At 39.4% G+C, this 72,089-nt stretch overlaps 2 pseudogenes; one reads left to right on the forward strand and one right to left on the reverse strand.

The window, feature by feature from the left end:
* Positions 1-13,355: 13,355 nt before the first annotated feature.
* On the reverse strand, positions 13,356-26,378 carry LOC129517916 (centromere protein V-like protein 3; annotated as a pseudogene).
* Positions 26,379-70,349: 43,971 nt separating this feature from the next.
* The window catches only part of LOC129517917 (60S ribosomal protein L35a-like), a 4,692-nt pseudogene continuing 2,952 nt past the window's right edge, over positions 70,350-72,089 (forward strand).

Consider the following 72,089-nt stretch of genomic DNA (forward strand, 5'->3'; position numbering starts at 1 on the left):
TTGAATCACTAATCAAATATCTCCCACCAAACAGAAGTCCAGGACCAATTGACTTCACAGGTGGATTCTATCAAAAATTTAAAGAGTTAAGACCTACTTTTCTCAAACTGTTCCAAAAACATAGAAATGGAAGGAAAATTCCAATCTCATTCCATAAGGCAGCATTACTCTAATCCAAAACCAGACAGAAACTCCAATAAAAAAGAAAACTACAGGCCAATATCCCTGATATTGCAAAATTCAGATGCAAAAATTCTCAAAAAAATACTAGCATATAGAGTCCAACAGCACATTAAAAGTATCATCCATCTAAAGAAGATGTGGTTTATGTATACAATGGAATATTACTCAGCCATTAGAAATGACAAATACCCACCATTTGCTTCGACGTAGATGGAACTGGAGGGTATTATGCTGAGTGAAATAAGTCATTCGGAGAAGGACAAACATTATATGGTCTCATTCATTTGGGGAATATAAAAAATAGTGGAAGGGAATAAAGGGGAAAGGAGAAAAAATGAGTGGGAAATATCAGAAAGGGAGACAGACCATGAAAGACTCCTAACTCTGGGAAACGAACTAGGTGGGGGTGGAAGGAGAGGTGGGCAGGGGGTGGGGGTGACTGGGTGACAGGCACTTGTGGAGGCCAAGAAAATTAAGGCCATTCCACTTTAAGTTCAGCGTTAGCGTTAGCACAAGTACAGCCATCCCAGGCCCCTGTGAATAAGAGCTGAAATTTACATTACTTCCGTTATAGGAAGAAAACACCTTACAGTGTAATGTCCTAGAAAGCCCCATATTAGAATAAGAACAGAGCCCAAGCCAAGGGCGGGAAGCCCCATATTAAAATGAGAACAGAGCTCAATGCCCTTGAAAGCCCCATATCAGGATGTAAACAGAACTTGAGAAATTCCTCCACCCCCTCTGGAGGTCCCCTAGACCAGCCCTTAAAACTAAGCTGGAACCCACCTCGGGGTCCAAGTCCCTGCTCTGCTGTGTCAGGTATACTTGGACCCAAGCTCGATCTTGTAAACAAACCCTCCTGTCTTTGCATCGGTGTTGGCTCCTTGGTGGTTTCTCGGATTCGCAATCTTGGGCACAACACACTGAGGGGGGCACTTGATGGGATGAGCACTGGGTGTTATTTTATATGTTGGCAAATTGAACACCAATAAAAAAAATAAATAAATATATAAAAGTATTATCCATCACAGTCAAGTGGGATTTATTCCTGGTTGCAAGGTGGTTCAATATTTGCAAATGAATCAACGTGATACACAACATTAATAAATGAAAGAATAAGAACCATATGATCATTTCAATAGAATCAGAAAAAGTATTTGACAAAGTACAGCACCCATTCCTGATAAAAACCCTTAACAAAGTAGGGATAGAGAAAACATACCTCAACATCATAAGGGCCATATATAAAAAACCCACAGCTAATATCATCTTCAATGGACAAAAACAGAGCTTTTCCTCTACAGTCAGGAGCAAGGCAAGAATGTCCACTCTCACAACCTTCCTAGCCTCAGCAATCAGATAATAAAAAGAAACAAAAGGCATCCAAATCAGCAAGGAAGAAGTCAAACTTTCACTGTTTGCAGATGGTATGACACTCTATGTAAAAAACCTGAAAGACTACACCAAAAAATTGCTAAAACTTATACACAAATTCGGTAAAGTCACAGGATACAAAAATTGATGTACAGAAATCAGTTGCATTTCTATACACCAATAATGAAGTAGCAGAAAGAGAAATCGAGGAATTAATCCCATTTACAATTGCACCAAAAACCATAAGATACCTAGGAATAAACCCAACCAAAGACGCAAAATATCTGTACTCTGAAAACTATAAAAAAAAAACTCATTTAAAAAAATTTTTTTACTTGAGAGAAAGAGACAGCGAGAGCGAGAGAGCACGAGAATGGGGGAGTGTCAGATGGAGAAGCAGACTCCTTGCTGAGTAGGGAGCCCTATGCAGGATCAATTCCAGGACTCCAGGGTCATGACCTGAGCCAAAGGCAGACGCTTAACTGACTGAGCCACCCAGGCACCCCTATAAAACACTTATGAGAGAAAATGAAAATGACACAGAAATGGAAAACCATTTCATGCTCATGGATTGGAGTAACTATAAATACTGTAAAAATGACTATACTGCCCAAAGCAATCTATACATTTAATGCAATCCTTATCAAAATACCACCAGCACTTGTCACAGAGCTAGAACAAACAATCCTAAAACTTGCATGGAACCGCAAAAGACTTCCAACAGCCAAAGCAATCTTGTAAAAGAAAATCAAAGGCATCACATTTCCAGACTTCAAGTTATACTACAAAGCTGTAGTGATCAAGATAGTATTGTACTGGCACAAAAATAAACACATAGACCAATGCAACAGAATAGAAAACCCAGAAATGGACTCACAACTAAATAGTCAACTAATCTTTGACAAAGCAGGAAAGCATATTTAATGGAGAAAAGACAGTCTCTTGAAAAATGCGTTGGGAAAACTGGACAGCAACATGCAAAAGAATGAAACTGGACCACTTTCTTACACCATGCACAAAAATGAATTGATGAAAGACCTAACTGTAAGACCTGAAACCATCAAAATCCTAGAGAACATAGGCAGTAACCTCTTTGACATTGGCCGTAGCAGCTTCTTACTACATGTCTCCTGAGGCAAGGAAAACAAAAGCAAACATGAACTATTGGGACTACATTAAAATAAACAGCTTCTGCATGGCAAAAGAAACAATCAGCAAAACCACAAGGCAACTTCTGAAATGGAGGAAGATAGTTGCAAATGACATATCTGATAAAGGGTTAGTATCCAAAATATACAAAGAACAACTGAACACCCAATAAACAAATAATCCAGTTTTAAAATGGGCAGCATACAGGGGTGCCTGGCTGCCTCAGTTGGAAGAGGGTGTGACTCTCAATCTTGGGATTTTGAGCTCAAGCCCTATGTTGGATGTAAAAATTGATTAATTAAAAAATAAAATATTTTAAAATATGGGCAGAAGACATGAACAGACCATTCTTCAAAGAAGATAAACAGATTGCTAAGAGATGCTCAACATCACTCATCATCAGGGAAGTGCAAATCAAAACTACAATGAGATATGACCTCATGCTTGTCAGAATGGCTAAAGTAAAAAACACAAGAAAGAACAAGTGTTGGCAAGGATGTGAAGGAAAAGGAACCCCTGGGCACTGTTGGTAGGTATATGTGCTGCAAAAGGGAGCACAAGCACTTTTGGTAGGAATGGAAAGTCACGCAGGCACTGTGGAAGACAGTGTGGAGGTTCCTCAAGAAATTAAAAATAGAACTACCATATCATCTAGTAATCACACTACAGGGTATTTACCCAAAGGATACAAAAACACTAATTTGAAAGGATATACGTACCACTATGTTTATTGCAGCATTATTTACAATAGTCAAAGTATAAAAGCAGCCCATGTGCTCATCGATAAAGGAGTAAAGAAGTGGCATGTATATACAATTAAATGTTATTCAGCCCTAAAAGAATGAAATCTTGCCGCATGCATGGAGATGGATTGATCTAGAGAGTATAATGCTAAGTGAAATAAGTCAGTCGGAGAAAGACAAATGCTCTGTGATTTCATTCATATGTGGAATTTAAGAAACAAAGCAAATGAGCAAAAGAAAAAAATGTGAGAGACAAACCAAGAAACACTCTTACTTGTGGAGAACAGATGGTTACCAGTGGGGAAGTGGGTGGGAGAATGGGTGAAATAGGTGATGGGAATTAAGGAGTGCACTTGTCATGATGAGCACAACTTTGTTGTATGGAAATGTTGAATCACTGTATTGTACACCTGAAACTAATATAAAACTTCAGGGACACCTGGGTGGCTCAGCGGTTGAACGTCTGCCTTTGGCTCTGGATCCTGGGACTCCAAGATCAAGTCCCACATAGGGCTTCCTGCATGAAGCCTGCTTCTCCCTCTGCCTGTGTCTCTGCCTCTCTCTTTCTGTGTCTCTCATGAATAAATAAATAAAATTTCAAGGAAAGAAAAAACTTCATTGTTAACTACACTGGAGCTAAAATAAAATTTAAGGAAAAGATTATTACTAAGAGCTCTTTAATACTCTTTTGCTACAAGTGAAGGATTGCCCCAGGAAAGACCAGTGTTATGATCATAAAGAAAAGAGCATTGGGGAACCTGGGTGGCTCAGTGGTTGAGCATATGCCTTTGGCTCAGGCCATGATCCTGGGGTCCTGGCATAGAGTCCCACATCAGGCTTCCAGGAGGGAGCCTGCGCCCCACCCCCACCTATGTCTCTGCTTTTCTCTGTGAGTCTCTCATGAATAAAAAAATATAAAATCTTAAAAAAAAAGAATAGAGCATTGAGCATAATGAATTTTCTGCATTGGTCTAACACAAAAGCAAACATGAACTATTGGGACTACATTAAAATAAACAGCTTCTGCATGGCAAAAGAAACAATCAGCAAAACCACAAGGCAACTTCTGAAATGGAGGAAGATAGTTGCAAATGACATATCTGATAAAGGGTTAGTATCCAAAATATACAAAGAACAACTGAACACCCAATAAACAAATAATCCAGTTTTAAAATGGCAGCATACAGGGGTGCCTGGCTGCCTCAGTTGGAAGAGGGTGTGACTCTAGAGCCTAGAGCCAGTGATTTCTGGAGACTAAGGACTTTAGGTTAAGAGCCTTGAGGTTTAAAAGAAAGGTACTTTTAGGGAAATAGAGTCCTAGTTTTAGTCCTAGGGGTCAGCTGGAGGAGGAGTGTAGAAAGTGGAGTTTTTTGTGATGTACTGGTTAGGGTCTGCCTCAAAGTTACATGTATCTGTAGAGAGAAGGGGCTCAAGACTAGGGGTTCATGCCAACATGCTAGATAGAGGTGATGACTATAAATTAAACTATATGAACTTACAATAAATTTAATTATTTTTAAAATAAAAAATACTCAAAGCTTATTGCTTCTTAATTATTTTATTGCATTTTACTATTGTCTATGTTCTTGAAATTACCTTTGTGTTTTGTATCTGTCTTGTGAAAATGTTATATAATGGTATACAACTGCACATCTCTTTTCTTTTTTTAATCGAAGTATAGTTAACATACAGTGTTATATTAGTTTCAGGTATACAATATAGCGATTCAGCAGTTCTATACATTTCTCAGTGCTCAGCAAGATAAGTACTCTTGGTCCCCTTTATCTATTTCACCCTTCCCCCCACATGCTTCCCCTTTAACAACCACCAGTTTGTTGTCTCTTTTTAAGAATCTATTTTTTTGTTTGTCTCTTTTTTCTTTGTTTCTTCATTTGTTTGTTTCTTAATTTCCACATGTGAGTGAAATTATGTTGTATGTCTCTTCTTATGTATGTATTCAATGACTTCACACTGGTAACTTCAGATAGGCCATGGTGTGGGTATTTACACCGCACTGTGAAGATCAGGAAATCAAGGTTCCATTTTTCATTATCTTGATTGTCTAGAATTAAGAAAGTGAAGTAAAACATATTAATAGTGCAAACTATACTGAAATGTATTTTGTGTCTGTGGCCATTACAGTGTGAATAGAATAGGACACAAAATTGAAGAACTAGTCTTTTAGTATTTGATAGCTATTGTCCAACTCAGCAAAGAGGATCCTGAAGTCATTGATGAATTACTTAAATTCTGGTATAGGTTTTCACCTATATCTGAGTTTTGTCTTGCTTATTAACTTAAACAAGTTAAAAGCCAAAATTCATGCCAGAATTGTACTTAGAAAAATATGTTAAATATTTGTTAGTATATATAAGGTTAATACCTCAACTCTCCACCCCCCCCACACACACACCAAATGACGTGGCCTCTCAGTGCTGACTAGTGGTTCCAGAGCAGTGCAGGTGACATCTAAAGAGATGGCTAGATAAAATGGGTCATAAAACCTTGGAAGCAAGGTACAAGAATAGAGGACAAATAGAGGAGAGAGGTGGAGGTGATGAAGGGGGATGGTTAGGCCATTTCTTTGAGTACATTGTGTGAAAATATATGTTGATGTTTACTTTGTATTTGTTTACAAACTTCAATGCATATTTTATGCAAGTCCAAGAATATACGTGTACACACAGATATTAAAGCATATAAATATGATAGACAATGGGTTTTATTTATTCATGTTTAAACAGGTTAATGCATGAACATAATAGCATGTACAGTAAATGTTCAAGAATTCTCAAGAACACTAGTTAGTTCATCAGAGAAATGCAAATGAAAACCACAGTGAGATTAACTTTTATGTGTCAGAATGGCTAAAAGCAAAAAAGCAAGAAATAACATGTGTTTGTGAGAATGTGGAGAAAAAGGGTACTCTCAGACACTGTTGGTGAAAATGTAAAGTGGTAAAGCCACTGTGGAAAACAATATAGAGGTTCTTCAAAAAATTAAAAATAGAAATACCATATAATCCAATAATTCCACTAGTGACTATTAGAAAACAAAATAAAACAAACACTAATTCAAAGAGAGATATGCACCACCATGTTTATTTCAACACTATTTACAATAGCCTAGATATGTAAGCAACCTAAGTGTCTATCAAGAGATAAATGGGTAAGGGAGATGTACTATACATATACAATGGAATATTACGCTGCCATAAAAAGAATGAGGTTGTGTCATTTGTAACAACATGGATGGACCTAGAAGGTATTATGCTAAGTGAAATAAGTCAGACTAGAAAAACAAATACCATATGATTTCACTTACATAATGAATCTAAAAAAAAGAATAAATGAATAAACAAAAAACAGAATCAGACCTATAAATCCAGGGAACAAACTGATGATTGCTAGAGGAGAGGGAGTGGGGAATATGCAAAATGAGTGAAGTGGAATGGGAGATACAGGTTTCCAGTTATGGAATGAATAAATCACAGAAATAAAAGGCACAACATAAGGAATATAGTCACTGATACTGTAATAGTGTTGTGGTGAGCATAGCATAATATATAAATTTGTCAAATCACTATGTTACACGTATACCTGAAACTAATATGATATTATGTGTCAACTATACTCAAATTAAAATTTTTTTAAAAAGAAAGTGTGTAACAAAGAAACTTTTGGAGGTAATCAATACATCTATTACCTTGATTGTGGTCAAGGTTTTATGGATGTATGCATATATCCAAACTCATCAAATTGTATACATTAAATACGTGCAGGTTTTGTCTATCAATTATATCTTAATAAAGCTTTTTTTAAAGAAGAATTTTTATTTTAAAATTTATTTTAGAGAGAGAGAGAGACAGAGAGTGAGCAGAGGGAGAAAGAGAATCCTCAAGCAGACTCTCTGCTGAGCACGTAGCCCTGATGCAGGGCTCCATCCCAGAACCCTGAGATCATGATCTAAACTGAAGTTAAGAGTTGGCTTCTTAACTAACTGAGCCACCCAGGTGCCCCAAAACTATTTTTTAAGTATATAGAGATGTTTATACTTGGCTGTTCTGTGGCAGTTTTTTTCTTTGCAACTTTATACTTTTCTGTTTTTCCTTACATTGTATTTTAGTTGTTTTTGAAATAAGAAATAGCCTTTATCCATGTAAGAACAAAAAGAAAAGCAAAACATTGATTAGTTGTTTCCCCACTCCTTTTTATTCAAATGATGCATATATTTTTTCTGAATTTTTTTACTATTAGCAAGAAATAGCTACGTTTTAATTTATATACTTTCTAAATAAGCCTGAATTTTATCAAAATACAATGATAGCTCTTTTTCAGTGCCTGGCACATCATGGGTGCTCTTAGCTTATACATGCATAGATATTTTTTGAATATTGATGTGTCAGATACTGTACTAAGCACTTGGGATTCATAAAGAATTGGATAGGGTCCTTACCGTCAAAATGCTTACAGAAAACAAGCAAATACAATTTGTGAACTGATAATGAGGCCAGAATAGAAATCTGTTCCTCATGTGCATCACATTCTCTCTGATTTCCAAGACCTTATATATATTATTCCTTTTCTCTGGGAAATTCTAATTCCCTTTCCACCTGACGAACTCTTATTTATGTGTTATGTCTCATATGCAAATTCTCTTCTTTTGAAAGGCTATGGTTTGCCTCTTTGAATATGTATTATCAGGATATCTTTAATTCTCCCCTCACTGTGAGAACCTACTACGATTAGTGGAAGTTCCTTATTTTGTTGTCTGTCTCCTGAACATAACTGTGAGCTCCGCCAAGACTGAGACCAGGTATGTATCCAAGAATCTACTTCAGGATTTGGCATACTAATGTAGGGAATGAAAGCAGAATGATAGCTGGAAGTCTCAGTTCATAGAATAAGGATAAAAATCAGAAATAGAAAATGCTCTGCATCACTTGCCATCAGGGAAATACAAATCAAAACCACAATGAGATACCACCTCACACCAGTGAGAATGGGGAAAATTAACAAGACAGGAAACCACAAATGTTGGAGAGGATGTGGAGAAAGGGGAACCCTCTTGCACTGTTGGTGGGAATGTGAACTGGTGCAGCCACTCTGGAAAACTGGAGGTACCTCAAAGAGTTAAAAATAGAACTGCCCTACGACCCAGCAATTGCACTGCTGGGGATTTACCCCAAAGATACAGATGCAGTGAAACGCCGGGACACCTGCACCCCAATGTTTATAGCAGCCATGTCCACAATAGCCAAACTGTGGAAGGAGCCTTGGTGTCCATCAAAAGATGAATGGATAAAGAAGCTGTGGTATATGTATACAATGGAATACTACTCAGCCGTTAGAAATGACAAATACCCACCATTTGCTTCGATGTGGATGGAACTGGAGGGTATTATAGTGAGTGAAATAAGTCAATCAGAGAAGGACAAACATTATATGGTCTCATTCATTTGGGGAATATAAAAAATAGCAAAAGGGAATAAAGGGGAAAGGAGAGAAAATGAGTGGGAAATTTCATAGAGGATGACAGAACAGGAGAGACTCCTAACTCTGGGAAACGAACAAAGAGTAGTGGAAAGGGAGGTGGGCAGGGGGTCGGGGTGACTGGGTGATGGGCACTGAGGGGGACACTTGACGGAATGAGCACTGGGTGTTATGCTATATGTTGGCAAATTGAAATCCAATTTAAAAAAAAGCAGAAATAATGCATCCACATCAATTTCCTATTCATATGTCATTGGAAGAACAGACATGGCTAAAGACTTGAAATGTACTGATAGAGGTTCTTTTCTTAATATATTAACTAGTGCAAGATTTTATTCAGTAAGGAAAAGGAAACTGGAAATAGTATCTGGAGGCAATGATTTTAGGAAAGATTTCTACTTCATGAAAAGAGCCCCACAGTAACAGACAGGTCTTCTTTTTCTGCTTGACACTGTTCTTCCTGGTTGTAATTCCTAGGACACTTATTATAGAGAAAAGCATCCTAACTACTGGAATTCTTTCCCAGAGACTCTGGGAAAGAAAGCATCACCCACCTCCTTTGAATTTCTCAAGGGTTAAACAGTAAAATTATCCAATAATGTGACATTATTTACAACGTCAACTGGAGGGTGATATGCCACTGCTGGTACCACCTTTTAAAGCATGACCTGAGAGGACTACATTTAGTTATTTATAATCTATAATTTTAAGAATACATTACAAATAAAAGAAGCCCTTTCAGTAGATGTGAAGATATAAAGGAAAGGATGGAAATGGCACCAATCCTGCCTCCATTTTCCAGAAAAGACTAGATTCCTGGGGATATTGGAATGCTTTGCCTCCAACCTGATATGTGACTAACAGGGCATAGAGTTCATGGTTTCTCCTGGAATATAGATAGTCTCTTTAGGTTCCTTTATATCTCACGCTGGAGAGAGAACAAGATTAGGAAAGTAGTATTATTATTGTTAATGTTTTAGAGATGAGGACCCTGAAACTGGAGCCCAGAGAAATTTATTAACTGGTCCAAGAGTAGGGACTTTTTTTTTAATTTTTTTTGTTTTATTTATTTATGATAGGCACACAGTGAGAGAGAGAGAGGCAGAGACACAGGCAGAGGGAGAAGCAGGCTCCATGCACCGGGAGCCCGACGTGGGACTCGATCCCGGGTCTCCAGGATCGCGCCCTGGGCCAAAGGCAGGCACTAAACCGCTGCGCCACCCAGGGATCCCAGGGACTTTTTTTTTTCTGTGTTTCCCTGGCACCCTGTTCTTGTCCTAGCCACACTCTGTTGTAAGATCATGGTTGTCTGTCTTATCCACCAAACAGAAATGATAGTGGCCTAGGCACTATATTTTGTTCTTTGTTCTATCCTAGCATGGAGAGCAGTGCTGGACACCCAGTAGGGATAAAATGGGGGTAAAGCTGGAGAGAGAATAGGGTATGAGGTGAGGTAGGATGAGGTTCCATCTAGGATGATTATCCTGTTAACAGTTTGGATGAATGAGAACAGGAACATGTCTGCAAGGACATATGCTATTAAGGACAGAGAGGAAACTGGATATTTGACGAATCCATCAAAAGGGGATAGAGCATTTAGCATCCTGCATACTTGTGGCTCACAACTCCTTTTTTTTTACCCTATTACTGAACTGCTCTGACTCTCATTTTAAGAGGCTCCAGAAATGGCACATGAAAAAAAAATGGCACATGAGAGAATGCACATGGACATGTCTTAATCTTAGAGCTGAGTACAGTTATGACCATTGGTTCTGTTTATCAATGTCCTGGTCTTTTTTTTTTATCAATGTCCTGGTCTAATAAAAGCAATAACCACAGCAAATTCTTGCTGTGAGTCAGTCATTGTGCCAGGACATTATATGTATGACTTCATTTAGTCCTCACAATGAAATAAAGTGTAGGATTTTACAGATTTTATAAACTACACAGCGGTAGGTAGAAGAGTTGACATTTCAGTCCCAACCCACATGCCAAGCCCTTGCACTTTCTTTGAAATAAGAGATGCCTAAAGCATGGCACACAGACTATGATCAGTATCCATGATGATTTTAATGGTGCATGGAAAAACATTTACTATATAGTTTTAAAGTGTATTTTTTGTGTGTGTGCAACAGAAAAAAAGCTAATGCATAAAGCAACATTAAGGCCTTCTTTGGAGGTAGGAGAAAAAAAAACATGGACATACAACCTGTGTCAAAAACCCCCCAAAGACTCCCTTAAACACCTCTGTCCTTTCCCCAGCATTCCTCATTGGTTCTGGGCTGCTTGCTGCTTCTCTTTCTCCTCAAATCTCTGTCCTTGGGTATCTGGGAGATCATCCCCTTTCCCAACAGCTTGTCCATCCTCAGATTTTAGCACTCCCATCCCTTTTCATGGAAAGCAGCCTAGGACCTATTAATGGTATGCATGTTAACAACGCTCTATGTGGGGGCACTTGGGTTGGTTAAGCTCTGACTTGGGCTCAGGTCATAATCCTAGGGTCCTGGGATCAGGGTCTCCAAGTGGAGCTCCCTGCTCAGTGGGGAACTTGCTTCTCCCTCTTCCTCTGCAGCTCTCCCTGCTTGTGCTCTCATGCTCTCTCTCAAAAAAATAAAACCTGTAAAAACAAACAAACAAAAGCAAACAAAAAGCAATGCTCTCTGAAACTCTTGAATGTGAGTCTTTAACAAAATAAACTCATGAATGATTTGCATGTGGCACAGAGAAACAGAAAAGTCAATATTCACTTTGAAAGAAAAGCCACTCTTAGAAAAAGGAAATTATACACCCACACATTTATTTGTATAGAGACACTGACATGGTAGAAGCACGAAGGCTTGAGCCATTTTTTTCCTTCTCTCTGGATCCCATCCATGCAATGGAATGTCATATGGGTATAACTCAAGTTGCAATTTGGTTATTTTCTGACCACCTAAGATAACTGAATCTCCTAGGGGCATTAAGTGCACGTTCATGTTATCTCTCCCACTCTCCCTTTTATACCTCAACTCAACCTGTGGATGGTAAAGGGCTGGGCCAAACTATTCCAAATAGCAAAGGAGGAAGCTTGACGAGTAGAGGGTCATGTTAGGGAAACCAAGGCATAAATTCCCTTCCTCTAGTCTGGGATGGTGGGGAGGAGGAATGATGGAAAATGAGAGGTAAGGACTGAAGGACGATAACTTCTCTGTGTGATGGCTGTCGTGTTATTTGCAGTACACATGGAATCACATACCTATTCAGTTCATTTTTAATTTGTTGATATGTCAAGTTAAAAAATTTGATGTATATTATATGCACATCTAATGAAATATATGTACAGGAGAGAAACAAACAGCAAGAAAAAGAGATGGAAAGAACTCCAGGCCCTTTCGTCCAAGTGAGAGAACACTGAGAATATTTATTTGTACTTTACTCCTTCAAAATATTATAATTACAGTGAAAAGCTGGGGGAAAAGGTAATTATCCTTTAGAAGAGGTTGGTTAAATAAGTTATGGAAGATCCACATTTTAGAATTCTATGAAGCTATTAAATGATACATATAATTTGATAGGTAAAGACACCTATTGTTAAATAAAATTTCATATATAAAGAAATCACATATAAATTAATGCTGATTCGAAATGTACAACATAGAAATACATACTTTTCTATTTACTAAGTATTTATTTTGAACACTTTATCTGAATACTTAACACATGTTCAAGATAGGAATTTCAAAACATCAAAAAGGGTGTACATACAGTGCACATTCTTTCTCATTCTTGTCTCCGCATCCCCCCACCCACAGGCAGTTTCTAAAACAAAACGAAGCAAAATGGCAACATTTGAAAACATAAGCGCAATGAGGTACGTCACAATAATAAGCCTTAAACATATTATATAAAAATACATTAAATAAGCAATGTGGCTAAAAATAACACCTATGTCTCTAAGTAGTGAAAACGTGAGTGCTTACCTAAAATACACGCACACACAGATATTCAATAGAAAACATCCGTAAGTGTTCGCAAGTGTCTGGATATAGTGAGAGGTCCAGCGTACCAGATGCGACCATTTAAAACAATCTCATTCACAGTAGCACCGTAACGGTACAGTACATAGGAATAATCTGAAGATGATCTGTGAGAACTATATGACGAATACATCATACAAGTGAGTGTTACACTAGGCGACTTGAAAAAGTAGAGACGCTACTTGCTTATTGGATTGGAAATATTATGCCTGTTCACAGCCATATGTGCGCTCAGTTTTTTTTTTTTATTATAAGCAAGTCCGTTGAAAAACACTGAAAGGGAAGGGGTGGGAGCCTGGAGCGACGTCACGGGTTCACAAGTCCAGAAACCGGTCTCTTTCCTACAGGATCCTCCACAAGCACTGAGGTGGCTCCCTCCGAGGGGCACGGGGCATGTTTCAGGGGTGCCGCGGACTAAGCCACTGATCCTCTTCGGGAGGAGAGGCGGGGGCTCACTCAGGGGACGCGTTCTGGATGGCCTTGGGCTCCTTCGTGGCCTCCTCCCCCCAGTCGCCACCGTCGACCTCCTCGATAACCACAACTGCGTACGGTGCCGGCAGCCAGGCAGTGCGGGGCGACGCCGTAAATGCCGGGGTCAGAGACAGATGCGTGGAAACTCTGCACGCCGCACCTGCTGCAGAAGCTGTGCAGCGCCGGGTGCGTGTGGGACCGATACGTGACGATGCTCTAGGCGCCCAGCAGCAGAGTGAAGCGTGAGGCCGGGACGAGGAAGTGTCGATGCTGCTTCTTCCTGCACAGCCTGCACCTGCAATCCACCATGCGCAGGTCTGCGGGCGCCCAGACCGCGAAGCCGACCGCGCCGCAGTGGCAGCCGCCGGTGTGATACACCAGGCCGGGGTACTCGAAGGTGTCCAGCAGGAACTTGGCTGCGCCCTCGCCGCTGAGGCCCCGCCGCTTCCTGAACGTCTCCCGGCGCTACCGCTGCGCGCCCAGGTCCAGCTCACTGGGGGACACAGCGGACGCCAGTGGCTTCAGGGATCGGGATGGCAGCGGGCCCTTGGAGCCTGCCTCCCGGGTCCGCCGCCACCAGCGCTTCCGCCTTGATCTTGACAGATCCCGCCTGGCCGCAACCGTCCTCCTTCCCGCCGCATGGCTCCCCACGCGGACCTGGAAAGGGAGCCGCCGCGCGCCCATGACCAGGATGGCTGCGCAGGCAGCAGCGGGATCCCCGGGCCGCTTTTGCCCCCGCGGCTGGGTGTTGGTGCGGTTGCTCACTCTGCCCGTGGCACCTGCCGCCTTCCAAGCGCTTGCCCACCGCCTCTGGTTTCCTAGTAAGTTCCACAGCAGCCCCGTCGCATCAGCCTGATTGGCCACGTGTTGAATGTGATGTAGAGACCCTTACTTTGACCCTATCAAAACAGCCTTTGCTGCCCTGAAATTCTGGCTAAGCCTATCAGCTGCGCCTTCTCCTAAATATCATTTTCTTTAAATTTCATAAATTAATTTTTATTGGTGTTCAATTTACCAACATACAGAATAACACCCAGTGCTCATCCCGTTAAATGTCCCCCTCAGTGCCCGTCACCCATTCACCCCCACCCCCCGCCCGCCTCCCCTTCCACCACCCCTAGTTCGTGTCCCAGAGTTAGGAGTCTTTATGTTCTGTCTCCCTTTCTGATATTTCCCACACATTTCTTCTCCCTTCCCTTATATTCCCTTTCACTATTATTTATATTCCCCAAATGAATGAGAACATACACTGTTTGTCCTTCTCCAATTGACTTACTTCACTCAGCATAATACCCTCCAGTTCCATCCACGTTGAAGCAAATGGTGGGTATTTGTCGTTTCTAATGGCTGAGTAATATTCCATTGTATACATAAACCACATCTTCTTTATCCATTCATCTTTCGATGGACACCGAGGCTCCTTCCACAGTTTGGCTACTGTGGACATTGCTGCTAGAAACATCGGGGTGCAGGTGTCCCGGCGTTTCATTGCATCTGAATCTTTGGGGTAAATCCCCAACAGTGCAATTGCTGGGTCGTAGGACAGGTCTATTTTTAACTCTTTGAGGAACCTCCACACAGTTTTCCAGAGTGGCTCCACCAGTTCACATTCCCACCAACAGTGTAAGAGGGTTCACTTTTCTCCGCATCCTCTCCAACATTTGTTGTTTCCTGCCTTGTTAATTTTCCCCATTCTCACTGGGGTGAGGTGGTATCTCATTGTGGTTTTGATTTCTATTTCCCTGATGGCAAGTGATGCAGAGCATTTTCTCATGTGCATGTTGCCCATGTCTATGTCTTCCTCTGTGAGATTTCTCTTCATGTCCTTTGCCCATTTCATGATTGGATTGTTTGTTTCTTTGCTGTTGAGTTTAAGAAGTTCTTTATAGATCTTGGAAACTAGCCCTTTATCTGATATGTTATTTGCAAATATCTTCTCCCATTCTGTAGGTTGTCTTTTAGTTTTGTGGACTGTATCCTTTGCTGTGCAAAAGCTTCTTATCTTGATGAAGTCCCAATAGTTCATTTTTGCTTTTGTTTCTTTTGCTTTCGTGGAAGTATCTTGCAAGAAGTTACTGTAGGAAAGTTCAAAAAGGGTGTTGCCTGTGTTCTCCTCTAGGATTTTGATGGAATCTTGTCTCACATTTGGATATTTCATCCATTTTGAGTTTATCTTTGTGTATGGTGCAAGAGAGTGGTCTAGTTTCATTCTTCTGCATGTGGATGTCCAATTTTCCCAGCACCATTTATTGAAGAGACTGTCTTTCTTCCAGTGGATAGTCTTTCCTCCTTTATCGAATATTAGTTGACCATAAAGTTCAGGGTCCACTTCTGCGTTCTCTATTCTGTTCCATTGATCTATGTGTCTGTTTTTGTGCCAGTACCACATTGTCTTGATGACCACAGATTTGTCGTACAACCTGAAATCTGGCATTGTGATGCCCCCAGATATGGTTTTCTTTTTTAAAATTCCCCTGGCTATTCGGGGTCTTTTCTGATTCCACACAAATCTTAAAATAATTTGTTCTAACTCTCTGAAGAAAGTCCATGGTATTTTGATAGGGATTGCATTAAACGTGTAAATTGCCCTGGGTAACATTGACATTTTCATAATATTAATTCTGCCAATCCATGAGCATGGAATATTTTTCCATCTCTTTGTGTCTTCCTCAATTTCTTTCAGAAGTGTTCTATAGTTTTTAGGATATAGATCCTTTACCTCTTTGGTTAGGTTTATTCCTAGGTATCTTATGCTTTTGGGTGCAATTGTAAATGGGATTGACTCCTTAATTTATCTTTCTTCAGCCTCATTGTTAGTGTATAGAAATGCCATTGATTTCTGGGCATTGATTTTGTATCCTGCCACGCTACCAAATTGCTGTATGAGTTCTAGCAATCTTGGGGTGGAGGCTTTTGGGTTTTCTATGTAGAGTATCATGTCATCGGCGAACAGGGAGAGTTTGACTTCTTCTTTGCCAATTTGAATGCCTTTAATGTCTTTTTGTTGTCTGATTGCTGAGGCTAGGACTTCCAGTACTATGTTGAATAGCAGTGGTGAGAGTGGACATCCCTGTCTTGTTCCTGATCTTAGGGGAAAGGCTCCCAGTGCTTCCCCATTGAGAATGATATTTGCTGTGGGCTTTTTGAAGATGGCTTTTAAAATGTCGAGGAAAGCGCCAAACCGCTGCGCCACCCAGGGATCCCGATTTAGTTCTAATTCAAGGCGTTATGGTCTGAGAATATGCAGGGGACGATCCCAATCTTTTGGTATCGGTTCAGACCCGATTTGTGACCCAGTATGTGGTCTATTCTGGAGAAAGTTTCATGTGCACTTGAGAAGAATGTGTATTCAGTTGAGTTTGGATGTAAAGTTCTGTAGATATCTGTGAAATCTATCTGGTCCAGTGTATCATTTAAAGCTCTCGTTTCTTTGGAGATGTTATGCTTAGAAGACCTATCGAGGGTAGAAAGAGCTAGATTGAAGTCACCAAGTATAAGTGTATTATTATCTAAGTATTTCTTGACTTTGGTTAATAATTGGTTTAAGTATTTGGCAGCTCCCACATTCAGGGCATATATATTGAGGATTGTTAAGTCCTCTTGTTGGATAGATCCTTTAAGTATGAGATAGTGTCCCTCTTCATCTCTCACTACAGTCTTCGGGGTAAATTTTAGTTTATCTGATATAAGGATGGCTACCCCTGCTTTCTTTTGAGAACCATTTGAATGGTAAATGGTTCTCCAACCTTTTATTCTCAGGTTGTAGGTGTCCTTCTGTCTAAAATGAGTCTCTTGTAGACAGCAAATAGATGGGTCCTGCTTTTTTATCCAGTCTGAAACCCTGCGCCTTTTGATGGGGTCATTGAGCCCGTTCACGTTCAGAGTTACTATTGACAGATATGAGTTTAGTGTCATCATGATATCTATTTAGTCCTTGTTTTTGTGGATTGTTCCACTGAACTTCTTCTTAAAGGGGAGTTTTAAGAGTCCCCCTTAAAATTTCTTGCAGAGCTGGTTTGGAGGTCACATATTCTTTCAGTTCCTGCCTGTCTTGGAAGCTCTTTATCTCTCCTTCCATTTTGAATGAGAGCCTTGCTGGATAAAGTATTCTTGGTTGCATGTTCTTCTCATTTAGGACCCTGAATATATCCTGCCAGCCCTTTCTGGCCTGCCACGTCTCTGTGGAGAGGTCTGCTGTTACCCTAATATTCCTCCCCATGAAAGTCAGGGACTTCTTGTCTCTTGCTGCTTTAAGGATCTTCTCTTTATCTTTGCAATATGCAAGCTTCACTATTAGATGTCGAGGTGTTGAACGGATTTTATTGATTTTAGGGGGGGATCTCTCTATTTCCGGGATCTGAATGCCTGTTTCCCTTCCCAGATTGGGAAAGTTTTCAGCTAGGATTTGTTCAAATACAAATCCTCTGTCCCTTTCGGCGCCCTTGGGAACCCCAATTAAACGTAGGTTTTTCTTCCTTAGGCTGTCATTTATTTCCCTTAATCTGTCTTCATGGTCCCTTAATTGATTGTCTCTTTTTTCCTCAGTTTCCCTCTTTGCCATTAACTTGTCTTCTATGTCACTCACTCGTTCTTCCACCTCGTTAACCCTCGTCATTAGGACTTCTAGTTTGGATTGCATCTCATTCAATTGATTTTTAATTTCTGCCTGAATGGATCTAAATTCTGCAGTCATGAAGTCTCTTGAGTCCTTAATGCTTTTTTCTAGAGCCACCAGTAGCTGTATAAGTGCTTCTGAATTGGCTTTCTGACATTGAATTGTAATCCAGATTTTGTAACTCTGTGGGAGAGAGGACTGTTTCTGATTCTTTCTTTTGAGGTGAGGTTTTCCTTCTAGTCATTTTGCTCAGTGCAGAGTGGCCAAAAACAAGTTGTATTGGGAAAAGGAGAAAAAGAGAGAGAAGGAAGGAAAACAGAAAAAGAAAAAAGAAAAAGAAGAAAAAAAAGGAAAAAAGAGAAGAAAAAGAGAAAGAAGAAGAAAGAAAGGTGAAAAAAAAGGGGGTGGGGGAAGCAATCAGAAATCAAAAAGAAAAGAAAAAAAGAAAAAAAAAACAAAAAACACGGGGGAGTATCTTCTGATTCTGTAGACTTTAAGTCCCTTGACTTCCTCTGGAACTGGTCCGTCTAGCTGGTCTTCTGGAGGAGGGGCCTGTTGTGCTGATTTTCAGGTGTTAGCTCTCGGGGGAGCTGCTCTGCCCCCTGCCTGCTGCAGGGCTCAGTGGGGGTTGTTTACCCCGTGAGGCCCCGGGAGGAACAGCCACAGTGCCTATGGCAGCTCTGGAAACCTGGATTCAGCCCCCACCGTAACTACAGGGCTCTCTGTCTGCAGGGCCTGGAGGCTCCGCGGCGGGGCCCCTGATCTGCTCAGCTCGGGGCAGGAGCGTCCTTGCTGTCCTCGGCCCTCCCGGCCTCTGCCTGTCCCGGGGGGAGGCCGGATCCTGGGCTGTGTCCCGGCGCCCTGTGCTCCGGGGCCTGCGCTGTTGGATTTGCACGGAGCCTCTTCCTCTGCCAGAGCCGCCGCCGCCGCCGAGCTGCTCCCGGTCGTGCAGCCCCCTCCGGGTCCCGCCGTGCGCGCTGCAGCCCTTAGGGAGCTCGGCGCACTCTCCCGGGGCGCAGGTGTCTGTTAGTGTCCCAGGGAGCCCGAGGGCATCCCGCCCTCCTGGGGTCCTGCTCTAACTCCCTGCGAGCCCCTTTCCGCCCGGGAAGGTTGGTGCAGCTCCTGCTTCTCCGGGACGGGGCTCTCCTGTCCTGGGGACACTCGCCCCGGCCTCAGCCCAGCTCCTCGCGGGGCTCCTCCCCCTTGGAGGCCTTTTGTGTCTTTATTTCTTTTTCCCCGTCTTCCTACCTTGATAGAAGCGCGAACTCTTCTCACTGTAGCGTTCCAGCTGGTCTCTCTTTAAATCTCAGGCCGAATTCATAGATTTTCAGGATGATTTGAAGGTTATCTAGGTAATTTGGTGGGGACAGGTGATTTGGGGACCCTACTCTTCCGCCATCTTGCCCCTCCCTCCTAAATATCATTTTCTATCGTTCATTCAAGTCAGAAGCCTACCCTTAAAATATTGGAACACTGAAAATGCTGCAGACCTTTTATCTAACATGCATGCAGCAGCAGACAGAACAGTTTAAAATAAGCACCGTTCATCTGGTGTGGAAAAGACAAACTGAAGCAAACACAAAATATGTATACTGTGAGTAATTGTAGTATAGTTGGGGCTAAAAAAAAAAAGGATGACCCGCAATACTATGTTACAACACACCAGTAGACCCAAAGAGAAACTGGATTCTAACTTCACTATAGGACACGAAGATTATTTGTGCAAATTTGTCTTCTAAGAATAAGAGGTAAAAGAAGAAACAATACATTAATTTGTCCATCTATACGGAGAAATTTTAACAGCACTGAGAAGCATAAATATGAAGTTGAACTTTGTTCTTTGGAAACTGATATGATCATTGGGCATGGCGGGAGGAGAGACCACAAAATGAGCATGGATCCTCCTTCCTGCAGTGTAATCACTACCTGGGAAAACAGTGAGGAATCTTCCAAAAAGTGCTTCCTGAGTTAAGTAGTGACATCTACACATACTGACTGCAAGCAGAGATCCACCCATATATTCAATGATTCTTAACATTTTGTTATATATATGCATGCATATGTGAAGTACTTTGGAAAAATATTTTTAAGTAACATACACACATTAATGCCACTTAATCTCTCAATGTTTCAGCACTTGTGTCCTAGGAATAAAGGCTGTGATTATAAATTAAGGAAAATATCACTAAAGTGGACCAGGTATGCTAGAAGGGGAGGCTGGTAGGGAAATTACAGGAAGAATTCCAACAGGAAAGAATGATCGATTATAGGCCTGTTTTCAGGGACAATGCTGGGGCATTGCATCTCCTACAAGAAATCCACTACCCTTGCAACTCAGCCAATAAGAGATGATCATCACCCTGAACTCTTTTCTCCTTCTCCAATGGACTGTTGTTCAAAACAACCTCTCCCAACTTCCTTCTTCTTCCTTATAAAATAATGTTCCTCTCCTTTGTTTGTTGGACTTGCCTATAGTTTTGCCATAGCTTGCTTGTCCTGGATTGCATTTCTCTGCTATTCCTACATAAACCCATTTTTGCTGTGTAAAATAACTGGCGGCTTTATTTTTAAGGTTAACAAGGCATAATTTCTTGTATAGCTACAGTATCATTGTCACATCTACAAATCAATATAATTTTCCAATTTCATCTACTCCAAGTATATATTTAAATTTCCTAAATTGTTTCCTAAATGTGTTTTATAAAAAGATTTTCCCCTTGAACCCAGGCTCTAATTAAAATTTACACATTAAATTTGGTTATTTACTTTTAGTCTCTGTGATTGCTGCCATAGCAGCTTCTTATGAGACATATCTCCAGAGGCAAGGGAAACAAAAGCAAAAGTGAATTATTAGGGCTTCATCACGATAAAAAGCTTCTGCACAGTGAAGGAAACAATTAACAAAAAGTAAAGGCAAACTTCAGAATGGGAGAAGATATTTGCAAATGACATATCTGATAAAGGGTTAGTATCCAAATATATAAAGAACTTATCAAACTCAATACCCAAAAATACAAATACTCCAGTTAAGAAATGGACAGAATATGGGGCGCCTGTGTGGCTCAGTTGGTTAAGCGTCAGACTATTGATTTTGGCTAGGGTCATGATCTCAGGGTCCTGGATCGAGCTCTGTGTGAAGTCCTGTTGTTTCCTTCCCCTTTTGCCCCTTCCTCAGCCCACTCATGTTCTCTCTCTCTAAAATAAATAAATCTTTTTAAAAAAGAAAATGAGTAGAAGATGTGAAGAGACATTTTTCCAGAGAAGACATTCAGATGACTAACAGGCACATGAAAAATACTTAAAATCACTCATCATCAAGAAAATACAAATCAGAAATACATTGAGATATCACCTCATATCAGTCAGAATGGCTAAAATGAACAACATAGGAAACAACAGATGTTAGAGAGGATGAGGAGAAAGGGGAAGTCTCTAGCACTGTTGGTGAGAATGCAAACTGGTGCAGCCACTCTGAAAAACAGTATGGAGTTTCCTCCAAAAGTTAAAAATAGAACTACCCTATGCCTCAGCAATTACACTACTAGGTATAGTACTAGTATTAGTACTAGTACTTTTACTTTTGTAAAAGATACAAAAATACTGATTTGAAGAGATGCATGCACTCCCTTTATAGCAGCATTATCAACAATAGCCAAATTATGGAAAGAGCCCAAATCAACTGATGAACGGATTAAGAAGATGTATATATACACAATGCAATATTACTCAGCCATAAAAAGAACGAAATCTTACCATATGCAACAATGTGGAAGACGCTAGAGAGTATTATGCTAAGTTAAATAAGTCAGAGAAAGATAAATACCATATGATTTGCCTAATATGTGTAATTTAAGAAACAAAATAGATGAACATAGGGGGGAAACAAAGAAAGGCAGACCAGAAAACAGACTCTTAACTATAGAAAACAAACTGAAAGTTACATGAGAGGAGGTGTAGGGGGAGGCATTGAAAGTTGATAGGTATTAAGGAGGGCATTTGTGATGAGCACTGGGTGTTTATGTAAGTGATGAATCACTAAATTCTACTCCTGACACTCTATGTTAACTAACTGGAATTTAAATAAAAACTTGACGTTAAGAAAATAATAATAACCAACCAGGCCAGTCGATGCTGATTTTGCCTGATTCTTTCCTTGTAGTGTCCTTTAGATTGCTCTTCTAACCCAATATTTTCCCTATACAGCTAAAAGTCAGGTCTAAAAGCTTGATTAGATTCAAGTTACACATTTTGGCAAGTATGTTGTTTTGGCAGATGTTGTATAATGAAGTATACATCACATCAGAGGTTCATGATGTCAAGTTATTCCAGTAGTAATAATAGTAAATGCTATGTCTTCATTAAAATAGTAATTGCCAGATTTCTCCATTGTGGAGGTAGTTTTCCTTTTGCAATAAGCAAGTAATCTGAGAGGTGTTATTTTGACACTGTGAATATCTTGTTCCTTTCCAATTTTTGCCTAATAGTTTAAGAATCCATTGATAACCTTTGATTGAACCATGATTTCAATTGTTTGATTACAAAATGGTGGTTTTCTAATGCTAAATTTCCTTCTACTTTTTTTTAGCTGACTTTCATCCATAAATATGAACTTTCTTTCGTGAAGTGTGGATGGACTACTGTTTCTCCCTTAAAGGCAGGATATATATTTAATTCTTTACCTTTAATTATCAGTTTGCAGAGTAAAGAGTAGGAATAATAGTAATTGTGAATTCAATAACTTACAATGAACTAATATTTTTAAGTTCAAAATATTCCAACTTTGGCCTATATGTGCCTTTTCAAACTGGATCCTGTGTGCTTTTGCATTTCTCCGTTTTTCTTTGACTGCTTCCTTGTTTTCTAGAACAAACAAATGCCCCAAGCTCTTAGATTTTTACCTCCCAGCCCTGGAATCACACATTTCTACAAAGAGCTCTGGTTCCTTTTAGTGGAACATGGTATTTAGAACAATGCTTAGGCATATTACAACAGACTTATTGTTGTTGAACTTCTCATTGAGATCATGTAGATATGCATACAATTGTAATATATAATATGGAGAGATTCCTTGTACCCTTTACCCAGCTTCCCTCAATGGTAGTACTTTGCAAAACTGTAGTATGACAGCTAGGATATTTTTATTGATAAAATTCACCAATATTATTCAAATTTCCCAAGTTTTATGTGTATTCATTTGTGTGTATATTTAGTTCTGCAGTGTAAACTCTGACTCTTGGCAAGTGCCTTGACTTAAGCTTTGATCACCAAGGCATCTACTTCAAAGGGGCATCCACTTCAAGATGGGTATCTTGAATACACACAGTACCAGCCACAAGTCTAGATAAAGAGCCAGGCTGCCCCCACTCCACTCCAGACTTCTTTGTTTTAGAGATCATTTGGGCCTTTTGTTTTTTCTCTTTTCACGCTTTAAATTCCTGCTATTTTGTTTTAAATTCATCAATAATGAGTGAGTCCTCAAAACCCAAGCCCCCCCCCACATCCCAGTAAAAACAGAACCCTAGGCTCTTACTTACAACCCCCTGCCTCCCCATGATCTTGTTGTGACCCTCAGGTGTCCTATGTAATTTTCACAACGTATAAGTAATAAACCTTTATTTTCAAAGTTTCCTGATGGTTGTTGCCGAGTGCATCTTGCAATCATGATAAGAACCACAAGGACCAGTCCAGCCACAATATAGGCTGAGACTGGCACAGAATAAGTTCTATGCAACTAGATCACATACATAAATTCATGTTCCATCATTGCAGCCACTAACCCCTAGTACCACAAATCTGTTCAACATTTCTAATATTTTTTCATTTCTAAAATTTTATATAAATGAAATCAAACAGTATGCAGCTGTTTAAGATGGGCTTTTATTCACTCAGCATAATACTCTGTATCATCCAAGTTGTTTGGCATATCAATATTAATTTTTTATTCCTAAGTAGTATTTCATGATGTGTATATAGTACAATTTGTTTAAACATTTACCTTTTGGGGATCCCTGGGTGGCTCAGCGGTTTAGTGTCTGCCTTTGGCCCAGGGGGTGATCCTGGAGTCCCGGGATCAAGTCCCACATCAGGCTCCCTGCATGGAGCCTGCTTCTCCCTCTGCCTGTGTCTCTGCCTCTCTCTGTGTGTGTCTCTCATGAATAAATAAATAAAATCTTTAAAAAAAATAAACAAATAAAAACATTTACCTATTGAAGGACATCTGGGATGTTTCCAATTCTTAGCTGTGACAAATAAATCTATTATGGACACTTGTGTACAAGTGTCTGTGTGACCATAATATTTTATTTAAGATAAAGAGTTTAATGATTTGCTACATGTTGGCTAATTGAATTTAAATTTTATTTTATTTTTTTAAAGATTTTATTTGTTTATCATGAGAGACACAGGCAGATCTGAGATCAGAGTGCTAGCATGGTTGAGTTCTAGTAAGAGCTCTCTTCAAAGATTCACACATGGCATTTTCTCATTGCACGCATGTGGAGGGAGAAAAAGAGGAAGATCTTCCTCTTCTTTTAAGGCCACCAATCCTATTGGATTAGGACTCTACATTTATGACATCATTTAACCTTAGTTACTTCTAAAAAAAAAAAAGGCTTATCTCCAAATAAAATCACATTAGGGATTAGGGCTTCAACATGAATTTCAGGGGGGAGGGGCTCCACAATTCAATCCATAGCACTAAATAATAAATTTTCTTTAAAGTAATTGAAAATTGGAGCACCTGGGTGGCTTAGTCAGTTAAGTGTCAGGGTCTTGATTTCAGATCAGGTCTTGATCTTAGAGTCATGAGTTCAAGCCTTGCATTGGGTTCCACACTGGGTGAGGATCCTACTTAAAAAAATTAAAAATAAATAAATAAAGTATTTGTAAATGGAATTGCATTTTTAAAGTTGATTTCCACATATTCATTGCTAGTATATAGAATTGGGATATATTTTAATGTATTGATCTAACCTGTGACATGGCTGAACTCACACTAAATGATAGGACTTTTCTTTTGCACTAGACGCTAGGACTTTTTGGTAGATTCCTTGGAATTTTATATATAGACAATCATGTCATCCATAAATAGAGGCAGTTTTATTTTTCCATCTAATTTTTAAATTTTTTTCCTCATCTTGCCTTATTGCACTGGCTAGAATTCCAGTATTATGCTGAGTAAAAATGGTAAGGACATGAATCTTTGCCCCCTTCCCAATTTTAGGGGAAAAGCATTCAGTCTTTCATTATTAAGTGTTATGTTGGAAATAGGTTTTTGGTAGATGCTCTTTACCCACTTCAGGTAATCCTATTACTTGCTGAAAGTCTTTTTGTTTGTTTTAAGTTGTTACATTTTAAAAAAATATGTTTGATATATAACAGTGTATAAATTTTAAGTGGTCAGCATGTGTTTATATATTGTAATATGATTGCCATTATAAGGATAGTAAGCACCTCTATTGTGCTTTTTTTTGTGGTGGGAATAATTAAGATCTAGTCTCTTAGCAAGTTTGATGATTATAATACTGTTTTGTCTATAGTGACTATACTTTGCTCTTGATCTCCAGGACTTCTTTAAATACCAGTTGTATGTTTGTACCCTTAAACAATATCTCTCATATTCTCCCACACCCAGCCCCTGGTTGCCACCATATTACTCTCTGTTTTTACAAGTTTGTCCCTTTTAGAGTCCACATATAAGTGATATCATACAATATTTGTTTTTCTGTGCCAGATTTATTTCCCTTAGCATAATGTCCTCAGGGTCTATTCATATTGTTGCAAACAGCAGGAGTTCCTTTGATGGACATTTAGGTTGTTTTCATCTCTTGGCTACTGTGAGTGAATAATGCTGCAAAAAACATGAGAGTGCATATATCTCTTTGATATTTTCTTTTCATTTCTTTGGTTATATACCCAGGAATGGAATTGCTGGATGATGTAGTAGTTCTATTTTTTAATTTTATGAAGAACCTCAAGTGGGCAGAACTTTAAGCAATGTGCCTGTTTGTCCATTTTGCTTGGAAGGAGAAATGGTCACTTCCTAGGCTGTGGCCAAAATTTTGGCTGGACGGTCAGGGATGTAGAAGGAACATGGAAAATTGTTGACAAGGAAATCTGGGGCACAGCCATGTGAATTAACATTTCTGAATGGGTAAAAATGCAAAAAAAAATTTGTGTCTCATGTTAATGTTTTCTTGAGGGTAACTTCAGGAAATAAAAACTTTAATAATCAGATGGAGAGAATGACATATTTTGTGAATACCAGTTAGCTTTTTTCACCAGCCACCCTGTCATCTCTGTCATTGCTCGCTGGATTCATGAACCAAGTGGCCATCGTGTCAGGGATAGAGGTTATGCCTTGGCTTAGCAACATGGACTTCTATTCACCATTACCTGGCTAGAGCCACTTCTGAGTGCCCAGTTTTCCAGCAGCAGAGGTCAATACTGAGCCCCCAATATGGGAACATTCCCCAGGGGATCAGTCAGCTACCTGGTGGCAGGTTGATTATATTGGACTCCTTACATCATGAGAGGAGCAGCATTTTGTCCTTACTAGAATATATACTTACTCTAGATACTGAGTTATGGTACATTCCATTCTTCTCCCAAAACTACCCTCTGCTTTATCCACTCTCATGGCATACCACACAGCAATGTAATTATTCACTTCACAGAAAATAAAGTGGGCCCATGCTCTTGGAATTTATTGGTCTTACCATACTTCCTGCCATGCTGAAGCAGCTGTCTTCGAATGGTGTAATGGACTTTTGGAACTCAGTTACAGTTCTAGGTAGGTGGCAAAATCTTTGTAGTGCTAGAACAAGGTTCTCCAGAAGGCTGTATATACTCTGAATCAGCGTCCAATATGTGGTTCTGGTTCTCCCATAGCCAGGATTATATATACTATTGGTTCTGTTTCTCTGGAGAACCTGATTAATATACTTTGTCAGTTCCACAGTCTTTTTCCTCTCCTTCTGGGACTCCAAAGTTATGAATATTAGATCTTTTGTTACTCTCCCACAATTATCTAATATTCTGTTCATTTCCCTTTTTTCAGTAATGTTCTTTCTGTTCATTAGATTGAGTACATTTTATTGATCTCTCCATAAGCTCACTGATTCTATTTTCTGTCATCTCTATTCTACTACTGAGCCCATCCAGTGAATTTTTTATTACATTATTTTTTTCAGTTCTATACTTTTTATTTGATTCTTTAACTTGTATTTCTTTGCTGAGGTTTTTGTTTCTTTTTCTTTTATTTTAAGCAAATTTATAATTAAGTTTTGAAGCAGTTTTATTGTAGCTGCTTTAAAATCTTTATGAGATTATTCCAACATCTAATTCATCTTAGTATTTGGTGTCATTTGATTGCTTTTTCTTACTTTGAATATTTTGAACATTAGGTTAAGAGATTCTTTATCCTATTTATAGCTTTCGTTTTTTCTCAGGCAATCACTATGTGTAGTGTATAGGTTTGGGCCTACTTTTGTTTCAAGGACAGTTTAGCTTCATGAGACTTTGCAATGCTATTTTTTTAAGATTTTATTCATTTTAGAAAGGGAGGTAGGGAAGGAGGAAGGGAGGGAGAGAGGGATTCTTTATCCTATTTATAGCTTTCATTTTCTCAGGCAATCACTATGTGTAGTGTATAGGTTTGGGCCTACTTTTGTTTCAAGGACAGTTTAGCTTCATGAGACTTTGCAATGCTATTTTTTTAAGATTTTATTCATTTTAGAAAGGGAGGTAGGGAAGGAGGAAGGGAGGGAGAGATGGAGGGGGCAGAAGGAGAGGGAGAAATAATCTGAAATAAACTCTAGGTGCCCCTGCAATGCTATTTTGATCTCTTTCGTTCTTCTGGCTTTGCTTGAGCTCCTACTGGTACTGCATGCAGAGAAAGAAGATGCCTCTTTCATCTCTCATTGTAGTTAAGTGAGTTGCAGGGAATCTGGGCTCATGAGGCAGAAAACATTTCCCTTAACCTGTTCTCCAGCTACTTAGTGCCAGTGGGCTTCCCACTTGATTTCTTCTGGCATAGTCAAGGATGGGCTGCCCTCTGCCATTGTGTGGAGGGCCAGGAGCCATGGGTCTAGGTGGAAAATCAGGAGACCCAGGTCTAGTTCACCATCTGCGACTGGGTATACAGCCAGCCAGATGTACCCAGCGTGGATGCCTTCAGCCACTAGGTGAAGGGCCAGGACCCACTGGAACTAGGTGACTGCCAGTGAGTATAAGATAAGGAAACATTGGCCTTGGACTATCTCATGCAGTTGCATAGAGGACTGGGAGACACTAAGCCAGCTGGCATTATCATTACAGATGGAAGAGCTCATCTGCAGCCTCCCATTGTGGGACAGAATGTATGTTGGCCTTCCCTGGGTTCTGTTGTTACTGCTTAGGAAAAATCAGATCTTGCTGTTGCTTCTGCCTAGTGCAGAGCATGGGGGATTTGTAGTTTTCTTCCCCCTCCTTAGCCCTTCTGGTAAAGCTACTGTAGCAGATGACAGCTGCTGCCACTGGGTATGGATCTCCCTGCTAAGTTTTCCCTTTCCCAGATCTTTGTCTAGGGAGAGAAGGCTTTTATTTTCCTTTTCCTTTTTTCTGTTTTTGTTTGTTTTTTGAAGTTCTTTTGGTCAATGTCTGTTGGCAGTGTCAGGATTGAAGATTGCTCAGGCACATAGTCTAGGATGTGTAGGTGATAGAAAGAAACCCCAGGGAACTCCCTGTGGTGTTATTCTTCAAGTACTGAGGTCCCTATTCAGTCTACCTTCTTTTTTCTCTTTCAGAGTCTGTTGAGTTATTTCCAGGATATTTAGTTGTATTTATGGAGGAGGTTCAGGGAATGTGAGCCCATACCATTGTCCAAGAACCAGACTTATACTGACTAATTTTTGACATATTATAATCTAAATATATATTTGTTCTTTACTTGGTTACATTTCTGGCTCAGCTAAAAACTTGTTTTTTAGACAAAATAAACTCTCAGTTCCAAAGGGCAATTGCTCCTGGAATGCAAGTGGAAATCAGTAGTAAGTCATAAAACAGACATCTAAAAATATTTTAGTTCCATTATTCAGGGTCTGTCTTACTCCAGCAAAATGGAAAACCAAGATTCAACTAGTTGTCCAAGCATTATACTAGAGCTAGTACATTTTTATTAAAATACTTGTAGCTTTAGGACACAGTAAGGCTGGAAGCACAGAATGTAATTAAAATGGTCCTATCCCAGTTTCAGTGAGAACATCTGGCACCCAGATAGTTATTTCTAAATGCCATTTCCTAATGAAAGGAATCAGGCCTCTTTGGACAAATCATTGATTCCAATGGAATAAGGAAAGTCTAACATTAGTATGGAATATCTTAATGGAATAGAAAGTGGGGAAGTGCTGGGATGCCTGGGAGACTCAGTTAAGTGTCCAACTCTTGATTTCAGCTCAGGTCATGATTTCAGGGTCATGAAATCAAGACCTGCATTGGGGTCAGCACTGAGCATGGAGCCTGCTTGGAATTCTCTGATTCTCTGTCTCCCTCTGCTCCTTCCCCGCTGCTCTCTTTCTTTTTCTTAAAAAAAAAAAAAAAAAGTAAGGAAGTGCTCAAAAAATGATAGGGTCTTATCAAAAGAACACAAGAAACAGCTTGAATGGGGGCTCAAATGGTCTAAACCTGTACAATTTCAGAATTAGAATGAATAATGATATAGAACAGTCTCCAGGATAGATCATATGTTGGATCACAAAGCAAGACAAGAAATTTAAGAATATTGAAATCATACCTAGTGTCTTTTCTGATCATGATAGTATGAAATTAGAAATCAGTAACAGGAGGAAAACTAAGAAAATACACAAATACATGAAAATTAAACAACACACTGTTCAACAATGAATGTGTCAAATTAGAATCAAAAAAGGAAATTAGAAAGTATCTTAAGACAAATGAAAATGGAAACAGAACATACTAAAATATACAAGATTCGACAAAAGCAGTTCTTTTTTTATTTGTTTTATGTTTTATTTATTTTTATGGTTTCAATTTGCATTTTCTTTTTTATTTTAATTCCAGTGTAATTAGCACAGTGTTATATTAGTTTCAGGTTTACAATATAGTGATTCAACAATTCCATACATCACCCTGTGTTCATTGCAACATGTACACTCCTTAATCCCCATCACCTGTTTTACCCATCTCCCCCCTCACCTCCCCTTGGGTAACCATCAGTTTGTTCTCTATAGTTAAGAGTCGGTTTCTTAGGACCCCTGAGTGACTTGGCTCAGGTCATGATCCCAGAGTCCGGGGATCCAGCCCCATATCGGGCTCTCTGCCCAGGAGGAGCCTGCTTCCCCCCTCCCTCTATTTGTTGCTCTGCCTGCTTCTGCTTGCTTGTGCTCACTCTCTCTCTCTCTATCAAATAAATGAATAAAATGGTTTTTTTTAAAGGAGTCTGTTTTTTGGCTTGTCTTTCTCTTTTTTCCCTTGGCTCATTTGTTTTGTTTCTTAGATTCCAAATATTAGTGAAATTACATGGTATTTGTCTTTCTCTGACTGACTTATTTTGCTTAGCATAATACTATGTAGCTCCATCCACATCCTTGTAAATGGTAAGATATCATTCATTTTTATGGCTGAGTATATTTGATTTTATATAAATGTAAATGTATATACTTATGGTGGTTATATAACCACTTCTTTATTCGTTCATTAATCGATGGACACTTGGGCGGCTTCCATAATTTGGCTATTGTAAATAATATTGCTATAAACATAGAGGTGTGTGTATCACTTTATTTTTTTAAGATTTTATTTATTCAAAAAAAAGATTTTATTTATTCATGAGAGACAGACAGAGAGAGAGAAAGAGAGAGAGGCAGAGAGAGGCAGAGGGAGAAGCAGGCTCCGTGCAGGGAGCCGACATGGGACTCGATCCCAGGTCTCCAGGATCACACCCTGGGCTGAAGGTGGTGCTAAACCGCTGAGCCATCCGGGCTGCCCTGTGCTCGTATTTTGATGGGATTGCATTGCCTTGGGTAGTGTAGATATTTTAACAATATTTGTTAAATCCATGAGCATGGAATGTCTTTCTGTCAATCTCTTTCATCAGTGTTTCATAGTTTTCAGAGTACAGGTCATTTACCTCTTTGGTTAGGTTTATTCCTAGGTATTATTTTTGGTGTAATGGAAATGGGATGTTTTTCCTAGTTTCTCCTTCTGCCCCTTCTTTAGTGCATAGAAATGCAAAATATTTCTGTACATTGATTTTGTATCTTACAACTTTACTGAATCATTTATCAGTTATAGCAGATTTTGGTTGTCTTTCAGGTTTTATATACATATATATGTATATATATATACATACTATATATATACATACTACATACTGTGCATGTATATATACATACATACATACTATATATATACACATACTATATATATATATATTATCATGTCCTCTGCAAATAGTGGAAGTTTTGCTTCTTCCTTGCTGATTTGGATGGTTTGTTATTTCTTTTTTTTTTTTTCTTTTGGTCTGATTGCTGAAGCTAGGACTTCCAGCACTATGTTAGATAATAGTGGTGAGAGTGGATATCCCTGTCTTATTCCTGACCATAGAGGAAAAGCTCTCTTTTCCCCGCTGAGGATGATGTTAGCTGTGAGTTTTTCATATATGGCCTTTATTATGTTGAGCTATGTTCCCTCTAATCCTACTTTGTTGAGGGCTTTTATCATGGATAGATGTACTTTGCCAAATGATTTTTCTGAATTTATTGAAATGATCATGTGGTTCTTATGCTTTCTTTTATTAATGTGATGTATCATGTTGATTGATTTGCAAATATTGAACCACCCTTGCAACCCAGGAATAAATCACACTTGATCATGGTGAATGATTCTTTTAATGTATCATTGGATTTGGTTTGCTAGAATTTTTTTAAAATTTTTTTTATTTATTTATGATAGTCACAGAGAGAGAAAGAGAGAGAGGCAGAGACATAGGCAGAGGGAGAAGCAGGCTCCATGCCGGGAGCCCGACGAGGGATTCGATCCCGGGTCTCCAGGATCGCGCCCTGGGCCAAAGGCAGGCGCCAAACCGCTGCGCCACCCAGGGATCCCGGTTTGCTAGAATTTTATTGAGGATTTTTGCACTTACGTTTACCAGGGTGAGTGGTGTCTTTATTTGGTTTTGCTAATCAGGATAATGCTTGCCTCATAGAATCAATTTGGAAGTTTTCCTTCCTTTTCTCTTTCTTGGAATTTTTTGAGAAGAATTGGTATTAACTCTTCTTTAAGTGTTTGGTAGAATTCACCTGTGAAGTCATCTGGCCATGGACTCTTGTTTGTTGAGAGGTTTTGTTTTTTGGGTTTTTTTTTTTTTAATTACTGATTCAGTTTCCTCGCTGGAAATTTCTTTTTTTTTTAATTTTTTTATTTATTTATGATAGTCACACACAGAGAGAGAGAGAGAAAGGCAGAGATACAGGCAGAGGGAGAAGCAGGCTCCATGCCCCGGGAGCCGGACGTGGGATTCGATCCCGGGTCTCCAGGATCGCGCCCCGGGCCAAAGTCAGGCGCCAAACCGCTGCGCCACCCAGGAATCCCATCGCTGGAAATTTCTTATGATTGTTTATATATTTGTGCTGTTGGTTGTGATTTCTCCTCTCTCATTCATCACTTATTTATTTGAGTCATTCTCTTTTTTCTTGATAGGTCTAGCTAGAGCTTTATCAATTTTATGATTTTTTTCAAAGAATCAGCTCCTGGTTTCATTGATCTGTTCTATTATTTTTTAGTTTCTATATCATTTATTTCTGCTCCAATCTTTATTACTTCCTTCCTTCTGCTGGTTTTATGTTTTGTTTGTTCTTATTTTTCTAGCTCCTTTAGGTAGAAGGTTAGGTTGTTTATGTGAGATTTTTCTTGCTTTTTGAAGTAGGCCTATAGTGCTAAAACTTCCCTCTCAGAACTGCTTTTGCTGCATCCCAAAGGTTTTGGACTGTTGTGTTTTCCTTTGAATTTCTTTCCATGTATTTTTTATTTCTTCTTTGATTTCCTGATCATTTCATTGATTACTAGCATGTTATTTAATTTCCACGTATTTCTGGTCTTTCCAGATTTTTTCTTGTGGTTGATTTGTAGTTCATAGCATGATCAAAAAAGATGTAAGATTTTGATGTTCTTGAATTTGTTGAGGGTGGTTTTGTGGGCTGATATGTGATCTGTTCTGGAGAATGTCCCATGTGCACTCAAAAAGAATGTGTATTCTGTTGCTTTAGGATGGAATTTTCTGAATATCTGTTAAACCCATCTAGTCCAGGGATGCCTGGGTGGTTCAGCAGTTGAGCATCTGCCTTTGGCTCAGGTCGTGATCCTGGGGTTCTGGGATCAAGTCCTGATCGGGCTCCCTGTGGGGGGCCTGCTTCTCCCTCTGCATGTGTCTCTGCCTCTCTGTGTGTGTCTCTCATGAAGAAATAAATAAAATCTTAAAAAAAAACATCTAGTCCAGTGTGTCGTTCAAAGCCATCGCTTCCTTGTTTGTTTGATGTTTAGATTATCTGTCAATTCTTGTAAGTGGGGTGTTAAAGTCCCCTACTATTATTGTAATACTATCAATTTACTCCTTTATGCTTGCTAGTAACTGTCTAATGTATTTGGGTGCTCCCATGTTGGGGGCATAAATATTTAAAATAGTTATATTTTCCTGTGTGATTGTCTCCTTTATTATTAAATATTATCCTTCTTTGTCTCTCATTACAGTCTTTGTTTTAGAGTCTATTTTTTTTTTCTGATTTAAGTATTGCTATTCTGGTTTTCTTTTGGCATCGATTTGATAATAGATGTTTCTCCATCCCCTCACTTTCAATCTGCAAGTGTCTTTAGATCTTAAATGAATCTCTTATACAGAGCATATAGATGGGTCTCGTTTTTTTTTAATCCACTGCCACCCTATGTCTTTGATTGGAGCATTTAGTCCATTTAGAAAGTAATTATTGATAGATATGTAGTTATTGTCATTTTATTAGTTGTTTTGTGGTGGTTTCTAAAGATTTTCTCTAATCCTTTCCTGTGTTTGTCTCTTTCATGCTTTGCCGATTTTCATGATGTATTTGGATTTCTTTCTCTTTATTCTTGCCTGTTTATTAGTTTTTGATCTGTGGTAACCATTATGTTTGTATATAACCTCTTCCGCATGTAGCAGTCAATTAAGTTGATGATTGTTGAAGTTTGAACCCATTCTTTTCTTCTCTCTTCTCCTTGTTTTAGGTATATGTTACTGTATTTCCTATCCTTTTATTTTTTGAGTAGCTTCACTTAGTTTTTTACAGATTATTCATTCTTATTCCTTTTGTGTTTTCTACCTTCATACCTTCACTTTTGGTCTCTCCTTTCCAAAGAGTCCCCTTTAGGGGTGCCTGGCTGGCTCAGTCAGTAGGGCATGCAACTCTTGATCTCAGAGTCATGAGTTTGAGCCCTGCATTGGGTGTAGAGATTACTTTAAAAAAATAGAGTCCCCTTTAATATTTCTTGCAGAGCTGGTTTAGTGGTCACTAACTCCTTTGGTCTGGGAAACTATCTTTCCTGCTATTCTGAATGATAGCCTTGCTGGACAGAGTATCATTGGTTGCAGATTTTTCCCATTCAGCACTTTGAATACATTATGCCACCCCTTCTGGCTTGCCAGTTTTCCTTTGAAAAATCTCCTGCTAGTCGTATGGGTTTTCCCTTGTAAATTACTAAGTTCTTTTGTCTTGCTGCTTTTAGTATTTTTTCTTTATTACTGTATTTTGCAAGTTCAATTACAACATTTCTTGGAGTTGACCTGATTTTGTTGATTTGGATGGGGTTTCTTTGTGCCTCAAAGATATGGACATCTGTTTCCTTCCCTAGATTAGGGAAGCTTTCAGCTATTATTTCTTCAAATAAATTTTCTGCCCCCTTTCCCTTGTTTTCTCGCTTATGTTCAGGTTAATTATTTTCCATTCCTCGTCTTCTAGGTCACTAAATTGTTCCTTTGCTTCTTCCAGCATGTTTTTTCATTCCATCAAATGTGTTTTGCATTTTGTTTATTGTGCCCTTCATCTCTGCTGTATTATTCTCTTTTTCTATCTTAGGGGTTTCACTCATGTCTTCCATTCTTTTCTCAAGTCCAAAGAGTATCCTTATGAACATTGCTTTAAATTCTCTATCAGACATATTACTTATATCTGTTTCACTTGGATCTTTGTCCATGGCCTTGTCCTATTGTTTCACTTGGGATATATTTCTCTGTCTCCTCATATTGTTTGCCTCTCTGTGTCTGTTTCTGTGAGCTAAAAGTCATATATGCCTTCTTCTCTTGAAAGTAATGGCTTTATGAAGAGGAGATCCTGCAGTGTTCTGCAGTGCAGTGTCCCCTGTTCAACAGAACCTGATACATCAAGAGAGTGTGTTGTTTATGTCTTGCTGTGTCTGAGTCACTTTTCCTTGTTGTGCAGTCATATGAACTGACTCTCTGCCGGTTGTTGGCTGGGCTTATTCTCTGTAGTGTTAGTGGGACCCAGGTAGGCCAGCTCTGAGGGAGCATGCCTGCCAGGGAACTTGGGGGCAGGGCAATGGTGTTAGCTACATTTGCATTGGGCCATTAGTCCTATGCCAGATTCCCTGAAGCATTGCAGTGGCTGAGAGCTATGTGCTGGGACAGCTGGGGGCACAAGGCTGCCACCACGGCTAGTTGTGGCTTGGACCAGCACATGCTAGTGACTGGGGCCACATGGCTTGGTGCAGTGTTAAGCACAGTGGCAGTCATATACCTTGTTGATGTAAAATGAACAAATATCTTTAGAATATCTTAGGAAAAAAAAGGAAGAGAGTTTTATTTGAGTCCAAGTGAAGATAGCTGCCTGGGATATACAATCTGCATAAAGAAGACAGTGAGCCTGATAAGGAATGTTTAATACAGAGTTATATGTTTTTTGTTACATCAGGTGTTACAAATCACCATGATGAAGGACATTCCAGAAAATTATAAACTTTATCTTATGTTTTTAGTGTATGCAAGTTTTTAGGCTTCAGAGCTACGGGAATGGAACATAGGGAGGTTTTTACTCCTTTCTTTAGTTTGAAATGTTTCTTTTAGGTTCTTTGCTAATGAAACAGATGTACAATGTGTTCTGGGGGCATAAATAGAGCCCAGGCTTTGAAATTTGGTGAAGTCATTCTGACCTTGGTAAAAGTAGAGGTTCCCTGGGAGCCCAGGAGCAGAACCTACAAACATTAAAAGTTGAAAATTTCCAAAAAAAAAAGAAAGTTAGAAATTTCCTACATTTCTCACATTAGGTCAATAATCTTTCCTCAGAAAGCACTGATGATCAACCTTATTTTATGTACCTCACTGCGAAGGTGACTGGCTTGTTTGCTCTGGGTCCATCAAATCCCACATGTTAGATGTGAATATACATACATTTACATTTGATTAAAAAAATTTATGAAAAGATATGTGGACAGTAAAAGAATTCCACTAAGTACAATTTGGAGGAACCAATGTGATGTTCAATAGACTCAGAAGAAAATCCAAAGACTCTTTTTCACACATCTTACTAAAAGTATAGAGAAATTCATAATTATTTATGAGGAAAGATGGAGTTTATGCATTGAGCAAACAATGTATATTCCCATGACTCTTTGGGGTGGAAATTTAACATCAAAGGAAGCAAAACTCAGTCCCTGATATTAGAAGGCTTTCCTAGGATAAGGAGAAGGGACTATGAGTATGCTCCAAAAACTGATATAACCTGGATGGGGACTTAGGCTTGTGCCTGGCAAGGAATGCAGAGCCTTGCTTGTTCATAGGCTGGACCCATATCAATTGACCTTGAGTCCAAGCTTTTGCAGAGATAGCTAGTGAGTTTGTTAGCGGGGTCTGAAAAAAACACAATAACTAATTAGAGTTGTCCGAAAATAAGTTTTTAAATTTCTGTTCATTTTAATTTAATTAGCTCTGTGGGGCAACCATTTCAATTCTCCCCTGAGTTATGATCATTCCTCAAACTTCATGAGTTTAAATGATGACCACTCTGGCTACTTCCTTATCTCTTCAGGTGAGGTAGAGTTTCCAGAAAGAGCAGTTTCTGAAAATTTTAGTTGTAACATGCTTATGTGCAAAGCAAGGCAAAGAAGCTTTTAGCTTATAGGTCGCAGTAAGGGAAATAGAAGCAACATGGAATCAGACATCTTATTTCTTTTCCTGTTATAATTTCATTCATTTCATTTCTGTGTAACATTGGTGGAAGTCCATCTTCTATAACTGCTTTATTTTTTTAATAAATTAATTTTTATTGGTGTTCAATTTACCAACATACAGAATAACACCCAGTGCTCATCCCGTCAAGTGTCCCCCTCAGTGCCCATCACCCATTCACCCCCACCCCCCGCCCTCCTTCCCTTCCACCACCCCTAGTTCGTTTCCCAGAGTTAGGAGTCTTTATGTTCTGTCTCCCTTTCTGATATTTCCCACACATTTCTTCTCCCTTCCCTTATATTCCCTTTCACTATTATTCATATTCCCCAAATGAATGAGAACATACACTGTTTGTCTTTCTCCGATTGACTTACTTCACTCAGCATAATACCCTCCAGTTCCATCCACGTTGAAGCAAATGGTGGGTATTTGTCGTTTCTAATGGCTGAGTAATATTCCATTGTATACATAAACCACATCTTCTTTATCCATTCATCTTTCGATGGACACTGAGGCTCCTTCCACAGTTTGGCTATTGTGGACATGGCTACTAGAAACATCGGGGTGCAGGTGTACCGGCGTTTCATTGCATCTGAATCTTTGGGGTAAATCCCTAACAGTGCAATTGCTGGGTCGTAGGGCAGGTCTATTTTTAACTCTTTGAGGAACCTCCACACAGTTTTCCAGAGTGGCTGCACCAGTTCACATTCCCACCAACAGTGTAAGAGTGTTCCCTTTTCTCCGCATCCCCTCCAACATTTGTTGTGTAACTGCTTTAAGCTGAATGGGGACACACAATGGGCTTTGGAATGGAAGGATTTGACATGGCGCATGATACAACAAATGGTCCCTTATGCTAACAGAGGGGAACTATCAGAGATAGCTCCTTATCAGAGCTGCTGGATATTTTCCTACATAGTTTGGTACTACATGACATCATTAATTTTATCTCCAAGTATATTTTTAGGAAAGGTAACAGTATAGTTAAACTCATTGTCCCCTATAAAATTGATCTGATATTGATGGGGGTATCCAAGAGAATGGATCAGGAAACTAGTCACAACCTCCTTAGAAAGAGGGTTAGACGTGGTTTTTTTTTTTTTTTTTTTTTTTGGATTTCTGATTGCTTCCCCTAACCCCCCTTTTTTCACCTTTCTTTATTTTTCTTTCTCTTTTTCTTCTCTTTTTCCTTTTTTTTCTTCTTTTTCTTTTTTCTTTTTCTCTTTTCTTTCCTTCTCTCTCTTTTTCTCCTTTTCCCAATACAATTTGTTTTTGGCCATTCTGCACTGAGCAAAATGACTAGAAGGAAAACCTCACCTCAAAAGAAAGAATCAGAAACAGTCCTCTCTCCCACAGAGTTACAAAATCTGGATTACAATTCAATGTCAGAAAGCCAAATCAGAAGCACTATTATACAGCTACTGGTGGCTCTAGAAAAAAGCATAAAGGACTCAAGAGACTTCATGACTGCAGAATTTAGATCCAATCAGGCAGAAATTAAAAATCAATTGAATGAAATGTAATCCAAACTAGAAGTCCTAACGACAAGGGTTAACGAGATGGAAGAACGAGTGAGTGACATAGAAGACAAGTTAATGGCAAAGAGGGAAACTGAGGAAAAAAGAGACAGACAATTAAAAGACCATGAAGACAGATTAAGGGAAATAAATGACAGCCTAAGGAAGAAAAACCTACGTTTAATTGGGGTTCCCGAGGGCGCCGAAAGAGACAGAGGGCCAGAATATGTATTTGAACAAATCCTAGCTGAAAACTTTCCCAATCGGGGAAGGGAAACAGGCATTCAGATCCAGGAAATAGAGAGATGCCCCCCTAAAATCAATAAAAACCGTTCAACACCTCGACATTTAATAGTGAAGCTTGCATATTGCAAAGATAAAGAGAAGATCCTTAAAGCAGCAAGAGACAAGAAGTCCCTGACTTTCATGGGGAGGAATATTAGGGTAACAGCAGACCTCTCCACAGAGACGTGGCAGGCCAGAAAGGGCTGGCAGGATATATTCAGGGTCCTAAATGAGAAGAACATGCAACCAAGAATACTTTATCCAGCAAGGCTCTCATTCAAAATGGAAGGAGAGATACAGAGCTTCCAAGACAGGCAGGAACTGAAAGAATATGTGACCTCCAAACCAGCTCTGCAAGAAATTTTAAGGGGGACTCTTAAAACTCCCCTTTAAGAAGAAGTTCAGTGGAACAATCCACAAAAACAAGGACTAAATAGATATCATGATGACACTAAACTCATATCTGTCAATAGTAACTCTGAATGACCCCATCAAAAGGCGCAGGGTTTCAGACTGGATAAAAAAGCAGGACCCATCTATTTGCTGTCTACAAGAGACTCATTTTAGACAGAAGGACACCTACAACCTGAGAATAAAAGGTTGGAGAACCATTTACCATTCAAATGGTTCTCAAAAGAAAGCAGGGGTAGCCATCCTTATATCAGATAAACTAAAATTTACCCCGAAGACTGTAGTGAGAGATGAAGAGGGACACTATCTCATACTTAAAGGATCTATCCAACAAGAGGACTTAACAATCCTCAATATATATGCCCTGAATGTGGGAGCTGCCAAATACTTAAACCAATTATTAACCAAAGTCAAGAAATACTTAGATAATAATACACTTATACTTGGTGACTTCAATCTAGCTCTTTCTATACTCGATAGGTCTTCTAAACACAACATCTCCAAAGAAACGAGAGCTTTAAATAATACACTGGACCAGATGGATTTCACAGATATCTACAGAACTTTACATCCAAACTCAACTGAATACACATTCTTCTCAAGTGCACATGAAACTTTCTCCAGAATAGACCACATACTGGGTCACAAATCGGGTCTGAACCGATACCAAAAGATTGGGATCGTCCCCTGCATATTCTCAGACCATAACGCCTTGAAATTAGAACTAAATCACAACAAGAAGTTTGGAAGGTCATCAAACACGTGGAGGTTAAGGACCATCCTGCTAAAAGATAAAAGGGTCAACCAGGATATTAAGGAAGAATTAAAAAGATTCATGGAAACTAATGAGAATGAAGATACAACTGTTCAAAATCTTTGGGATGCAGCAAAAGCAGTCCTGAGGGGGAAATACATCGCAATACAAGCATCCATTCAAAAACTGGAAAGAACTCAAATACAAAAGCTAACCTTACACATAAAGGAGCTAGAGAAAAAACAGCAAATGGACCCGACGCCCAGCAGAAGAAGAGAGTTAATTAAAATTCGAGCAAAACTCAACGAAATTGAGACCAGAAGAACTGTGGAACAGATCAATAGAACCAGGAGTTGGTTCTTTGAAAGAATTAATAAGATAGATAAACCATTAGCCAACCTTATTAAAAAGAAGAGAGAGAAGACTCAAATTAATAAAATCATGAATGAGAAAGGAGAAATCACTACCAACACCAAGGAAATACAAACGACTTTAAAAACATATTATGAACAGCTCTACGCCAATAAATTAGGCAATCTAGAAGAAATGGACGCATTCCTGGAAAGCCACAAACTACCAAAACTGGAACAGGAAGAAATAGAAAACCTGAACAGGCCAATTACCAGGGAGGAAATTGAAGCAGTCATCAAAAAACCTCCCAAAACACAAGAGTCCAGGGCCAGATGGCTTCCCAGGGGAATTCTATCAAACGTTTAAAGAAGAAATCATACCTATTCTACTAAAGCTGTTTGGAAAGATAGAAAGAGATGGAGTACTTCCAAATTCATTCTATGAGGCCAGCATCACCTTAATTCCAAAACCAGACAAAGACCCCACCAAAAAGGAGAATTACAGACCAATATCCCTGATGAACATGGATGCAAAAATTCTCAACAAGATACTAGCCAATAGGATCCAACAACACATTAAGAAAATTATTCACCATGACCAAGTAGGATTTATCCCCGGGACACAAGGCTGGTTCAACACTCGTAAAACAATCAATGTGATTCATCATATCAGCAAGAGAAAAACCAAGAACCACATGAACCTGTCATTAGATGCAGAGAAAACATTTGACAAAATACAGCATCCATTCTTGATCAAAACTCTTCATAGTGTAGGGATAGAGGGAACTTTCCTCGACATCTTAAAAGCCATCTTCGAAAAGCCCACAGCAAATATCATTCTCAATGGGGAAGCACTGGGAGCCTTTCCCCTAAGATCAGGAACAAGACAGGGATGTCCACTCTCACCACTGCTATTCAACATAGTACTGGAAGTCCTAGCCTCAGCAATCAGACAACAAAAAGACGTTAAAGGCATTCAAATTGGCAAAGAAGAAGTCAAACTCTCCCTGTTCGCCGATGACATGATACTCTACATAGAAAACCCAAAAGCCTCCACCCCAAGATTGCTAGAACTCATACAGCAATTTGGTAGCGTGGCAGGATACAAAATCAATGCCCAGAAATCAATGGCATTTCTATACACTAACAATGAGGCTGAAGAAAGAGAAATTAAGGAGTCAATCCCATTTACAATTGCACCCAAAAGCATAAGATACCTAGGAATAAACCTAACCAAAGAGGTAAAGGATCTATATCCTAAAAACTATAGAACACTTCTGAAAGAAATTGAGGAAGACACAAAGAGATGGAAAAATATTCCATGCTCATGGATTGGCAGTTTTAATATTGTTAAAATGTCAATGTTACCCAGGGCAATTTACACGTTTAATGCAATCCCTATCAAAATACCATGGACTTTCTTCAGAGAGTTAGAACAAATTATTTTAAGATTTGTGTGGAATCAGAAAAGACCCCGAATAGCCAGGGGAATTTTAAAAAAAGAAAACCATAGCTGGGGGCATCACAATGCCAGATTTCAGGTTGTACTGCAAAGCTGTGGTCATCAAGACAGTGTGGTACTGGCACAAAAACAGACACATAGATCAATGGAACAGAATAGAGAATCCAGAAGTGGACCCTGAACTTTATGGTCAACTAATATTTGACAAAGGAGGAAAGACTATCCACTGGAAGAAACCACAGTTTCTTCAATAAATGGTGCTGGGAAAATTGGACATCCACATGCAGAAGAATGAAACTAGACCACTCTCTTGCACCATACACAAAGATAAACTCAAAATGGATGAAATATCCAAATGTGAGACAAGATTCCATCAAAATCCTAGAGGAGAACACAGGCAACACCCTTTTTGAACTTGACCACAGTAACTTCTTGCAAGATACATCCACGAAAGCAAAAGAAACAAAAGCAAAAATGAACTATTGGGAATTCATCAAGATAAGAAGCTTTTGCACAGCAAAGGATACAGTCCACAAAACTAAAAGACAACCTACAGAATGGGAGAAGATATTTGCAAATAACATATCAGATAAAGGGCTAGTTTCCAAGATCTATAAAGAACTTCTTAAACTCAACAGCAAAGAAACAAACAATCCAATCATGAAATGGGCAAAGGACATGAAGAGAAATCTCACAGAGGAAGACATAGACATGGGCAACATGCACATGAGAAAATGCTCTGCATCACTTGCCATCAGGGAAATAGAAATCAAAACCACAATGAGATACCACCTCACACCAGTGAGAATGGGGAAAATTAACAAGGCAGGAAACCACAAATGTTGGAGAGGATGCGGAGAAAAGGGAACCCTCTTACACTGTTGGTGGGAATGTGAACTGGTGCAGCCATTCTGGAAAACTGTGTGGAGGTTCCTCAAAGAGTTAAAAATAGACCTGCCCTACGACCCAGCAATTGCACTGTTGGGGATTTACCCCAAAGATTCAGATGCAATGAAACGCCGGGACACCTGCACCCCGATGTTTCTAGTAGCCATGTCCACAATAGCCAAACTGTGGAAGGAGCCTCGGTGTCCATCGAAAGATGAATGGATAAAGAAGATGTGGTTTATGTATACAATGGAATATTACTCAGCCATTAGAAACGACAAATACCCACCATTTGCTTCAACGTGGATGGAACTGGAGGGTATTATGCCGAGTGAAGTAAGTCAATCGGAGAAGGACAAACAGTGTATGTTCTCATTCATTTGGGGAATATGAATAATAGTGAAAGGGAATATAAGGGAAGGGAGAAGAAATGTGTGGGAAATATCAGAAAGGGAGACAGAACATAAAGACCTTAACTCTGGGAAATGAACCTGGGGTGGTGGAAGGGGAGGAGGGTGGGGGGTGGGGGTGAATGGGTGACGGGCACTGAGGGGGGCACTTGACGGGATGAGCACTGGGTGTTATTCTGTATGTTGGTAAATTGAACACCAATAAAAATTATTAAAAAAAATAAAATAAAAATACAATGTATACAGAAAAAAAAAGAAAATGGATGCCATAGTCATTACAACAGTTGTATACTGATGCAGAAATAGTCTAATAGGTCAGTGTTAAAAGAATCTTCTTGGCATATATGAGAATTTAATTTACAATAAGGCTGCCACTTCAAGTCCACGGAGACATGCTACAATGAGACATTTCTGGCTATCCATTTAAAAAACTATAAACATTCTTTTAAAAAACAGGGCATTGGGTTGCTCTGTCAGTTAAGCATCCAACTCTGGATTTTGGCTCAGGTAATGATCTCAGAGTTGTGAGATAGAACCCTGTGTCAAGTTCCGTGCTGGGTGTAGAGCCTGCTTAAGATTCTCTCTCCTCCTCTCTCTCCCTGTACCTCCCCATCTGCCCTCTCTAAAAAAAGAAAGAGAACAGAAAAATATAATCATTCCTGTAACAAAGCATCCACACACATAGAAAAATATCCCAGTTGATTAAATGTATTTACTATAATAAAAAAAACGTTAAGAATGTTAGAAGAAAAATTCAGGTTGTTTTTATAATATTCGGCAGGAAAGGCCTTATTGAAATAATACACAATATGGAACATGTAAAAAATACTCAGGCTGGACTATCTGTATGATAAACCATGACCAAAGGTAAGAGGTAAAAGAATTCCACCTATTAGATGATAGCTTAAGAAACTCCACACACTCCCCAGAGAAACAAGCAAAACTGATAAAAATTATTTGAAAAAAAACCACTACTAAATGTCTATGGAAATTGCTCTAAGAACATATGGCAAAGAAAGAAACATTTAATATATATATATATATATATATATATATATATATATATATATATATATATATACTGGGACACCTGGGTGGCTCAGCGCGTGATCCTGGAGTTCCAGGATAGAGTCCCACATTGGGCTCTCCGCATGGAGCCTGCTTCTCCCTCTGCCTATGTCTCTGCCTCTCTCTCTGTGTCTCTCATGAATAAATAAATAAATAAAATAAATAAATAAAATATTTTTAAAAAATCTACTAATCTAGGTAACAACAGTGAGAGTCTGGCATTCGAACTATGATCTCCTCCCTCCCTCCCACCTCTCCAGCTCAGTTCGATATTAGTCCACTCCAGGTAGGTACCACCAGGAAGATGGGGCTCCCTCGCCCCTCAGCTCCCAATTATTAGTTACCCGTATCTCACCAGTAAGGGCAGGCCACCAGTATTTCTCACCAGTTGCAAATTGAAGAGGCTAAATTCTTAATGAGTGAGGCCAAGAGGTCACGGACTTTTTTTCTCCCATCAGTTCCCCACTCAGAGGCTGGAGGGTCTACGCCAGCCACAGCACACTGACAATACTGCAATCCTGGTTGCCCTTGCCCCAGTCTGATCACAGGACAGAGGTTCCAAATATAAAGAGTAAGGGGCTCTTACTCTACAAGACCAGGGGTCTACAAGACCAGGGGCTACTGCCCCACCCAAAAGCCACAATAGTGGCCCAAACATTTTTCCCAAGGTGGAGAAGCAGCCCATGAGAAAGAGAGCTCCTAAGTTCTCCCCCAAAGCTGTTTATTTGAAACAGAGTGTGGGAAAATTCAAGCTTAAGAGAGCGCTTGAAAATAATAGCTCCTCTAAATTAAGAACAAGAAACAAAACCAGAGGCCAGCTATTTCACCAGAGAGCACCAGGGATAGAGACAGCTAAGAAGAGGCCTCTTGGGGTCTAAACAAACCTCAAAGATGGTGCTAAAGCATATTCCCATCTGAACTGAATCAGATCAGAGCATGGCACAATTTATGCACCAGGGCATTGTTGAAAACAATTAAAAATAAATAGGAAATTAGTGGAGCCTAACAGGTAAGTGTAACAACAAATGAAGTAGACGGCTTATCAGAGAGATCAGAGCAGACCAAAAGAGCCCCATTCAAACTCCTGTCATGCAGAGTGACTGTGTGTATACCCAAGTCTGCACTGACAGAGGAGTAACAACAAAGGCTTCATACTTTGGGGTAAACAGACTTAACTACAATAGCCATGTCTAGCTGTGTCACTAGACAATTAAATAAGCAAATAACAACAAACACAAGCCCCAAGGAGGGGGGGAACGTGACCCAGAGTGTTACAATATATTACTTAAACTGCCCAATTAAAAAAAAATCGGGGATATTCAAAGAAGCAGGAACATGTGACTCATTTCCAGGAACAAAAACAAGAAACTGCCTGTGGAAAGGCTGGTATGTTGGATTTTACAGAAAAATGTCTTCAAATCAGCCAGTATTAATATGCTCTATGAATGAAAGGAAATTATGCTTAAAGAAGTAAAAGAAGCTGTGGTGACATTTCTCATGAAACAGAGGCGATCCATAAAGAGATTTAAATTATAAAAAAAACCCCAGTGGATAATTTGGAGTTAAAAATTACATTAACCAAATGAAAAGTTTACCACACGGGCTCAGTTATCAATGGGACCTGGCATAAGAAAGAGCACAAAACTGAAAACAGGGATTACACTATACTAAGAACAGAGAGAAAAAATAATGAAGTAAAATGAAGAGAGTGTCCAAGAAATGTGAGATATCTTTAAAGGCACCAACCTATAAGTAAGAAGATTACCAAAAGGAGAGGCTAAAACAAGTAGTAGAAAAAGTATTCAAAGAAATAATGACTAAAATGTCCTAAAAATGTTAATCTACACATGTAGAAAGGTCAAATAATCCCAAGTACTAAAAATATGAAGAGATCCATACCCAGATACGTCATTGTCAAAATGCTGAGGGCCAAAGTCAGAGAGAAAATCTTTAGAGCAGCAAGAGAAATGTGAACTCATCACTTACAAGGTAAACCCATTAAGATTAACAGCAAATGTCTTATTAGGATAAAAAATTAAAATGGAGTCCAGAAACAGTGGGATGATCTATTCAAAGTGCCAGAAAGAAAGAAAGAAAGAAAGAAAGAAAGAAAGAAAGAAAGAACAACACATCAACTAAAAATCTTCTATCCTGTATAACCACCTTTCAAAAACAAAAACAAAATAAAAACTCCCAGATAAAAGCTGAGACAATTCAATTGCAGGCAGACCTATCTGCAAGGAATAGTAAAAGAATGTCTTCAGACTAAAACCTAGCAAGACTAAGGGCACCTGGGTCCCTTAGGCACTCAGGTGGTTAAGCGTCCGCCTTTGGCTCAGTTCATGATCCTGGGGTCCAGGGATCAAGCCCCACATTGGGCTCCCTGCTCAGTGGGGAGCCTGCTTCTCCCTCTCACTCTGCAGCTCCCCCTGCTTGTGCTCTCTCTCTCACTCTCTCTCTGTCAAATAAATAAATCTTAAAATAATAATAATAAAAATTTTTAAAAATAAAAGCAAGTAAGCCTAGATGTAAATTTAAATACACATGTAAAAAAAGAACATTGGTAAAGGTAATCATATACTTATAAAACAAAGGATAAATGCATATTTCTTCTCTATTCTTCTCTGTTTTGTTTTTAAATATTTTATTTATTTATTCATGAGAGACACAGAGAGAGAGAGGCAGAGACATAGACAGAGGGAGAAGTAGGCTCCCTGTGGGGAGCCTGATGCGGGACTCAATCCCAGGACCCTGGTATCAGGCCCTAAACCCAAGGCAGACGCTCAACCAATAAGCCACCCAGGCGTCCTTATTTTTCTCCATTTTAAAAAGCAGTTGTATAAGTCAATATGTCTATAATTGGTTGGCTGGGGATCTAATATCAGAAATGTAATATATTTGACAATAACAGCACAAAGTAGGTAAGTGGGAGCACAGCTGTATTTGACTAAGGAAATGACACAAGACGCTAGTTCAAACCCACAGGAAGAAATGAATAGAACTACACATGGTTTAATAACAGACTCTATCAATATGTACTTTCTCACTTTTCTCAACTTCATTAGTAGGCATATATTCATACATTGCTTATGTAAATTATTATAACAATAATGGTTGGGTTTGTAACAAGCATGGGTTTAACATGTTTAACAATAATATCACAAAAAGGGGAGAAAAGGAATAGAGCTTCATAAAAGTATCATTTTAATATATCCCTGGAATTAAAATAAATGTGGCCTAGGTTCTCGTAAGTTAAACTGCTATGGAAGGCCTTGAGAGAGTACTAAGAAATAACTTTAAAAATAATGAAATAACACTAGAAAACATTTGCTTAATGAAAAAGCAAGCATTAAAGCAGGAATAAGGAAATAAAAAGGTTTTGAGACCCATAGGAAACAGAGGTAAAATGCAGACATTCATCCAACTGCATCAATAATAACATCAGATGTGAGTGGACTACAGAATCCAATCAGAATCAGAGACTGTCAGCTTGGATTAAAAAGAGAGAGAGATACAGTCATATACTATCTATGAGAGACACAGTTTAGATTTGAAGGTACAAATAGGTTAAAAGAGAAAGGATAGAAAAACCTGTATTATGCAAGCAGCAATCATAAAAAGCTGTGGTGGCTATGCTCATATCAGGAAAAAAAAAGACTTTAAAGCAAAAAAGAAATTACTACAAATAAACAGAAATGTTTTATAATGGAAAAAGGTCAATCATAGGGAGTTTATAACAATTATAAACATATATACACCTAAAAACAGCCCCAGAGGGGCACCTGGGTAGCTCATTGGTTAAAGGTTATACTCTTGATTTCAGTGCAGGTCATGATCTTGAGCCTTAAGCTCTAGCCCTGGGTAGTGGGGTTACTAAGGGAGCACTGCTCAGTGGGGAGTCCACTTCTCTCCTGCTTCCTCTCCCTCTGCCCCTCCCCTTGGTACTTGTTCATATACTCTCTCTCTCTAAAATGAATAGATAAGGGGGATTCCTGGGTGGCTCAGTGGTTTAGCACTTGCCTTCGGCCCAGGGTGTGATCCTGGGGGCCCAGGATGGAGTCCCGCATCAGGCTCCCTACATGGAGCCTGCTTCTCCCTCTGCCTGTGTCTCTGCCTCTCTCTCTCAGTCTGTGTCTCTCATGAATAAATAAATAAAATCTTTAAAATAAAATAAAATGAATAAATAAATCTTTAAAAGAACTGTTTTAAAAGGGCTCCAGAATGTGTAAAGCAAAGGCTGAGTCAAGGCCAGCCAGGCAAGCAGAAGCAGCGCCTGTCGGTGGTGAAAACGCTGTTCAAATGTTGGAGGCCAAATGTGGCAGAAGACAGTGAGAGCCCACATATCTGAAAGGACGTGAATGAGGAGCCCAATTCCTGTACACATATTTAAGTGACAAACATGGTCGAAAGCTTGAGGGACATACTTTATGATTGCTTCTAGCTTAAAACTAAGCTTGACCTCCATATTTCACCATTTGGGGCTTTTGCAAAAAGGAAGTCTTTTAGTGATGGATGACAAATGGGTCTGGGCAGTATCTCCCTTCATCTTTTCTTTCCCCCTAACCCAATATCTGTTGACATGATTGTGATTGGAGAATCTTGGACATTTTGTGGTAAGGAATCCTCCCTGCACCCCCCCCACTTCCTGACCCTACTTACATGGAGGTGTTTGTTTTTTTTTTAAGAGAAGCAAAAACAAAAACAAACTCTTGCCTCTGTCCCTCCAAACATGTATTCTATGAGATAACTGTGCCTGCAACCAAGTGTTGATCCTGGGGTCTTATTTTTATATCATATTCCAATATTTGTTCCTGTAATTGATGTTAGATGACATAATTAATACAAAAAGGCAGGATGTTTTCAGAATTTGAAAAAATAAATAAACAGAAACTTATCTCCAGTCAAATAAAATACAAATCCAGATTAGTAAGGAGAACTCTACTCAAAGGATTATTGTAAGGAAAAGGGGTGGGGAGAGGCACTATTATAAACAGAGAGAATACTCTGACCATAAGATCAGCAAGCATCTCAAGAGTTAGGCCAAAAGGCTCTTTATTTTCTAGAGAGGACATAGGGAACCCAGGGTGGAGGAATGGAATGAAAGGGTGGTGTGAAAAGACAGGGAATCAAGGAATGCTTCACCCTGAAGCCAGCCTACTCCCAGAAGGGGCTGTGTGCTGGCTCTGGCTGCCAGTGGGTCAAAGTTCAGAAACCCAGGGAAAGGACAGAACTTTAAGCAGAGTCTGATTAACAAGTATTTTGCTCCAGTTTTTCAGTAAACACAAATAGTTTGGCTAATCATTTACGAGTTGAGGAATGGGAATTTGGTGGGACTGCGTCTGTTTTTGCCACAGCAAACAAGAGGGCACCTGTGGATTCTCTTCTGAGTCATATGTTTGAACCAATTATAAGAAATTGTGGCAAAGGCAAAACTAGAGACAGCACAGTGGTAAATAGGTAAATACCTGGAATAAGTATAGGACAGTTTTTAGCCCAGTGTGATAATGGAATGATGGTTACATGACACTATGCATTTGTCATTATCCACAGTAATTTACTGCACGAAAATTGAAACTTAATGTATGCACAATTTACACATATTATTAAGGGTATCAGGAGATATCAGGATGAAGTGCAGAATGTAATAAGGGAGTCTAACAAGTCATGTATAAAAAAACTACACTAAGACAGGGAGGGAAACAGGGAAAACAGGGCCGACCTAAGTAGCTCTGGAAATGAAAGTCTGTAAGGCTAAAAAGAAAAAAATACTCTAGCGAAGAAATGTGTTGCCTGTGGTTGTATAGTTTAAGGCTACTGATACCATTATGCATGTGTACTGGAACCAGACAATTCACTGAATGGATGGTGGGTAATAGGGGGCAGATTTCTCACTGCCGGAGTCAGAGGTTGCAGATAATGAGGGGCAAAAGCTAAAATAACCCATGCAATAATAAATTAGAGCTGGGAAACATCAACATGTATTCATATAGAGGTTAATATAGAGATTGATGCTTATGTATAGAAATTTTTATAGAAATGTGCATATGGGAGGTGGGGCAAGATGGCGGAAGAGTAGGGTTCCCAAGTCACCTGTCCCCACCAAATTACCTAGATAACCTTCAAATCATCCTGAAAAACCTACGAATTCGGTCTGAGATTTAAAGAGAGAACAGCTGGAATGCTACAGTGAGAAGAGTTCTTGCTTCTATCAAGGTAGGAAAATGGGAAAAAATAAATATAAAAGCATCCAATGGGGAGGGGCCCCCACAAGATGCTGGGCTAAGGCCCCGTAGTGAGTGCCCCCAGGACAGGAAAGCCCAGTCCTGGAGAAACAGAAAATTTACCAATCTTCCCCGATGAAAAGGTGCTTGCAGGGAACTCGGGCAGGATTCCAGGAGGGGCAGGGATGCCCTCACGCTCCCAGGGGCACTAAGAGAGGAACTGCACCCCAGGGGAGAGCGCTCCACACACCGCGGGCGGAGCTCCATAAAGGGCTGGAGCTCCCCCAGGGTGGGGCCCCGGGAGCAATTCCGGCGGCGGCTCAGGCAGTGGCTCCACATGCGGAGGGGTTGTGCGGCCCCAGGAGCGCGATTCCAGTGTTGCAGGACCCAAAGCCCAGGGCGCTGGGGGACACAGCCCAAGATCTGGCGCTGCCCCCGGAACAGGCAGAAGCCGGAGGACACAGGGCAGACACGACGCTCCTGCCGCGGGGCGGCCCCAAGCTATGCAGATCCGTGCCACCCGCCCAGAACCAGAGCATCCAGGCCCCTGCAGACTAGGAGCTGCTGTAGTTACTGCCAGAGCTGACTCCAGAGCTGGTCGCCACCAGTGTTGTTGTTCCTCCTGGTGTCACCTTGTGCCTGGGACTGAGCAGGGGTCTGACAGGATAAACAGCTCCCACTGAGCCGTGCACCTGGCAGGGGGCGGGACAGCTCCCCCAGATGCACACACCTGAGAATCAGCACAGCAGGACCCTCCCCCAAAAGACCAGCTGGAAAGACAGGGAAAAGAAAGTTATTGACCAAGCAGCACTGGGAAGTTCCAGGGGAACCTGAGGGATTTACAGTATATAAAATCAGAGGATACTCCCCCTTGTTTTTTGTTTTCTGTTTGTCCCCCCCCTTTTTTATTCTCTCTTTTTCTCCTTTTTGCAATACAACATGTTTTTGGCCACTTTGCACTGAGCAAAATGACTGGAAGGAAAAACTCACCACAAAAGAAAGAATCAGAAACAGTACTCTCTCCCACAGAATTACAAAATTTGGATTACAATTCAATGTCAGAAAGCCAATTCAGAAGCACAATTATAAAGCTACTGGTGGCTCTAAAAAAAGGTATAACGGACTCAAGAGACTTCATGACTGCAGAATTTAGATCTAATCAAGCCGAAATTAAAAATCAATTAAATGAGATGCAAACCAAACTGGAGGTCCTAACAACGAGGGATAAAGAGGTAGAAGAACTAGTGAGTGACATAGAAGACAAGTTGATGGCAAGGAAGGAAGCTGAGGAAAAAAGAGAAAAACAAAAGATCATGAGGATAGGTTAAGGGAAATAAATGACAGCCTCAGAAGGAAAAATCTACGTTTAATTGGGGTTCCTGAGGGCGCCAAAAGAGACAGAGGAACAGAAAGTGTATTTGAACAAATCATAGCTGAGAACTTTCCTAACTTGGGAAGAGAAACAGGCATTCAGATACAGGAGACAGAGAGATCCCCCCTTAAAATCAATAAAAACCACTCAACATCTCGACATTTTATAGTGAAACTTGCAAATTCCAAAGATAAAGAGAAGATCCTTAAAGCAGCAAGAGACAAGACATCCCTAAACTTCATGGGGAAAAGTATTAGGTTAACAGCAGACCTCTCCACAGAGACCTGGCAGGCCAGAAAGGCCTGGCAGGATATATTCAGGGTCCTAAATGAGAAGAACATGCAGCCAAGAATACTTTATCCAGCAAGGCTGTCATTCAGAATAGAAGGAGAAAAAAAGAGCTTCCAAGATAGGCAGAAACTGAAAGAATATGTGACCAACAAACCAGCTCTGCAAGAAATATTAAGGGGACTCTAAAAGAAAGAGGAAGTCCAAGGAAACAATCCACAAAAACAGGGACTGAATAGGTATCATGATGACACTAAATTCATATCTTTCAATAGTAACTCTAAACGTGAATGGGCTTAATGATCCCAACAAAAGGCACAGGGTTTCAGACTGGATAAAAAAGCAAGACCCATCTATTTGCTGTCTACACGAAACTCATTTTACACATAAGGACACCTACAGTCTGACAATAAAAGGTTGGGGAACCATTTACCATTCAAATGGTCCTCAGAAGAAAGCAGGGGTAGCCATCCGTATACCAAATAAACTAAAGTTTATCCCAAGGACTGTAGTAAGAGAGGAAGAGGGACACTATATCATACATAAAGGATCTATGCAACAAGAGGACCTAACAACAATGATGAATATTTATGCCCCGAATGTGGGAGCTGCCAAGTATATCAACCAATTAATAACCAAAGTTAACACATACTTAGATAATAATACACTTATACTTGGCGACTTGAACACAGCGCTTTCTATAATTGATAGATATTCTAAGCACAACATCTCCAAAGAAACAAGAGCTTTAAATGATACACTGGACCAGATGGATTTCACAGATATTTACAGAACTTTACATCCAAACGCAACAGAATACACATTCTTCTCAAGTGCAAATGGAAATTTCTCCAGAATAGACCACATACTAGGTCCCAAATCAGGTCTTAACTGATACCAGAAGATTGGGATTGTATCCTGCATATTTTCGGAACATAATGCTTTGAAACTCAAACTAAACCAAGGAAGGATTTGGAAGGATTTCAAACACGTGGAGGTTAAGGACCATCCTGATAGGATGAAAAGATAAACCAGGAAATTAGAGAAGAATTGAAAAGATTCATGGAAACTAATGAGAATGAAAATACAACAATTAAAAAAATTCGGGACACAGCAAAAGCAGTCCTGAGGGGGAAATACATTGCAATAAAAGCATCCATCGAAAAACTGGAAAGAACTCAAATTCAAAAGCTAACCTTACACATAAAGGAGCTAGAGAAAAAACAGCAAATAGATCCTATACCCAGCAGAAGAAGAGAGTTAACAAAGATTCGAGCAGAACTCAACGAAAACGAGACCAGAAGAACTGTGAACAGATCAACAAAACCAGGAGTTGGTTCCTTGAAAGAATTAATAAGATAGATAAACCATTAGCCAGGCTTATTAAAAAGAAGAGAGAGAAGACTCAAATTAATAAAATCATGAATGAGAAAGGAGAGATCACTACCAACACCAAGAAATACAAACAATATTAAAAACATTATGAACAGCTATATGCCAATAAATTGGGCAATATGGAAGAAATGGACGCATTTCTGGAACACCACATACTACCAAAAGTGGAACTGGAAGAAATAGAAAACCTGAACAGGCCAAAAACCAGGGAGGAAATTGAAGCAGTCATCAAAAACCTCCCAAGAGGGGATCCGTGGGGGCACAGCGGTTTAGCGCCTGCCTTTGACCAGGGCGCGATCCTGGAGACCTGGGATCAAGTCACACATCGGGCTCCCGGTGCATGTAGCCTGCTTCTCCCTCTGCCTGTGACTCTGCCTCTCTCTCTGTGTGTGTGTGACTATCATAAATAAATAAAATTTTTTTTAAAAAAACCTCCCAAGACACAAAAGTCCAGGGCCAGATGCCTTCCCTGGGGAATTCTATTAAACGTTTAAAGAAGAAACCATACCTATTCTACTAAAGCTGTTTGGAAAGATAGAAAGAGATGGAGTACTTCCAAATTCGTTCTATGAGGCCAGCATCACCTTAATTCCAAAACCAGACAAAGACCCCACCAAAAAGGAGAATTATAGACCAACATCCCTGACGAACACAGATGCAAAAATTCTCAACAAGGTACTAGCCAATAGGATCCAACAGTAAATTAAGATTATTCACCATGACCAAGTGGCATTTATCCCCGGGATGCAAGGCTGGCTCAACACTCGTAAAACAATCAAAGTGAATGATCATATCAGCCAGAGAAAAGGACAAGAACCACATGACCCTTTCAATAGATGCAGAGAAAGCATTTGACAAAATACAGCATCCATTCCTGATCAAAACTCTTCAGAGTGTAGGGATAGAGGGAACATTCCTCGACATCTTAAAAGCCATCTCCAAAATGCCCACAGCAAATATCATTCTCAATGGGGAAACACTGGGAGCCTTTCCCCTAAGATCAGGAACAAGTCAGGGATGTCCACTCTCACCACTGCTATTCAACATAGTACTAGAAGTCCTAGCCTCAGTAATCAGGCAACAAAAAGAAATAAAAGGCATTGAAATGGGCAAAGAAGAAGTCAAACTCTCCCTCTTCACAGATGACATGATATTCTACATAGAAAGCGCAAAAGACTCCACCCCAAGATTGCTAGAACTCATACAGCAGTTCGGCAGTGTGGCAGGATACAAAATCAATGCCCAGAAATCTGTGGCATTTCTATACACTAACAATGAGACTGAAGAAAGAGAAATTAAGGAGTCAATCCCATTGACAATTGCACCCAAAAGAATAAGATACCTAGGAATAAACCTAACCAAAGAGGGAAAGGATCTATACCCTAAAAACTACAGAACACTTCTGCAAGAAATTGAGGAAGACACAAGAGATGGAAAAATATTCCATGCTCTGGATTGGAAGAATTAATATTGTGAAAATGTCAATTCTTCCCAGGGCAATTTACACATGTAATGCAATCCCTATCAAAATACCATGGACTTTCTTCAGAGAGTTGAAACGAATCATCTTAAGATTGTGTGGAATCAGAAAAGACTGCGAATAGCCAGGGTAATTTTAAAAAAGAAAACCATAGCCGGGGGCATCACAATGCCAGATTTCAGTTTGTACTGCAAAGCTGTGGTCATCAAGACAGTGTGGTACTGGCACAAAAACAGACACATAGATCAATTGAACAGAATAGAGAATCCAGAAGTGGACCCTCAACTTTATGGTCAACTAATATTTGACAAAGGAGGAAAAACTATCCACTGGAAAAACCACAGTTTCTTCAATAAATAGTGCTGGGAAAATTGGACATGCACATGCACAAGAATGAAACTAGACCACTCTCTGCACCATACACAAAGATAAACTCAAAATGGATGAAAGATCTAAATGTGAGACAAGATTCCATCAAAATCCTAGAGAAGAACACAAGCAACACACTTTTTGAACTTGGCCACTGCAACTTCTTGCAAGATACATCCATGAAGGCAAGAGAAACAAAATCAAAAATGATTATTGGGACTTCATCAAGATAAAAAGCTACTGCACAGCCAATGAAACAGTCAACAAAACTAAAAGACAACCTACAGAATGGGAGAAGATATTTGCAAATAACATATCAGATAAAGGGCTAGTTTCCAAGATCTATAAAGAACTTCTTAAACTCAACACCAAAGAAACAAACAATCCAATCATGAAATGGGCAAAAGACATGAAGAGAAATCTCACAGAGGAAGACATAGACATGGCCAAATGCACGTAAGAAAATGCTCTGCATCACTTGCCATCAGGGAAATACAAATCAAAACCACAATGGCATACCACCTCACACCAGTGAGAATGGGGAAAATTAACAAGGCAGGAAACCACAAATGTTGGAGAGGATGCGGAGAAAAGGGAACACTCTTACACTGTTGGTGGGAACGTGAACTGGTGCAGCCACTCTGGAAAACTGTGTGGAGGTTCCTCAAAGAGTTAAAAATAGACCTGCCCTACAACCCAGCAATTGCACTGTTGGGGATTTACCCCAAAGATTCAGATGCAATGAAACGCCAGGACACCTGCACCCCGATGTTTCTAGCAGCAATGTCCACAGTAGCCAAACTGTGGAAGGAGCCTCGGTGTCCATCGAAAGATGAATGGATAAAGAAGATGTGGTTTATGTATACAATGGAATATTACTCAGCCATTAGAAACGACAAATACCCACCATTTGCTTCAACATGGATGGAACTGGAGGGTATTATGCTGAGTGAAGTAAGTCAATCGGAGAAGGACAAACAGTGTATGTTCTCATTCATTTGGGGAATATAAATAATAGTGAAAGGGAATAGAAGGGAAGGGAGAAGAAATGTGTGGGAAATATCAGAAAGGGAGACAGAACATAAAGACTCCTAACTCTGGGAAACGAACTAGGGGTGGTGGAAGGGGAGGAGGGCGGGGGGTGGGGATTAATGGGTGACGGGCACTGAGGGGGGCACTTGACGGGATGAGGACTGGGTGTTATTCTGTATGATGGTAAATTGAACACCAATAAAAAATTAATTTATTAAAAAAAGAAATTATTAAATTCATTGAATCATGAAATGGGCAAAAGACATGAACAGAAATTTCATAGAGGAAGAGATCGACATGGCCCACAAGCACATGAGAAAATGCTCCACATCACTTGCCATCAGGGAAATACAAATCAAAACCACAATGAGATACCACTTCACACCAGTGAGAATGGTGAAAATTAACAAGACAGGAAAGAACAAATGTTTGAAAGGATGTGAAGAAAGGGGAACCCTCTTGCAGTGTTGGTGGGAATGTGAACGGGTACAGCCACTCTGGAAAACTGTGTGGAGGTTCCTCAAAGATTTAAAAATAGATCTGCCCTACGACCCAGCAATTGCTCTGCTGGGGTTACCCCAAAGATACAGATGCAGTGGAACACGGAGACACCTGCACCCCAATGTTCATAGCAGCAATGTCCACAATAGCCAAACTGTGGAAGGAGCCTTGGTGTCCATCGAAAGATGAATGGGTAAAGGAGATGTGGTCTATGTATACAATGGAATATTCCTCAGCCATTATAAATGACAAATACCCACCATTTGCTTCGACGTGGATGGACCTGGAGGGTATTATGCTGAGTGAAGTAAGTCAGTCGGAAAAGGACAAACATTATATGGTCTCATTCATTTGGGGAATATAAAAATTAGTGAAAGCGAATAAAGGGAAAGGAGACAAAATGAATGAAAATATCAGTGAGGGTGACAAAACATGAGAGACACCTAACTCTGGGAAATGAACCATGGGTAGTGGAAGGGGAGATGGGTGGGGGGTTGGAATGACTGGGTGATGGGCACCGAGGGGGGCACTTGGCGGGATGAGCACTGGGCGTTATGCTAAATGTTGGCAAATTGAACTCCAATAAAAAAATTTAAAAAAATAAAATAAATATATATATACATATATAAGTATATACATATACATACATGTACATATATACATTTATAAGTGTATATATACATATATAAGTACATACATATGTACATATATACATATGTATATACGTATATGTATATATGTATATGTATATATATAATGGAATATTACTCAGCTGTCAAAAACAATGAAATCTTTTTCATTTTTGACAATGTGGATGGAACTAGAGGGTATTATGGTAAGCGAAATAGGTAAGTCAGAGAAAGACAAATACCATATGATTTGACTCATATATGGAATTTAAGAAACAAAACAGATGAATATAGGAGAAGGGAAGGAAAAATAGAATAAGATTAAAACAGAGAGGGAAAAAAAAACAGGGAGGCAAACCATAAGAGACACTTAACTATAGGAAACAAACTGAGGGTTGCTGGAAGGATGTGGGTGGGGGATGGGGTGATTGTGTGATGGGCATTAAGTAGGACACTTGATGTAGTGAGCAGTGGCTATGCAAATGATGAATCACTAAATTCTACCCCTGAAAGTAATATACACTATATGTTAACTAAATTGAATTTAAATACAGTTTTTAAATTTTTAATATATATAAGTAAGTTCTGACTACAGAAATCAAGCAAGAAAAAGAAAGATTAGAATCCAGATTGGAAAGAAGAACTAAAGCTATCTTTATTTGCAGATAGCATGATGCAATACATTAAAACTTCTATGGATTCATCTTTCGATGGACACCAAGGCTCCTTCTGCAGTTTGGCTATTGTGGACATTGCTGCTATAAACATCGGGGTGCAGGTGTCCCGGCGTTTCATTGGTTTATGTATACAATGGAATATTACTCAGCCATTAGAAACGACGAATACCCACCATTTGCTTCAACTTGGATGGAACTGGAGGGTATTAAGCTGAGTGAAATAAGTCAATCGGAGAAGGACAAACATTATATGGTCTCATTCATTTGGTTAATATAAATAATAGTGAAAGGGAATAGAAGGGAAGGGAGAAGAAATGGGTAGGAAATATCAGAAAGGGAGACAGAACATGAAGACTCCTAACTCTGGGAAACGAACTAGGGGTGGTGGAAGGGGAGGAGGGCAGGGGGTGGGGGTGAATGGGTGACGGGCACTGAGTGGGGCACTTGACGGGATGAGCACTGGGTGTTATTCTGTATGTTGGCAAATTGAACACCAATAAAAAATAAATTTATTATTTTAAAAAATAATAAATTGGTAAAAAAATAAAAATAAAAAAATAAAACTTCTATGGAATCAACAAAAACACTGCTAGAACTAAAAAATGAGTTCAGCAAAGTTTCAAGATACAAAATCAATACAAAACCCAACTGTATTTCTATAAGCTGTCAATGAGAAATCCAAACATGAAATTAAGAAAACAATTCCATTGGTAATAGCATTAAAAATGTATGATATAGGTGGCTCAGTTAGTTAAGCTTCTGACTCTTGGTTTTGGCCAAGATGTCCTCCAGTAGGTGAAGGGACAAATAAACTATGGGACAGACAATGGGATATTATTCAGCACCAAAAAGAAATGAGCTATCAAGCCAAGAAAAAACATGGAAAAACCTTAAATGCATATTACTAAGTGAAAGAAGCCAACATGAAAAAGTTACATACTATATAATTCAACTCTCTGGCATTCTGAAAAAGTCAAAACTATGGAGACAGTAAAATATTTTATGGTTGCAAAGGGCTGGGAGGAGAGAGGGATGAATAGGCAGAGCACAGAGAACTTTTAGGGCAGTAAAACTATTCTGTATGATACTATAATGGTGGATAGGTGTCATACATTTGTGAAATTCCATATATTGTACAACACCAAGCATGAACCCTAATGTAAAATAGAGACTATGAGTAACAATGACGTGTCAATGTAGGTTTATCAATTGTAATAAATGTACCATTCTTCTGTGGGATGTTGATAATAGAGGAGGCTCTGCATATGTGGGAGAAGGTAAATGGGAACTCCCTGTACTTCCTGCTAAATTTCACTATGAAACTAAAACTGCTCTAAAAAATAGATTCTATTTTCTAAAAATATAATACTTCTACACTAAAAACTATAAAACATTACCAAAATAAATTAAAGACACAACTAATTAAAAGGTATTTCATGTTCAGGTACCAGAAGACTTAATATTGTTAAGATGTCGATACGCCTCAAATTGATATACAAATTAAATGCAATTCCTATTATATCCTATCTGAATTTTTTATAAGAAATTAATTCTAAGATGCACACATGGGAAACTGATGCTAAAATTCACATTAAAATGCAAGAGACAAAAACAAAATAATCCTGTAAAAAAGAATAACGTTGGAAAATTCATTCATACTATTTGATTTCAAAACTTACAACAAAACTATAGTAATCAAGACAATGTTGTACTGGCATAAAGATTGATATATAGATTAATGGAATGGATTTTAGAGTCCAGAAATAAACCCTTAAATTTATGGTCAATTGATTTTTAAAAAGAGTACCAAGAAAAATCAACAGGGAAAGGATAGCATTTCTTTTTTTAAAAAAAGATTTTATTTATTTATTCATGAGAGACACAGAGACAGAGAGAGAGAGGCAGAGACACAGGCAGAGGGAGAAGCAGGCTTCATGCAGGGAGCCTGACATGGGACTCAATCCCGGGTCTTCAGGATCACGCCCTGGGCTAAAGGTGGCGCTTAACCACTGAGCCACCCGGGCTGCCAATGAGTAGCATTTCAACAAATGATAAGGGACAACTTGATATTCACATACAAAAGAATGAATTAGGCTCATTCCTCATGCTATATGCAAAACTTAACTCAAAATTGATCAAAGGCTGAAATGTAAGTGGTAAAACTATAAAACTCTTAGGGTTAGGCAACAGCTTCACGAGTAAAAAAAAAAGGAAAAAAAACTAGATGAATTGGACTTTATCAAAAATAAAAACTTGTGTGCTTCAAAAGACAAACTCAAGGGGATCCCTGGGTGGCGCAGCGGTTTGGCGCCTGCCTTTGGCCCAGGGCGCGATCCTGGCGACCCGGGATCGAATCCCACATCGGGCTCCCGATGCATGGAGCCTGCTTCTCTCTCTCTCTCTCCTCTCTCTCTCTCTCTCTCTCTCTCTGTGACTATCATAAATAAATAAATAAAAATAAAAAGATTTAAAAAAAAAAAAAAAGACAAACTCAAGAAACTGAAAAGACAACTCACAGAAAATATTTGCAAATCATATATCCAACAAAAGATGTACCCAGAATATGTAATGCTCTTGTAACTCAATAATAAAAAGACAAATAACCAAATATTTTAAGTGGGTAAATAATCTGAGTAGACATTTTGCCAAAGCAGTTATATAAATAGCCAATAAATACATGAAAAGATGCATATCTCCTAGGAAGACTATAATAAAAAAGACAGGCAATAACAATTGTTGACAAGGTTGTGGAAAAATTAGAACCCTCATATAATGATAGTGGTAATATAAAATAGTACAACTTCTTGTGAAACAATTTGGTAGCTCCTCAAAACTTGAAACATAAGAGTTTCCATATGATCCAACAAGTCCACTTTTAGGTACCTACCAAAGAGCAATGAAAACATACGTCTAAACAAAAAACTTGTACACAAATATTCTTAGCATCATTATTTATAGTGGTCAAAGGCTATAAGTGGCCCATGTGTCCACTAGTTGATGAATGGATGGATAGACTATGGCACATTCCATCAGTGGAGTATTGTTCAGCAATAAAAAGGAATAAAGTACTGATACATACCATAATATGGATGAACTTCGAAAACATTATGCTGGGTGAAAGAAGCCAATCACAGAAGACCACATGTTATATGATTCCTTTTGCATGTAATGTTCAAAACAGGCAAATCTTTTGAGTCACAAATTTGATTTGTGTTTGCCTAAAGAAGGGGTGGAGGATGGAAATCACACTCTTTTGAGGGTGATTATAACATTCTAAAATTAATTGTAGTGATAACTGTACAACTCTATGAATAATACTAAAAACATTGAATTGTATACTTTAAATGAGTGAAATTGGTATGTATATTATACATCAATAAAGTCGGATTTTTTTAAGTATTATTTATTGTCTGCTAATTTGGAGAGACTTTTGAAAAATACAGGTCTGTTTGGGGGAAATTAAACAAAAAAATCAGTGGTAGTCCAGTATGGCAAGAGCTATGACCACTGTGAATCTTGGTTTCCTCACTTTAAAGTAAATGTAGGGATCCCTGGGTGGCGCAGCGGTTTGGCGCCTGCCTTTGGCCCGGGGCGCGATCCTGGAGACCCGGGATCGAATCCCACGTCAGGCTCCTGGTGCATGGAGCCTGCTTCTCCCTCTGCCTGTGTCTCTGCCTCTCTCTCTCTCTCTGTGACTATCATAAATAAATAAAAAAAAAATTAAAAAAAATATTTAAAAAAAAAAATAAATAAAGTAAATGTAATCAGGGGCACTTGAGTGGCTCCATGGTTGAGCGTCTACCTCCAATTCAGGGCATGATCCTGGGGTCCCGGGATCGAGTCCCACATCAGGCTCCCCACAGGGAGCCTGCTTCTCCCTCTGCCTATATCTCTGCCACTCTCTCTGCCTCTCTCATGAATAAATAATAAATAAAAATCTAAAGAAAAATAAAGTAAATGTAATCACAACTACTTTACATAATGTGAAAACTAAGTCAAATAATAAATACGAAATATCCAGCTTAGCATTTGCCACTAATAGTCATTACAGAAAAGGTGAACCTCATATTACTTGTCAGAGTGAGGGGGGTTTTCATTAAAAGAGTAATTTTTTTTTAATTTTTTTTTAATTTTTTATTTATTTATGATAGTCACAGAGAGAGAGAGAGAGAGAGAGAGAGAGAGGCAGAGACACAGGCAGAGGGAGAGGGAGAAGCAGGCTCCATGCACCGGGAGCCCGACGTGGGATTCGATCCCGGGTCTCCAGGATCGCGCCCTGTGCCAAAGGCAGGCGCTAAACCACTGCGCCACCCAGGGTTCCCAAAAAGAGTAATTTTTTTAATGTACTGAGGCTACTATGTCAACATTTTTGTCCTAAGAGAAAGCAACGTTCAAGGCATTTATGACATGGTACTGTAAGTGTAAGTGCAACCATTGAAGTTATAACCAGATTAAGGTCCTGGCTCCCACTTACTAGCTTTGGGACCAAAGGAAAGTGACTGGAATTCTCAATTTCATTGCCTTATCTCTGCAAAACAGGGATAATTTTACCTTCCCTGGAGGACTGAGAATAAGAGATTAGAAGGATAAAAATTGTCTGATTCTCTCCTACATTTTCACTTTCTTCCTTTTTAATGTGTTTTCCTCATTCTAAAAAATATATTCAAGTATTTACTGTCCTAAATAACCTTCCCTTGCATCCCCTCTCTAACTACCAAACTCTGCTCCTCCTTTCCTTCCAAATGAAGGACCATCAAACAAAATAGCTTTCCCCTCCTCATTCTTCACTTTAATCCAGTCTCACTTTATTCTCTTTGGGCCCCCAGCTGCCACAACTGACACAGCCCTCAATAAGGTAACAAGGATGTCCTAATTAAAGGAGTCGTTTCTCAGTTTCATTTGATCTTACCTCTTTGTAGCATCACACCCCACCCCTTCCTTTGGGTCTATGATTCTAATGTTTTTTTTCCTGGTTACTTTCCTATGCTTCTGAAATTTCTTTTTCAATCTCCTAGTACTTCCAAGATCCCATCCTTGGCCATCAGCTCTCTATTTCCTACATCCTTGGATGAATAAATTCAAACTCATGGTTTCATCTGATATTGATAGTTGAGGTGACTTCCAAATATATATTTCTGGTCTAGAGCTAATTGCTGACCACTAGACTAAAATGTCTACTTGCCTCCTGCTCATTCTGGATGTTTTTACAAGCATCTCAATCTCAGATCTCACCTCAATGCACTTCCTTTACCTGTAAATATGTGCACACCTCTGTAGTCAATTCTTCATTTAAGGGCACTAGCATTACTCAGTCACCCTCAGAAACCTTCCTGTATTAAAGTATGGATGAGGGGCAGCCCTGGTGGCTCAGTGGTTGAGCGCGCCTATAGCCCAGGGCCTGATCCTGGAGACCCGGGATCGAATCCGATGTCAGGCTCCCTGCATGGAGTCTGCTTCTCCCTCTGCCTGTGTCTCTGCCTCTCTCTCTCTCCTCTCTGTGTATTCTCATGAATAAATAAATAAAATCTTTTTAAAGAAATAAAGTATGGATGAACCCAGGCCCGCAGTCAAGTAGCAAGCAGGCTTCTGGTAAAAAAAAAAAAATGAATAGAGAGACCAGTACCATGTACAATGACAGACATCAACCTCAATCAAGCCCTAAATAGTGTCCAATAAATTTACTGTATTTTTCCAATCAGCTCTCTCTCCAAATACTAGTAATGACAATTTCAAACTTAAAAACTCTTCAAACACCTGGTTTCCTTTCCTGTCACTCTTGGAAGCTGACTATACCTCCTAATTTACTGAGAAAATAAAAGTCCTCAGGAGGAACTACCTCAACTTCTTAACCAAATCCAAAAACACGCCTACATCTATAATTGTTGCTTCCCTCAAAGAACTTCAAAGTCAGTATAACATGATCTTCACTTTCCCACTCCCAACCTGGTCCTCCTTTGGTTTTAGCAGATGGTATCACTATCTGTACACCAGTTGTACAGGCCAGCCCTGGGAGTCATCTTTGACGTCCTCTACAACATTAAGTTCTGCTGACTTTAGCTCCTATATATGTCTTATTATCTCTCCACTTTTCTCCATCTCTACTACCACTACTCTAATACAAGTGACTAGCATGCCATATCTGAACTACTACAATATTGTCCTATTGATCTACTCACATCAGGCCTGCTCTTCCATCTCTTATTTATAATGTAGACAGAATTTTCTGCAAATCTGATATCATACTCTAATTTAAAACTCTTGATCACTCTTTTTTTTTAAAGATTGTAATTATTTGTTCATGAGAGACACAGAGAGAGAGGCAGAGGGAGAAGCAGACTCCTTGCAGGGAGCCGGATGTGGGACTCAATCCCAGGACCCCAGGATCATGCCCTGAGCAGACGTTCAACTGCTGTGCCACCCAGGCGTCCCTCTTGATAACCCTTTAACAAAAACATCAAAATCCATAATGTGACCTACAAGTGCTATATGGCCCAACCACACACACCTTCTTTCAATCTCTCAATACAGCGAAAGTCTCTCCCCTTTACCGGGACTTTTTAAAATGCTGTTATTTCTAGAATGTTGTGCCTAGAATAATCTCCATCTCTGCTCCCTCTTTTTCACCTAGTTAAAGCCTACTCTTTCTTCAAATCATAGGGCAAATGACTTACCTGGGGAGGTATTCCTTGGCCCCTCAAACTAGGTTTGGTCACTCTGTTATATAGCACTAGGTGCCTTTCCTTCATATCACATACCACAATGAATTAATACACATAAAACACTTAGAACACTGCTTGACATACAACAAGTATTCAATAAATCTCACTATTATTATAAACATATAATTGTGTCTTTTTCCCAACTATTATTTCATTTTAATAAAATTAGAGTCGTTCTAGATGTTAGAGATAGAGCAGTAAACAAAAAAGATTCAAATGTTATATTTGATTAATGTGCGTGTCCCCTCCTGGCTGTAAGATTCTGTGAAGGCAGAGACAAACACTGATTCCTTCAGAGCCTATTAGAGGGGTGCAGCTAAACGCAGGCTGAAGGGGCGCTAAGAAATCCATGCTAACTTTTAAAACAGAAACCCCATCTGCACAGGTGTCCATACTACTGTCCACAGCTCAAAAAAGCCAGGTTCGGTGAGAACCTCTCCTTTCCCTGTCATTATTCCCTTTGATGTGAGTGATCCTTGTGAAGGAATCTTCCTGTTTCATAGAAAAGAGTGTGATTATGTCCCTGAGCTGGGCGACCACCCCTCAGAAGTTAGGTAGAGCGGCCAGAAAGACAAAACCTCCCAGCCTCCTGCCTCCAACCCATCCCAAATCTTCTGACACATCGCCACTCCCCATCCCTGCTGTTAAAAGAAAACAGGCTGGAGAGAATCAGCGCAGCCAAAACTCACCAGAGTCGGAGAGAAAGTGCAGAGACACCAGCGGAAGTGCTGCCCCTCCTTCCCACCGCCGCCATTTAGAAGAACTTTCCGTGTCCCTCTAGCATTCTGGGAGGTCTGGTTTTATCCGCGTTGCTTTGGTTACCTCAGATTCCTTAGACATCTAACGTAGAGGAAAGACAGGCAGAACTGAAGGGATCGGGAGGTGGAACTGAAATTCAATGATAGGGATTACTGCAGGGGTTAAGTGCATAGTCTTTGGTGTCACACTGGCTCCAGCATCTTTCCTTGCCACTTGGGATATAATGTGGCTTTAGGCAAGTTACTTAACCTCTTCAAGCCCCTGCCTTTTCATTTGGCAGGTAATAATCCCTCTACTGTTAGATTGCTGTTAAGATTAAATGTCATAATGTATGTAAAGCACATAGCACAATGCCTGGCACCAGTAACAACAACCAAAAAAAACCCTCTTAATAAAATTTTGAGAATTTAAACAGCCAATTTTCTCTTTAAAAAAAAAAACGCCCTTCCTTGAGCTTATGAATCCTCCAAAAATTGTTCTCTCTCCCTCTCTTCACAACCAGATGTCTCAAAAGAAATGGCTCTGTTGCCATTATTCCACCTACCTCTTAGCTCTCAGCTTATATCTGACTTTCATTCCATCACTCCCTGAAATATCTCTCACTATTTAAAATAACCAATGACCTCTGGAATGCTAAAGGCAACAAAAAATTTCCAGTCTTCAATCCCTTGACCTTCCTCCCTCCTCTGATCCCACAGAACATGCTTTTCTCCCAGAAACACTCTTTTTTAACTTCAATGACACTAGATTTCTTGTATTCTTCTATTCTTTCTGGCTATTCTATCTATCTCCTTTGTAAGGTCACCCTCCTCTATCTAGGCATTAAATATTTGAGTTTCTTCAGGCTTAATTCCAAGGCCACTTATTATCATTTTATGCTCTCCCTAAGGCAATGCCAATCATACCTTAATCTTTAATCACCATCTGTAAGTTACCGAGGACATTTATTTCTCAGTCCATACTGTTATCAGAACTCCAGACTAAAATAACCAACTTTCTATAAAATACATCCTATCAAATATCTCAAAAGCATCTTAAACTCCACATGACAAAGGAGAAATGCATGCTCTTTCTCCTAAATTCCATTCAGCATTATCATCTCTTTCAGTGTTATCACAGTCTATTCATTAATACACATCAAAAATCCAGGCAACGTCCTTATTACCTTTCACCTGCCTTTCACATGCTATTCACTGTCAAGTCCTATGAGTTTTATTCCTAGATATTTATCAAAACTGCCTATGTCTTTTTATTCCACTGCCACCTTTTTTGTCCAAGATCTAACCTCTCATACTTTGACTATTTAAACTCTTTCCTAACTGGCCACTATATACATTGATTCCCTACAATCCATATCTTTTTTCCCAAATGATATTTGCAAAACAATTGTTGCAGCATGTCACATGCATGCCCCATTCACTCCACCTGGTTAAAACTCTCAGAAATTTTCCCTTGCTCATTAGAGAAATATCAGTCTTTAACGTGGTCTGCATGGTCTGATCTCTCACTAAGCCAGGACTAAGGTGAGAAAAGATAAACACCTAGAATGCAGAAATGTCAGGGAATGCCCAAACTCAGAGTAGTCTAAGTACAGAGTCAGCACCAAGAAGTGAGTACCTTTTTAAATTTTGCACAGCTCTTATCTCATCCTACTCTCAGCACTGCCATCCTTGCCTGACCAGCACACTCCTAATAATAACAGCTAACATTTAGTGAATGTCACTTGTAATCAGTTTTTATGATCCTATGTACTTTATAGGCTTTATGTCACTGAATTCTCACTTTAAAAAAAAACCTATAAAAAAGTTTTCAATCATGCCCCAGTATAAAGATAAGGCACAAAGAGGTTCAGGAATTGGCCCCCTGTTACACATTTGGTAAGTGATAGAGCTAAGGGCCGAATACAGGTAGTCTGATTACACAAACCACACTACTCAGCTTTATACTTCTTTGCCTCCCCATCTCACAATATTCACCTACTTGTAACTTGCACTCCTATCACATAAACCCCTTTCAGTTTCTTGAACCTATTGCAATTACTCTGATCACAGGGTCTTTCCAACATGCCATGCCTACGGTAAGGACTGACAGGCCATTAATTAATGTCCCATTCATTCTTCAGATTTGACTTTAGTGCTTCTCAATTGTCCCCTATCCTCAAGTCTAAATTAAATTCCTATTATCTTGAACTCACAAGTATGTGCTTCTTATCATCAAACCAGTTAAATCATTTTAGAATTCCATAACAATGGTCCCTGACTTATGATGGTCGACTTAGGATTTTTTGACTTTATGATGGTACAAAAGTGATACGTATTCAGTAGAAATGAAACTTTGAATATTGAATTTTTATATTTCCTGGGCTAGAGATATGTGGTAATATTCTCTCTCATGATGCTGGGCAATGGCAGTGAGACACAGGTTCCAGTAAGCCATACAATCATGAGAGTAAACAGCCTACACACTTAAAACTGTTCTGTATACATACAACCATTCTGTTATTAACTTTCAGTACAGTATTCAATAAATTATGTGAAATATTGAATACTTATGATAAAACAGGCTTTGTATTAGGTGATTTTCCCCACTGTAGGCTAATGTAAGTATTCTGAGCATGTTTAAGGTAAGCTATGCTAAGCTACAATGTTTGGTAGATTAGTGTATTAAATGGATTTTTGACATACAATGTTTTCAAATTATGATGGGTTTATCGAGACATAACCCCATTGTAAATTAAGCAAGATAGATATTCATTAATGTGATGTTGAATGAACTTTTATCTTATCTGATTCACAGGAAGCAAAGGAGATATAAGACAATGTCTGTGTTTTTGATCATCGCAGCATTCCCTGTAACTAACACAATGCTTGACACAAGGTAACTGTTTTCACACTTATTTGTGGGAGTAATTAATTAATTTTTTTAAGATTTATTTATTTATTTATTTATTTATTTATTTATTTATTTATGGTAGACATAGAGGGGGGGGGCAGAGACACAGGCAGAGGGAGAAGCAGGCTCCATGCCGGGAGCCTGACGTGGGACTCGATCCCGGGACTCCAGGATCGCGCCCTGGGCCAAAGGCAGGCGCTAAACCGCTGAGCCACCCAGGGATCCCCGAGTAATTAATTAATTGTAGAGATATTAGTAAGGTTAAGGAGGTTAGGAGAACAGGGCTCTAGGTAGAGAGAAGAGTAGTGCAAAATCCTGTGGCAAGAAAGAAATTAGCATGCTGGATAAAATAAAAGAATAGCTGATATTATATATGTCAACACCTTCCAGCCAAAGAGCACAGGAATACACAGACAGTTTTAAAAAGGTGCGTTGATTACTCATTGCAGTGAGAAATGCATGATGTGGGAACGGTGCATGTATTTGAGGAATATTATGCTAGAAAGAAACTATTATAGGACTTGAGTTTTCTTTGGGTGATTTAGTTGTTTATATCCAATGAGAGAACAACACAGTTTAGCCATGAGTGACAAGCCATGTTATCAGCAACACTAAGATTTCCTTGTAAGTATAAGATGCCAGGCACTACTTTTCTTTTCCATATGACTCAAGAGCAGAGATATTTGGGGGAAAGTAGCACAAGAGCCTGGAGAGAGAGGCAAGGCCAGGCCATGCAGAGCCTGTAAAATCGTATTTGCAGAGTTGACCTTTATCCTAATGCAAAAACAGAGTGATGTACTTAAGTCTGTGTGCCAAGGACTGTGGAAGGTCTGAGGCTTTATTCTACTTGCAAGCTCACAACTTAATTTGCCGCAGATTGACAAAACCTGACAGAAGATGGAAGACACCTAGATGAGAGACAAAGGACTTTATTATTCACAGCAAAAGCAATAGCCCGAGCATCATGCTTGTACTGGTTCTACATGTGCCCTAAATCCCCTGGGGGTAATACAAGTAGACTTACCTGAATGGCTATACATGCAGAGGGTTGTGATACAGGAGGAGAACCCTGAGCTTGGGAGATGTACTTCTTTTATAGTGAGCAGCAGCAAAAGAGCACTTTGGGGAAGTATTACCTCATCCCTCAATTTGCTCAAAAGACAACCCTGAAATTTCCTGAGTAAAGAGTGGTTAGGGCTTTGAATTCCTGGCATACCCAGCACAAACTCAAGGGAACACTCAGGGTCCATACTGGATTTCGTCTCCCAACTCTGTTTTCTCAAAGGTCAACATGTGGAGAACTGGCTCATTATATAGAGCAAGCCAACACTGAATTACTACCTTTCACCATATTTGATCCATCCTTCAGCTTACAAACATGTCCTAATTTCTCCTATGTTGATCCCCACATTCTCCTGCAGCTACTTCCCCAGCTGGTCACCCTATAAATGGGAAGGAGAAAGCTAACACACCCTGGGATAATGCCAATGAAAAGAATAAATACAGGGATGGTGGTACTTAGGTAAGTGAAAAGAAAAGATAGCAAACCCCATGAGGAAAGAAGGACAGGTAGAAGCAAGGAGGATGGTGTTCTGGGTGGGTGACATAGGAGATACCTGAACCATGGACACTGATGCTCCATGGAAGCATGAAAACAGTGCCCCAAAAGGTGATTTTTTATGTAGGCAGTGTGGGCCTGGGGTAACATAGCTAGTATCCAGAAGAGAGGCACAAACTCTTCCCACCAACTTACAGGCCTACCACTTAGAGAAAGCCTCACCTTGTATTTGCAATGAACTGAGTCACATTACTTTATCCAAAACTGTAAGAGGAATACTCCTGTTTAACCTGTTGTGGTTCATGTTTCTATCTGTTGTGATGTTTGCATGTGTTCATTAAGTATTTTAATAAAGCATTTAATGATTTCAAATTCCAATATAATATTAACTCATTGTTAGTTGATAATGTAATACAAATTATAATCTCAATAATTTAATAATGTTTAACTTGTAATGATTTATTACAGTGTGCTAGGTACTATGCTAAGCACTTTACATATAAAATCCCATTGAAGCCTCAAAAAGAAACCTATGAGGTTTTTTTTCCTTTATGCTCCATTCTAATGTAGAAGAAACTGAAGCCCCAGAGAAGTTAACTAACAGCACACAGGTAAGAAATGGTAACAGGGCCACCTTTAAGGACCTGAACCAGTGTAGTTGGTCCCCACAGGGCCCATGCTGATAATGGTTGTCTGGGCTTGTGGATTAATGTTGATTCTCCAAATTCTTAACCTTTTTTCTTTGAATTTATGTCTTGTAAGTGATGTCCCATGAGACAGTACAGCATGTGCTAGGAACCTGGAGCCTCAGCTCTCCTATGATCCAGTTCTACCAGCTCCTGGCTTCACTGGGACGGGTTCTCTAGTGCTCATTCATCCGTGCACTCACCCAGACTCCCTCTCTCCCTCCTGCCCAAGTGATTGCTACTGCATTCTGCCCTCTGGTGGGGCCTAGGTGTGCTTGTAGGAAGATTCAAGACTGCAGTGCCAGGCCTGGGGCATGGCCCCCAGATACCTCTGAGGAACTTCACAACATTAAACTACGATTACAAAATACAATAACAGGTCAAATGAGAGACTGTGGAAGAAAGGGGGGGAATGCTTTTCCCTGATTTTTTAATGAGAAACCCCACATTTTCAGTTTGTACATTATACAGCTGGACATGCATGGTGAAGGTCACAAAATGCAGATTGCATGGCCCCTAAGTGTGTGTCATTGCTTTTTATTTTCTGTTCTTGCTTTTAACAAAGGGAAATAATTGACTATGTGATACATGCATTCATGATATAAAATTTGAAGGTTCCAAAACAGTGAGTTAAAAGTATGCCTTTTACCCCAATTATGGAATTATCCAGTTCCCTTCCTCAATAACAAACACTCTTTTCAAGATCCTTAGATCTTAGATATCAGATATCTAAGATCCTTAGATATCCATCCTTGCAGAGTTACATTACACATATATAAACATTTACATGTATTTTAACCACTCCCTTTTTATACAGATAGTTTAATACCAGTGTTCGGGACCTGCATTTTTATTTTTAATGTATCTTGGAGATATTTCTGTGTGATCATAATGAGGACAAAAACTACATGCTGTATCAATTTAAACCCACACTAAAAACTCAGTCATATTTCCCTTTCCCAACACCCTCATGAAAACAGTGTGTTTCAAATGATTGTATATTTGGCAATATGATAGAAAATAGATGGTATCTTACTGTAATTAAAATACACATTTCGTTTACCATGTGTGAGGCTGGGCATTTTGAAAATGCATAGAGGAATTTGTATTTTCTGTCCT

This window comes from Nyctereutes procyonoides, unplaced genomic scaffold (genome assembly GCF_905146905.1).
Source record: "Nyctereutes procyonoides isolate TBG_1078 unplaced genomic scaffold, NYPRO_anot_genome, whole genome shotgun sequence".
Classification (NCBI taxonomy): Eukaryota; Metazoa; Chordata; class Mammalia; order Carnivora; family Canidae; genus Nyctereutes; species Nyctereutes procyonoides.